At 32.1% G+C, this 59,810-nt stretch overlaps 2 protein-coding genes, 1 long non-coding RNA gene and 1 other non-coding gene across 4 annotated transcripts; 1 reads left to right on the top strand and 3 right to left on the bottom strand.

The window, feature by feature from the left end:
• Nucleotides 1-15,836: 15,836 nt before the first annotated feature.
• LOC132744177 (uncharacterized) lies at nucleotides 15,837-17,353 on the top strand. The gene is made up of 3 exons (XR_009627663.1): nucleotides 15,837-15,962; nucleotides 16,489-16,601; nucleotides 17,204-17,353. It is a non-coding gene; the product is annotated as an uncharacterized LOC132744177 (long non-coding RNA).
• Nucleotides 17,354-26,735: 9,382 nt separating this feature from the next.
• LOC132744186 (beta-1,3-galactosyltransferase 1-like) lies at nucleotides 26,736-27,839 on the bottom strand. The gene has a single exon (XM_060732810.1). The coding sequence runs from the start codon at nucleotides 27,837-27,839 to the stop codon at nucleotides 26,784-26,786; it is 1,056 nt and encodes a 351-aa protein (XP_060588793.1). The 3' UTR covers nucleotides 26,736-26,783.
• A 7,141-nt stretch (nucleotides 27,840-34,980) lies between these two features.
• On the bottom strand, nucleotides 34,981-38,477 carry LOC132744176 (beta-1,3-galactosyltransferase 1-like). Its single transcript, XM_060732796.1, has 2 exons — nucleotides 38,316-38,477; nucleotides 34,981-35,993 (listed from the first exon to the last, which is right to left on the bottom strand). Exons 1-2 carry the CDS (start codon nucleotides 38,458-38,460, stop codon nucleotides 34,981-34,983), a joined length of 1,158 nt encoding a protein of 385 aa, XP_060588779.1. The 5' UTR covers nucleotides 38,461-38,477.
• Nucleotides 38,478-48,860: 10,383 nt separating this feature from the next.
• Nucleotides 48,861-48,935, bottom strand: Trnat-ugu (transfer RNA threonine (anticodon UGU)). The gene has a single exon. It is a non-coding gene; the product is annotated as a tRNA-Thr (tRNA).
• Nucleotides 48,936-59,810: the final 10,875 nt, after the last annotated feature.

The following is a 59,810-nucleotide window of genomic DNA, read 5'->3' as shown; positions in this document are numbered from 1 at the left end:
ATTTTCCCACTCCACGTGGAGAAGGGTTTGGTTCCGCCGCCAGCCAACCTGATTTTTCGAACATTTTTCAAAGTTCCGTTTTTGCCAAAACACTCTTATTGCAATTAAATTGGAACGTTAATCTTCATTTTATACGAAAATTGGCATATTTTAGCATATGAATCCGCCTTTAGCAAGATTATTTCTCATAAAATAATGTTGAGCATTTGGGATCCTTTGTCTTAAAAAAATTGATATATACCTTTCATATCTAGATTTATGCTCTTTGTTGGTTGGGAAAATAAACGGTTAGTGGCAGACGGCACAAATTACTCCCTCTAGCCGATTGTTAAAACTCTGGTTTTAGTTGTTTAGTTATTTCAAAAGCGCATTATTAAAGAATGTAAATAGATTTATGCTCGTTTGAGTGCCTAAAAATTATAGCATAAACATTGATTAGTACATTATAGGCTTTAGGGCTTCTAAATAATAGAAATAGTGATTACGCCAAAAGCAAACAAAAAAAAAACTGTGTTAAATCATTACTATCCTCTGATATTCATTTATCTTAAATCCTACCATTCTGTCTCTAGAGACACCTTTTACATATTATTTGTAGTTATGATAGAATCTCACGCAGAAGCAATATGATCAGGATCATTGACTCTCGTGGAGAAAATCTGCTTATAATTATGTCAATCGACCGGATTTTTTAATTTTAAACGGCCAAAATAAGGAAATGTACTTTAGGAGATTTCACTTTTTGTAAATTGGCAGGGGGTGCAAGTGCTTGAGACTGTATTTTACTAACCTTTTACCACATGAGCATTATTACGAAAATGGCCGCTTTCATTGGAAAAGCCTCTGCTAACAAGTTCAAAACATTGCTATGAAAACCATATGAAAAATGCTTCTAATACTGATGAAACTTGGAACAAAGGTTGACTAGGACACAGCCTCCAGTCACAGCATGCTCAATCGTAAATTTTCTGTTGCCATGAACGGGGAAGTCCAAAAATTGCGAAAAATCACATTTTGCATTGATTTTTTTATCACTGATTTCAAAGTGCTGCCAACTTTCTCATTCAATTGAGATAGAGTAAAAGGCATTTTAACGTCTGGTAACTTAGTACCGTTAAGATTGACCTGAGACTATTTGTCACATGTCAAAATTTTCTTGGCGATGAGGGGACTACCGCCTCCTCAAACCCGCAACAGAAGGGGCACATCCCCTTCTTGCAAAACCCCCTGATGTAACATTTAGATGGGGACGGCGCCGAAAAATGGTCACTTTTATTCACATTTCTGAAACGAAAAGCGTGTTTGGGGCCTTCAATAGCCGCATTTTTTCACTGTTTGAGGATCAAAAACGGGGGGTTGACCAAAAATTCGTCGAAACACGCTTTATATTAAGGTTTAAATATTATAATAATAATGTCAAATATACCGATTATTTAATTTTCTATAATGAGTTTAATGACTGCTCCAAATAATCGTTGTATGTCTTTGAATTAAAAGTCTTAATTTGTAATTTTAATTAAGTTATGACGATTGAAAAAACAAATCAGAAAACACTCAAAATGATATAAACAATGTTTTTTACAGAAATATTGTTACATACCTTAAATCGCATTTAAATCGAAAAATCGAAAATGAGTCGTATTAAACAATTCATAACATGAGTTATCCTTGGTGACGCTAAATGAATACATCACACAATTCATACATTCACACAGCATGAAAAACTGTATTTGTTAAGAATGAATAACAAAATTACAAAATTAATTACGAAAATCGATTTTAATAGCAAATGTGAACGAAAAAACGGTGAATTTAAATATTTAAGAAACTAGAAAATATGTATGTGTATATTGTGCCACTTGTTGTAAACCTCTCGCTTCCCACATGCTTTAGTATTTGCAAGAGTTGTTGCCCATGACTTAGTAAAATTGCACTTTCTTTCTTCTTGTCGTACGTAGCCCAAAAAGTATTTTACCTTAGATTATATAACTTCACAGAAATGTTGATCAGCATATGAATAGTGCATCTTAGGTTTCGCAAGAGCGGGTGCTTGTATACTTAATCGAATTTGTAGCTCGTCTCTTACGTTTTTCTACAATATTCATTACACTCTCAATTATATGATTTTCTGCATTTAATTACGGTCGCTTTAAAAGTTAATGAAAAAAAGACAATATTAGCCATTTTCTTAATACATTTTATCCAAACTAATTTGTTATAAAATTTATTAATCATTTGATGACTGATCCTGCATACCCCCGGACCACCACCCACCGCTGATAGCACCACCCCTTAATCGTTACCTTTCATTTCTTTAAGTGTTTCTTTATTTATCTCTGAATGAATGACCATTTATCTATTTGTGTTAGTATCAACAGTATAGTTACGAAGAAACATTATTCTACATACTAATGATTAAGACTCTGATATTATAATGTTTAAGTTTCATACTCAACGTCTAACGCATTTAATCTTACTCTAATTCGATTGTTTATTTATAATCATTATTTTTAAAAAACCTCCAAAAAACAACAACTCAAACTATGTTTTTTGTATTTTTTGTGCAACTGACGCTATTTTGTGTATGTTGTCAAATGTATAACATTGTGTCTTATTCTCGAGCTGTTAGCTTTTCATTTTTTAGGTGTCATATAAATGAGATTCTTAATTACATATAATATTATCTCTCTATGATCATTCAAATACGTAGTGTCTAGCATTTGTTGAAGTTCCGTTGAGATTCATTTTTTGTTATAATTCATGTTTATAATATTTGTGTTGATATTATCATTACAGTGGATGTTATTCTTCGCTTTATCATTTTCTAAATGTACAATAAATTGACAAAAAAAAATATGAGTGCATAATCAATCATAGACAGATCCGATATAACAACATATGACTATAAATCAATTAGCCAAAGCATTGTGTTTTGTGTGCATAACACTTATTTCTCTCTTTGAAAATACTTTATGCAAATAGCTTAACCTCCAAACATAACTTTTACATGAAAACCAAAAATCTAAGTACAACTATTATGTGGTGACCTCAATAATCTTAGCATTTATATTCCTTTTGACTTTTGTTATTCTATTATGAAACACCATACATATATATATGACTCACAATATAATTGATATCAATAAATATTAAATGCATAATGGTTAGATATCTATGTCGCGAAATATATTTCATTTATATCAACATCTTATGGTATCATGTTTGACATTTAAATCGCCTCACTCGGATTTCTCAGACCTGTCTGTTACTGTGATGGTGACTTAATTAGACCATATAGAGAAAGTCAATTGATGATTTCTTATATTAAACAGCTTTTTTTATATATATTTTTTTATAACCACTGCATTTTATTTATTCTAGTAACGATTTAGCTCGTGATAAAGATATTTTCTATCTAATTTAATATATATGAAGTATCTAGATATTACATAATGAAAAACTGCCTGAGAATAATTTTATTTTTAAGTTAGATATATCATGATCCTGCACTTTTCGCGATAAGTAGAAAAAATGTTGACCGATGAATAAATGTTTTATGTGACAAATGGTTATTTTACAATATTCTATTTGTTTATTATGTTGTTATATCTTTGTGTTTAAGAACTGGTAACATAAATAGGTTTTCAATAATACACTGTAACAGTTGTGTTAATAGATATAGAGCCATCTCGCGCTAATAAGCAACCTAAAATTTTTATAACAGACATCTGCTTGAAGTACTAACTCTAATATATTAAAGAACATCGAGTATGTGTTTGGTTTTTGATCATACTATATAATTGAGCAAATCTGTTTTTATGTAATTAGAATCTGCGCATTTTGCAGAGCAAACGGTGATGCAAAACGTTATCTCTATCAGTGTATATCTCATGAATGTTAGTGGTGCACATATGAATACTCGCCTATTATGAGTTAAATAATCTGCGTGAGAAAATCTAAAATTAGTTTTCACTCTTTCTATATATTTTTTGTTTAATCTAAGAGTTATCACTGTAAAATTAAGGTGATAGATCAAGACTCAGAAAGTTCTACTATGTTGCAACCTGTCATTCAGCTTTCACTGATCATCATTAATCTGGAGATAGTTTATCAATTAATATATAACATTGTTCACGATGGATTCATACATGTAGCTCTTGTTTAAGATTCTCTATTCTTTTTTTAAGGTTGTCATGTCTACATACTCGTGTAAATATTTCTTACCCATATCGACTATCTTTTCTTGTATGCATGAAATTAATAATGCTCTGTCATATGATCCCTACATAGTTGGGTTAAATTAATATCAACCATGTTTACACCGTTTGCATACCCATGACAATTACTTATATTTTTGATTAACCATGGTTTGTTAATTAACATATTTATATGAATCTACATAAAGTCGTTAAACTTTATCATCAAGCGTCTTTACTTTGCTGGTGTTATCGAATCCACATCACCTGAAAAATACGTGGCAGACATAGAGAGAATGTTTTTTAAAATTTACAATTCAGTATATAAATTTAGTTATAATTTGAGAAAGAAAGAGTGGTATTCTGAGTTATTAATTCTCTTTTCATTCATGCTCTCTCAATCAAATATTATCTCAACGTTTGCACCAGCCCATCATATGTTAGATAATCTTAAAGTTTTTACTTTTTCATGTATCTCCAATTATGTGCGACATAATTGCACAGCCTTATAATAATATAAAAACAAATCTAAATCTGCGACCGATTCTCTAAAGAAGGAGACAATATAATAGTCAACCATATATGAAGAACAAAATGCCTCATAATACTTGTAAATATAAATGCATATCAACTGTGTTAAAATTGCCATATTTTGATGTCTCGATTCTTTTTATAAATCGCTTATACAAAAAATATTATTAGAGTTACTTCTTGAAATTGACTGGTGTGACTCGGGTATCTTCTTTCTAACTCAACTTTGATTCAATTATATATTGTTAGTGCTTCTTTTGCAATTATTTTTACATCTATTTTACTTTGTTATATTTTTTTGAATACTTCTTTTTGTAAGAGACGGACTAATAACGTAGAAATTCATAGGTACTGTTATGTTAAAATTCCATATTAATTAAAAAACCTAGTATAATTATTAGAAAATAGAACGTTAGACATTTAGTCTTTTCAATTGTAATAACGGTCTGGCAAATTACATTTATATTTCGAATCGTTTTATACGTCATGTGACTTTCTCATTATCATGTGAACGTACTGTGATGGCAGTGAATTTACACATTTCATATCACAACAGTGGAGGTTATCACTAGTGAGGAGTTTGACGGTTTATGTCCGGTTTGTAGCTAAGAGGATGACAAGCGCTAGTAAGACATAATTAATTATAGACATTTTGGCACAACACATTAAGATACCCTGCATGTTGTTAATTGATGTGTTGTTTTTACTTTTCTCATATTGTTTCCAATTAGCACAAGCTGATACCAGAATTGCCTATTAATATGAGGAATATTCCAGATTTTGTCCAATTTCCAAGTAAAAATTCATTGTTGAACTATATGCCAGAAGTCTTTTTTTTTTATATAAAGATGACGCGCGCCCTGTATAAAAAGTTGATTTAAAACTTCATAAGTGTTTTAATAATTTATTATAAACTTCTGGCACGACTGTGGTTTTCTATCCATGACCGTTAGTAACTTATTAGGATTTCTTTGGATAATATAGATAAAAATTCGAAGATTTCTCCACATAAGAGTCAACTAAGTCCTGCTCGATAACTGTTGGTAATGATAAATATTTTATTAAATTAATCTTAAGGACATAAAAAAGATAAATGTTTATTAACAATCTAACTGATACAAAAAATTAATCACATGTCTTCTTGGGAATAAAAAGATATAGAAGAATTAAAAATAGTGTTGAAAATTTAACAGTCAGACAATTTGAGATAAAACAGAAGACGCAACAATGAAATTTAAAAAGGAATTATCTTTGTTATGTATTCAAAAGCTTCTATTCTGCAACTGTTTTTGCCCATTGGAGACATTTATTCAATACCAGAACGGACATGGTAAAAGCCAAATACAAATGATATAAAGATGTGGTGCACAAAAAGGCGAAATAAGTACGTGGCTGCAAAAAATATTCCATGGCAATGAAAGTGAAATTTGTCTGGTTATGGAGCGTTGGACTGGTTACTTGGTAAACGTTACGATGACGGTATCATTTTACATAGATGAAGGCGAAAGTTGTTGAGAAAATTCAAACTCCTATTTCTGTAATTCATAGCAATATATTTTCATTATTATGCTTCCATATTCATGAATTGAAAGCATTGACAAGGCCACGTTTAATTTGGTTTCTATATGACCCAATACAATTATTAAGGTGAACTTTTTGTTCTTCCCCCAGATATGTTATGAGGAGTATTTTATCAGCCTTGTTATGTTGAATCCATTGATTTTTACATTGTGCCTGCAAAATCCCCTTCTAAAAGTGCCTTTTTGTACCAAAATGACATCATGTTTAATTGAATTGAACTTAATGTTAATTTATTATTCTTCATTTTTTAGATAATGCAAGGTTTATATCATTATATTACAGTTTAACAAAATAAAAAACAAACATATAAACCAAAGAGTGATATTTGTTCAACAATAACATTGAATTCACATACAAAAATTTACGATCAACATATCTTAATTGTATTTGTTTCGTTTCAACTTTAAAATAATAAATTCATTGTTCTTAATGCCATCAAAATAATGATCAGAAAATATGGTGGCATATCTGTCTGATATTATGTTGCATAAAACAATTTTAAAGCTTTTTAATCATGCTTCTCTATATTGGTCTTATTATCCCCTACCGGTTTGACCGGCGAATTAATATTAAATCGCCCTCTTTTCATAAATCTTCCATTCTGTCTCAGGGACATCCTGTGAAATATATTAATGTTCAATATATTTCTATATATAACTGGTGTTATGCTATACCTCGATAAGACAAAGCATCTTTGGGTCACCAGTAGTTGACTTAGAAATGGCTTCAATTAAAGGTTTGTTCCAAAATCTGTGGCAAAAATCCTAAATTTAAAAGATTTTTGAAATAATGTATGCAAAAAAAAATGTATTGCAAATTTGTTTATGACTTTTGTTTCGGATCTGTCTATGTGTTAATGCTCATACTTTTCAATAATTGTACTTAAATGTAAACAGAAAAATTTAATCCTGCTATATTAATTATCCAACTAAAATAATTTAGCATGGTTCAAAAAATTTACGAACTTCAATCTACTCTATTTGTTATTGTAATAAATATTATGTTTTATGTTTTAAAAAAAGTAATATAGCAATTTATCATGACACACAATGTTCAAATAACTGTTTGTTGTTGTTTTTGGAGGTGTTTTTTGTTTTGTTAAAGTAACTTTTATTGTTGTTTTTTTTTTCAGTTTTTCTTTATTTGTTGTTTTTGTTTTGTTGAACAACCATGGAATAAAGTTTTGTTTGATAAGTCCTAATATCTAAAATCATTATGATAAAATCTTTTTAAAATAGTAAAAAAATAAAATATTACATCATTATTACGTTTATCCCACTACACTTTTCGCATGATGATGCTTAATCAAACGTCAAAAATTGCAATTGGACACTGAAATGTTTAGCCTATAAAATTTTTGAAAACTGTTTCTATTAATTAAGGTCTAATTAAGAAAGAAATCTAGTTATAAAAAACAATCTTAATTCAGATAGCAGTGTTTGATACTTTTAATTGTTTGCAAGGTCAATCACAGTTTCTATGAACTTTCATCTGTGTTCGAGTTGGAGCCCAATTATAAAAATCTAACATAACCATTCCAGTTCCGACCTAGTTTGTAGTTCATATAATATTCATCATCTTTTAATATCAAATTTATATTCGTATGAATTCAAAATAAAAAAACATGTTATCTGACGAAGCTTAAGATAACACATTATTTGAAATAAATTTGATTCGATATTTATTAAAACAATGTTGATACAGTTGCTTTTACAATTTTGCTTGTCGGATGGATATGATGTGTTGGATATCAATTTTATTTATTTATAGCATTAGTATTAACCTATATGACACCGTAAAGGCCGATGCTGAAAGAATCAGACTTACAAGAAGATCTCCCGCGAAATGCTACCAGAATCTAAACCTAAATTTATCATCTTTACTTTCGGACCGACTATGATAATGCAGGCGTTTTTGATACATACACACCCGATGGAGGTTGGAGGTACATTGGTTTAACAACCAGCCATGTCCAGTGAAGATGGAAATCATACGATATACACTTTAGAATCACACACAGGCTTCATCAGGGTATTGAAAATTTTGAGCTTGTTTATAGACAAGGAAATTGATTGAATTTGACAAATAATCATAATCAAGGCCAAAACGGGTTTCGTTTAGAATAAATCGACATTAAATTAAAACGTTAGCTTAAACCAAAATGTTTATAATGCATCATGTTTAAAAGACAAGGAAGACTGTCAGCTAAAGTATGAATTATTATGTGTGTGCGCGGATGCATGCTGAGAGAAAGGACATATTTGTCACATAATAATTAGTAAAATTAATTAAAGATATTTCATGATTGTCTATTGAAACTCGCATGTCAAAATGCTAAATGAGTCTTTAAAAAGGATGTGAATAAAATATTCTTATTAATTGTAATCTGGTATCATGTTATTTCATCCAAATAGATAAATAGAAACTATATTCAAGATTTCCCATTAAATACCGTCTATAATTGATAATTATGACAATTGAAAATCAAAACATTTTATCATACTTGCCAAATTAGTGTCAGCGAATTGAAATTATAACTCAATGCATTTCTGCTTCCACACTTTCTACGATAGTAATATTTGAATAAAAAATGAAAGCTATACATGAAGCTTGTGGTAATGTAAATAATTAAGCATTGTTTTTATTCATCAGTCATTCCATAAAGTGCTCAAAATTCTACAAATAAATTATATAAAACACATAATTTCGATAACTTTTATAAATAGATGCACTGTAAGGAATGTGCCTTTAATTATTTCAGCAAAAATTGAAAAATTTTCAATCATTAATTCCCTTAATTAACATTTCAGTTATCCAGTTCCAGTTTCAGTATATTGGATATCAAGCATATACAATATACGTTTGGCCATTTAAACATAAAATGAGAATGGCATATATATCACAATTACATTAAAAACAGTTTCACAAATTGAACAAAACTAGAAAATTGTTATAAAATAAGCTTAACAAGCAAGCAATAGTTTAAATAAGTCTTTTCTTTTCTTTCTCGAATTCAAATATAAAAATTTGCAGCTTTTTTATAGATCGTTCTGCATTTATGGACATATCATCTGCGTCAATATGTTAATAAATGGAAATGAATACACTTTTTTTTGACGAAGACATTAATTAGAGTGGACAGCCATTAACAAGATCAAAAACAAAGTTGCATACTCGTTTGTCCTTATCCAGTGCCTCTAAATATTTCAAAGTTTCTATTAAAGTGTCTAAAATATAACGCCAAAATGCAAATACTGTTAGTATTTAGTAAAAAACATTAAGTTATGTGTTAATTACATTTCTTTATTATATTTTCATTTCAGACAGTGATAGATGGTCATCATACTTCGACCTTCCACATCGTCACCCAACCAAAGAATGCTGCACTGCTAGCAGTATTATCCCGGTGGACCGCCGCGTTCCTGGTTCATAATGTTCTTAATGAATGGTCGAGTTAAAAAAAAATTACACGTTTGCCGGATTTTAGCAACATCCAATTGATGTTTCCATTGCTTGTGTCGTACTGAGCGCCATTTATATGTCGTAAGCACGCATATATGTCACACTTGCCTCTAATTGTCAGACTATTGCCGCCCTTTATATCGAACATTTAACTGCACAAAATTATTTTGAGACATATAATGCGGTTGTACATTTAGCGTAAATTAGTGGACATTTAGAGAAGTTTGAAATAAAACGGCGCCACACGTACAATGTTTATTTATTTTCAAAGAGATCTTTTGACAAACGTTTTGTATTTTAGCATGTTGTTTTATATTATTGTACACTTGTTGTCTTATTTTAATGGTATTATGTCATTAAAAACTATTATAGCCCATCATTTAAAATATTTGATCCAAATTCCGGTTCGTGTTTTCTCGCCCAGTTTACCCAGGAATTAATCGGAGTATATAACTTATGGTTTGTTAAAAAGGTCCAAAGTCCCGGGTTAAGTGATCTCCTGATTATATATTGAGGTATATGGTTCAATCCCTGCTTGTTGCTATTGTTTTAGACCTAATCTTCTTTATTTTGCATATATTTTGTGGGCCTACACAGTTTGTGCATGCTCGAGAAAATTACTGCAACCAGTCGAATTTCAAAGCAATGATCGCGAAAACAATGCAAACTTGTCTTCACGATTATAAACAATTAGAAATAATTTATTTTCTTCTCGATATCTATTGTGTTTTACGGTATTTGAAATAAACATAATTATGTTTAATCGGAATGAATAACACCATGTTATTTAAAAAACCGGGTATAAAACATTACCAAAGTAGAGTTAAACATATTAAAAACAAAAGAAGAGCATAAAATCATCAATGATATAAAAATAATGATTTTACTTTTACACAATAAGTTGTGATATAGGACTATAGGTTTATTCTGCTATAAATCAGCACAAAGAATCGCACAAAAAAAAACGATTTTCAATTTAATTCGAGTTAATTTTTCTTTATTTTGCAGAAAAATGCGAAAATATTCTTCATTTGATTCCCAAAATTACACAAAGGAAAAGGAATATAATTTGAGTGCGGCTGTCATTCTGTAACATTTATAAGTTGTTCAAGAGGATTTACATCATTTGATTTGCCCGGCACAAACCCTATCAGAAGACCTTAATGTTTTGACGTTAGTAAGCCTACTTATCTTGAAAACCTGAGATACAGCATACATGATTAACTTACAATAAAATATGGTTGTGGAATGATAATTTTGTTTGAATTTTCACATAATTGATTCATGTGAGGAGCATTTTGATTCCAAATTAAATCGTTAAGGAAGTCTCAATAATTGGAATGTTTAATGCAAAAATCAGAGCATGTTTCTTCCATATGAAGGGTCTCACTGTAGTGTTTTTTGTGTGTTTTTTTTGTTTGGTTTTTTGTTTTTTTGTTGTTTTTTTTTGTTATTTTACTGCACTATGTATTAAAATCAACGTGTTCATGTCGTTATTGAATTGTAAGTTAGAAGTTCTTTTGCCACTTTCAAAGGCGCCATATGAATGCAAGCCAGTGCAACAATATCATATGAGCAAAAGTAACAAAGCGTTGTATTATACATTTTACTGAATCTTTTTTTAAATTAAAAACGCCATTGTTCCTGTGGCTTATTGCTGGGGCTTAAAAATGTCCCAAAGACTTATCTTTTTTATCTTTTTACTTGCGTTAACATTGTTTGTTTTAAAGTGCCTTCCATAAATTTATTCATTTATATTTGATCATAATATTGTGAAAATTTAAAAAAATCATTTATTTATCTTTATTTTAATCATATTTAATAGACATTTAAATACTTGATATTTTAAAATGCCTTTTTCCAAACTATCACGCTTTAAACTTTGTATATTTTTATCAATGTAATAACATTATGAAAACCTGATACAGATACCGGCAGTGCTGAATAAAAAGAATTTTAAAATTTACATTAGAATTATGTCTGCATAATACTATTATATTTTTTAAAACATTTTCCCATACATCCATGAATAGAAATACAAAAAATTAATTTTTTGTCAAATCAATTTCCTTTTCAATTTAACACCGAAATCAATGTGGTTAAGTAAAATAAGTACAAAATGTTAATTTGAAGTCCTTGTAGACAATTCCAGGTGAATAATAAATAACTGTGATCAACACAGATGTTCAAGGTGTCTGTGATCAAGGTCAAGGTCACTGTTACTAAAAATAGAAATTCAGTTTCCGCTCAATAACTTGAGTTTGCTTTGGCCTATTGACACCAAACTTGGTGTATGGATAGTTATATATCAAGAGGCAGCTTGGGATTGCATAGATATATAGATAATACCCAGGAATGTCTGTGATCAAGGTCACTGTTCTTAAAATAGAAATTCAGTTTCGCTCAATAACTCTTAGTTTGCTTTGGCCTTTTCACACCCAAACTTGGTGTATGGATTAGATTATATCAAGAGCAGCTTGGGAATGCTACCCAGGTGTACTGTGATCTAGGTCAAGGTCACTGTTACTAAAATAGAAATCAGTTTCCGCCCTCAAAATAACTTTGAGTTTGCTTTGGCCTATTGACACCAAACTGGATGTATGGATAGGTTATATCAAGCCAGGCCAGCTTCGGGATTGCTACCCAGGTGTTGTGATCAAGGCAACTGTAATTAAAAATCGAAATTCAGTTTCCGCTCAATAACTCGAGTTTGCTTTGGCCTTTTCACACCAAAGTTGGGTATGGATAGCTTATATCAAGAGGCCAGCTTGGAATGCTAACCCAGGTGTCTGTGATCTAGTTCAAGGTCACTGTTACCTAAAAAATAGAAATTCAGTTTCCACTCCAATAAAACTTGAGTTGCTTTGGCCTGATTGATACACCAACTTGGTGTATGGATAGGTTATATCAAGAGGCAGCTTGGAATTGCTTACCAAGGTGTCTGTATCAAGGTAAGGATCACTGTTACTAAAAATAGAAATTCAGTTTCCGCTCAATAACTCGAGTTTTGCTTTGGCCTATTGACTCCAAACTTTGGTGTATGGATAGCTTATATCAAGAGGCAGCTTGGGATTGCTACCCAGGTGTCTGTGATCAAGCTTAATGCATTTAGTTTTTCATGTTATAACTTGAGTTTGCTTTGACCTTTTGACACCGAAACTTGCCTGAGTGGCAGCTTTGGATTGCCACTTAGATATCTGGGCAGCAAGGTCCAAAAGGTTATTTGCTTACAATAGAATTTTCAGTATTCTACTCAATAACTTTGCCACTTTGGCCTATTGATTGCCCTGTCACATCAAAACTTGGTTCGTTGAAAAAACCTGGTTTCGTCGCATTGCGGCGCTTCTTGTCTTTGACATTTATTTTAGAACTAGCTAGTATGAATAGACAGACCTACTAAGATAAAAATAAAATGGAACACTTAATTTTTTCTATCTAATTTTTCTTATTAAAGATTTGTTTAAACCGTTGGTTTGTTTTGCTTGTAATAAAAGTAAAATAAAATCGAGCGGCGCCCGCGGCTCTTCAAATTTGTATTCTTACGTTTGGTTAAGATGGAAAGCGGGTTTCCACTCTCGTATGAAAGATTCACGTTTTGTAAAAAGTATACTGAAAAATATAAATTACCTTAGAAAAGCCCGAACGTTATTGTCGAACGCGTTACATAGCAAGATTATTTTGAGACATTAGCCTTTGGGATTACTTATGGAACTCTTTCCTGCTGCGCATAAAGTTGAATGTCCCAACAACTGTTTAACTTTCTTAAGGGGTGTATTCAATTAGTTGCTAAAGGAGCGTAGTGGACCTCCTAGAGCCAATGTCCATCGTAACATTGTTTCCAGACGATAACTATAATCAAGTATGAAATGAGGCAATCGGTTGTAAAAAGGTTCTGATATATATGATAGGTGCGACATTCATAAAAAAAAAGACCGAGGTACAAATTTGGCTTCAAAGAGCTTTTTTTACTTAGTTAATATATACGCAGTTATGCCCTCCCCCTTTCCAAACAGAATTACCGGACGAAGCGTATTTTGATATGTGTATGTTCACATAGTTTTTAATTTGGAAAAGTAACAGTGAAATATAAAACACCGCCCCAAAAAGTGTCACTTGAGCTCCGTACACATGAAAGCACTTTCATCGTAACAACACAATGACAAGAACGCAATTTCACACATATCTAACTGGTGTTTCCGTTTAGCTTTAATTTAACCATGCTTGAAATGTCATCTGGCATTCTGAGCCTTTGTATAGTGTTAATATCATTTCATAAATTTAAGAATGAAATTGTGTTCAGTTTGTATATCGTTAATTTCTTTCGTTTTCGAAAAACGAATACTTTACTTTTTGCTTTCCAATACAGCAAATTGACGGTCTTTTAAAAAATGGACGTTTTAATTAAAGAAATTAAATCAGTTGCAAATAAAAAATCATATGCAACTGAGAGCTATTTGTGCATCTTTTATTTGCATTACCTGTATGCTAATTATTTTGAATTTGAGTTTTGTAATTCACAATTTGTCTTGAAATTCAAGACACAACTTAAATTAAAATTCTTCATCAACAGAACGTTGTCAAGTCGGCGATAATTTGTCTCCCATTAACAGATCCCACTCATGACTGTGATATTCTCTTAATAAGTTTTCATCGCTTTTTAAAAAGAATGTCTCCCCTTTTAACTTTGCCCTTTCTGATGTGAAATTATAACCATATTAAATCATTATCTCAATTAACCTTTTCAAGATAAAGGATCTTTATTAAGAAGGAGATAGCTTATTGACATAATTTCGAAACTGAAATTATTTTGACCATGAGTGCTAGAATTACTTTGTGACACGGAAATGAATTATAAAAAAGTGTCCCTTATCTGCTTGGCATTTTTCAGACTGACTTCCGACTTCATTTACAGAACGGTATCCTAGTGTAGCAAGTGTTTCCAGTCTCAAGGATCGCTTCAATAATAATTCATGTTCTGATTCCTCAATAACTGTTTGTCAAAATATGCTATGCGTCATAGGTTTTGCGTTTCTAACGCTAAATTAATTTTTCATTCCATGTGTTCTTTAATACTCTGACAACGGTTATTTGTTTATTTCATTTAAAATTATTGAAACTATCATAAGTCTTAACTCTAGGACATCATCATTATTTTAAAGTAATTAAAAATTCGTTTCATTATATTACATAGAATCTTACACTATATAGAAAATCATTTTATCAGGTAAACATTTAGTCTGGAAAACACAGATTATCGTAGTATATAGCTTAAGCATATTACTGTGAAATTCTCGATTTCACTTTCTTAAAACTAAAACAGCATTGTTTCACCATGATTGTTATCGTACATTAAGTGACTTCAGGGGTCGCATTAAATATCCCTAAGCAGGGTAGTTAGGTAGGTACCATGTATTTGAAAAGAAAATATGAACGTTATCTTTTAAAAAAAGCACAACGTCTGCCGGAGCAACGCCATTTAGAAAAACAAAGCTATTCGCTTATTTGTGATAGGTGTTGCTTTACATGTTTAATTTAAATGTGAAAAAAATTGATACTATAGTTGGCTCTACAAAAATCAGCTCTGTATTAATAATAGCCTCTCATATGTTGCGGTTCGGATCGGAATGTCCGTCCAAAGGGTACCCGCCCATTTGCAAGAATTTCCTGTCTCGTCTGCACTATTTCTGAGCAATCGTTAAGGAAATTGCTTATATCCGAATCGATAAATATCACCACCCACGGTGCTCCCATATTTCCCATAGTTTGGAGATCTATTTGAAATTCTTAATATACACCGGATTTCACACAGTGATTGTGTAGATCTTTTAATGTTCCATGTTTTTCTTCGAAAAAACATTTTTGAATAATATAATAAAATACGGCACTTTAGTCATGTGTTTTTATCTTATGAATTTACTAATTATTACTTAAGAAACAATGGTTATATTATCTCTTTACTTCTGCCCAGCAACCCTCGTTAAACAAGCTGATACATCCCTCTCACGCAATCAGGTAAGCAAGCTGACAACAACATATAAATATGAGCAAATAGTCGTCCTGCCTAATAAAATTTAAACTGCTGATTAATATAGAAAACTACAAACTTCGACAATGAAAGGTGTTTTGTGTGTACAGTTTTGATTGTTCTGGTGTTGGTCGCAAGTACTTCTTCATTCTCTGTACAGGAAGGTGGTAAGTAAATATGTTGTACTATTAACCCATATATTTTCTAATATTTCTGTCATTTTCATTATTTGTGTCTACTTAATGCTTACAAGTTTTATGTTTTCAGTCAAAGTGTATCACTGCATGTATCTTCAATTCTTTATTTTTTGTTCAGTTTTTAATTGTGATATTCGTAATATAGTAGTGTGGAATTAATCAGTTAATCAGAAGCAAAACATGATTACGTTCTTCGTCTTTATATCAAATTAAAAAATTTGAATAAATTTATCATTTCATTATTGATTGTCAGAGCAAAAATCAACAATCGCACCTGTTGTTATACTTTCAAGCAAATAATTTTCCATATAAATGTATGAGTGAAATTAATAAATATCGAATTCAACAGGAAATTTGCTTTCGATATTGTCAGTAATGTATAAAGGGACCAACAAATGATTTTTTGACGTTTTGGGGTAAACTGAGCTCTTTTTTTTTGAAGAGACAAGACAAATATATTGAAAGAGTAATGGTCATGATGTATATATATTTGCAGAATCGCGTGTCAAGAACACTAGACAAATATGTTACCATCCAAACTGTGTAACCGATGGCTACGGCTGTGTCGGACAATATGGTCCATGTGCTGGTATATGCTACTGTATAGGGGTAAGGTCAAGCTTTTGTATACATTAATTGGATTGGATTGGTCTATAATGGGCACATTTTCCATAATCATTTCAAATATTGATAAAAAAAACAATAGAAATTTATCAGTTGAATATCCTTATAAAATGTTGCTGGGGGGAAAACAGCGTTGATAAGGTTCTAAGTGATTTAGTATAAACATTTATACAATGGAAAATAATTTTTTTAGAACATTTTATTATCTTGCTATATATGAATATTCGTATAATATCAGATCATATATCTCACACTTGCCAACAACATTTATATATAATTCTTTCGTGGTTTGTAGTTATGTCCGATACTTAACACTATCAAACTATTTATGTATTGTATTACAAAGCTTTCATTATTAGCCAATTCACTTTTTAAATGTATTACTGTACGAACGATTTGTCTTTTTTTTCTTTCAATTGATTTTATTACATTTATTTGGCAAGGGGAATGTTTTTATTCAATAGTACAATGTGAGAATACTTCTTTAAAATTTAATTATGTGTTTGCATTTCTTTATACCTTAAAGAACACTCTGGCAATATTAGAGATATATATATACATGTTTGTGTGTTTTTCTTTTCTTTCAGTCTGGATATGAGTACAGATGCAGTTATTGTGACATTTTCGGCTAAATAGCAGATTTCGTATATAGCCAATACATCTCTGAAAGTTTAATCATTAATTCATTATACATTGTAAATGTATTATCAAAATAAATGACATTATTTTTAAATGTGCATCATTTTTTCCAATTATTAGACGGGATAGAGCAAAGAGTATTATTTTATTATGAAGAAACCCAGTAAAGCAGTACGACTTTGTTGTTAAAAGAGGAGCACTTACGTCATAAAGAAAGATTGGACTTTAAAATTGCGATTCTGTAAAAAAAATGACTACACACGCAGAAACCATTGTATAAGCGCCATAATTTGCTTACTTAAGCAAAAGGAGTAGAATGTGAAGTTTCACATAACAAACATCAGAAAAATTAAAACAGTAAGAGCATTCTCAAATAAATCGAGATAATGTCTGGCTGTCCACTTGTCCTTGCGCTAATAGTTCTTATAGCAGTTCTCAGGCCAATATGTTTAATGTTACTCTATCATATTGAATGTTCAATCGCATATTTTCGGCCTTTTCCGCCAAACATCGGATTATATTGAACAATAGCCGGGACAAACAATTTGAACGTTCTGAATATTGTAGAATAAATAGTAAAAAAATAAGTACTTGTTGTATATGAATAAATAGTAAATAAAAAAATGATCCTGAATATTGAAGAAAAGACTACAGCATAGTTGCTTTTATAACTTTATAGTCATTACATTTAAATGATATAATGATAATGTTACTACTGTAACGTTGGGTATATGACAAACGTGTTTAAATATAGTAGCATTTAATACCGACAAATAAAGGTTCAACATATCTTAGTACCTGTGAATTACAAATGAATGTTATAATTATGCTATTTTTATTGCGGTAGATTACCACAGATATTATATAGAGGATATTAAAAGGGTCAAAACACATAAGAAGAAAGATGGTAATATCTTGAATAATAACACATAAGTTTAACTGTTCTGCAATCCAAAATACAGCATAGCGCACATATGACAAAACTCGAGGATAATTACATCATGAATTTACAAATCAAACAGGTAGCTTCCTACAAAATTATCAAAAATATTCGCACAATTATAAATGTAATTCCTTTAAGCCACAATTAGCCATATTAGATTTAGCCTCAGAAATCACTTTAAGAACATATGTTAGAATGCAAAACGTAAACAAAGTCCATACTAGACACTAAATTACTATGACTTTACTAAAGGTCAAAATGCAAATGATGGTTATACTATGTGCTCAACAAGTACCGTTTAGAAATATGTGGCAGAGCACGAAAAAGGCTTTAGAGAAAATTTTTAATAAAAATAATAGCATTTTGAGGCTTAATGAGCCATTAAAGATCCATAAGCGTTCGCCGATACCATTATATTATAAAAACGCCACCAAGCCAAAAAATCCTCAGTCAAAGTGTATATGCTATGATTAGAACTGTCTTGTACTGATTAATCGCTAGAATATTCCAAGGAAATATATAACTGAATCTACTCATTAAGAAGTTATTTTTCATAAATTCTCAAAATGAACAAGTTTCCTTAACAATGACATTTTCCCGTTCAGAGGGATGCGTAGGGGTGCCGTACTGCCATGTATTAAGTTGTTCAAAAGATAATGTCCAACAACCTGCATTTTCAAATATATATCTTTATAAAAAATATTCCTCATGTGGGATCATTTGATCGCACGTCTAGTCATTTAGACAATTTCCATCGGCGAGTTAGGAGATATTTAAGTAGTAAGCGGAGATCCTATTGTCTTAATTGTCAGCCTTAACCTAAATTGATGCATCCGATAAGAATGGAAAGTTATAGAGGACCATCACTTGGACAATATTGTTTGTAACGTAAAGGTTGTGAAAATCCTAATTTCATTTCACTTCACATGATGTAATATTTGGCGTTATGTACGGATAATTCCATACCTATCATGAGCTACATATAAGCAAAATTGAATAAAACAGAAATGACTACCATCTGTTATGTTCTCTGTATATCTGTTAAAAGTTGTAAGGTCGGGAAGTACATAGACATATATTTTTAATTGTAAAGCATAAAATGGAAGCGGTAATGTTTTGGTTTTTTTATGCAAAGCATTAAACGGAGGCCGTAATGTGTTGGTATTCTTTATGCAAAACATGAAATGGAAACCGAAATGTTCTTAAACACCAAACGGAAGCCGTACTGTTATGGTTTAAAGTCTGACAAATAAAACCTTAAACAAGAGGGCCATGATGACACTGGATCACTCACCTTAGATACTTTGCTACCGCAGGTTAAAGCCAGTAATGAGGTTTGTAATGTTTGTGACAGTCTACATAATTTTGTTGATGTCTGGTACGAGATTCTTTATGACAATTATCTAAAGTAAGCTCTTGGCAATGTAATTTATAAAGTCTTAAGCAATTCATTGTTCCACAATGTAAACTATTTAAAAAAGTGAGCGACAGGGCGGCAGGGGCTGATTTTGTATTCTTTGTAATTACCAAATGTGATTTTTTTGCCAAAATTTAGCTCAGGATATTGTACTCTAGAAGAAATTTTTTTTAGACATTTTGACAAAGGGGTGGAGATATGTAGGACAAAGTATTCAGGAAACCCTCTCTCCTTGTGGCTTTTTTGTTTGGGTTTCGTAGCCAAAGTATAGTATATGGGACGTTCTAGTTTACTGGGGGAGGAAGACCTGTTGCACTGGGGTAGATAAAAATTCTTTCTGATAGTATTTTGAACTTATGTGACCCCTTTTATATCCCGTTACAGAAATATAGTATTAGGGAAAAAAAGTAAAACAGTTTGAAAAATTTTGCGCAATTTCAAAAAATAGGAAAAACCCAGTGGTACCCTTTACCAGGTTTTGAAACTTAGTCATTTGAAGTTTTAAATTCAAATCATTTTTATTACAAAACATAAAATTCATACATTTGCAGTTTATTTAAAAAAAGTGTTAGAAACTTGTTTTCGTGCCGGATTTCTAGTACATGAAAACAAATTTGGGGTTTTCTTCATTTACATACTTTATTACCACCTCCCTTTTGTTTAATTTTAAAAACCAAATAATTTTTAATAATCAAAAAAAATAAAAACTATGACTTTTTATATATTTATTTTATTTTTTTTTTTCATTTCCACTTGTTTTGGGGAAATTTAAATTTTTTATCCAAAAGCCCGTGTCTGTGATTGCATTAGGGTTTATATACACGTGGGGACATTTTGGGCACAAATTTTCCAGCATTTGAGGTCATTATTTTTTATATTTAATTTTAGGGGGTTGTTTTTTTTCACCCCGGGATTTTGGGGGAACTATTTAGCCAAAAGCCTTGTCTGTGATTTTTGCAAATTTATATACACATGACTGCACCCTTTGGGACCCAAAAGTTTCCCAGCATTTTGTGGGGCCTTTGAGTATGAAAAAACCCCTTTTGTTTTATTTGCTTTTATTTTAACCCCGGGGTATTGTTTTAAAGTACCCTAATTGAAACACGTCAATCCCGAAAATGGTGTGGAGGATGCGATTTATACAGAGATGGGACGATGTGTTAAGGAACATCACGATATTGTCCACACAAAATGGATTTGTATGGTTTTTGACCTCTAAAGATTTGATGCGGTTCAACATACCATTGCTGCTTTTTTGCTCGGTTGACTGGACCTTTTCATGAATCGATGACATGAAATGATACTGATCAACAGATATATAAAGCATACTGCTTTGGAAAAACATTGAAAATTTTGATTACAATATATCGTCTGTTTTGATGATATACTTATCTTTCTACCAACCGTTCAGTCAACCACTTTATATCCCATTGTAAGTTTTTGTGTGTCAAGTTATGGTATGAATCTATGAACTTTCCTTGAAGTTATCCTCCATAAAAGGTTGAATTCGTCTTTTTTTATCTTGAATGTTTGTATTATAAGCCCTGCGAGGAGAAATAATCTTTGGATCTGGTCCCCGTAACTTGAATAAAAAATCTTGAATTACCCCATGTCTCTCTGATGACCTTTCTCCTTTGAAAATTGTTTGGTGCAGACCAAGAAATGATGAGAATTGTTTAAGTTTTTAAATGACGAGCACTGTTCTTTATGTTCTAGAAGATAGGAGGCATTTTTGTAAGTGCATATTTTGGTGTTGTAGGATTTATTAGTTCATCAGTCCGGGCTTCAGCTTTACTTCGAAGATGTCATTGTTTAACTATTCCATTTTTTTTCTCAAAAAAATGACCTTTCTCCGCTATTTGCACTTTCTTTGGAAGCATCACCTTTAAAGGGGATTTTAAAAAGCGACAATAGCGTAAATAAAAGTAATTGTGTTTTATTGAAAAATGAGTTATTTGTTCAAGTAAACGAATAAGTTGCACTTAAAATCTGTTTCAAGCTTGCATCTAGTGCGGCTGAAAATAAACATGGTCCGATAGAAAAATTTCCAGTACATACATAAAAAAGGGTTGTTTTCTAAAAAAGTTGCATAATGATTCTATTAAAAGGGCGGCAAATCGTCAAGCTTTTTCAAATCTATGCCAATGTAAAAAATCAAGTCTATTTCCACTTAAATGCCCAAAGTTCCCAACATTTTATTATATGGGTTCATTGAGTCCAGTTCTTTTTAGGGTTTAGGATTGAGTATACGCTTAAGCCGGTGCTAGAAGGCGTGAGGATGTTGCACTTTTTCATGATCTCTCCATGTTCAGACTCACATTAGACGAGGTCTGGCGAATTTTCATGTAATATTTTGCTGTTTTAATGCATCCGAGGTATCATTTTTTCCAGAATATCATGAACTTGAAGCATACATAGGTAGTGGGTATGTATGTACCAGGCCATACATAGTTGAATGAAGGAAGCATTTAGTACGATGTATTAATGAAATTTTCAATCAAATAAGACATATTTATTCAACCATTTATAAAAAAATGCCACAGTACTTGCACGATGCAAAACATGTCAAAGACCAGAATGAATATAGCTCAAACTGCCATGAAACTATAAAAAAAATGCTTCAATACTGATCAAACTTGGCACACATGTTGACTTGGCCATGACCTTTGTAACTGCATGTTCAATCTTATATTACCTGTTACCATGGCAACGGGGGACTTTCAAAATTGCCAAAAATCGCTATTTTGCGGTCGGGTTTTTTTCCATCAAAACTGATTTCAACGTGCTCCAAGATATAGAGTAAAAGGCTTTTAAGCGTTGGTTAAACGATACCTTGAGACCGTCCTAGGGCCATTTTAAGCCTCTTACAAGTCCTCCTTCAAACCTTCAAACAGAACGGTGCACATCCCTCTTCAGGCACCCCCTTGATGTACCTTTTTGAAAGGGGCGGCGCCGAAAAAGTAGTCACTTTTTTAAAGTCAATTCTCAAACGGAAAACCAGTTTTGGGTCCTAAATATGGCATTTTTTTTACTATTTGAGGTCTCAAAAAAGGGGTGGGGGGGGGGGGTGAAAACTTGAAAAGGCGTCAAAACACGTTAATATGAGGTAAAATGTTCGCAATACCATAACAGAACGTTTTAATGTCCGCTTTTATAAATGTCTGCTTGAATGTCTGCGTACTTCGAATATATAAAATGAATAAATGAATAGAAAAATAAATAAACAGGATGAATTTACTTATTACGTATTTTAAATGAAAATATACAATTTTTCTCTTATGGCTATTCTTTAAATCACGTTGTGAAGAAAAAAGGCTTTTAACTGCCGTAGTCCAAAGTGTTTTTAAAGAGCATACGAACCATTATGTAATATGATTAATATATTGAATTTCCGCTGATCCCATATGTGCGCTGTAACACCGTATGTGAGGAAAAAATAGATTATTCACAGGTAAGTTTTTCAATTTTTAAACATTTATATAAAAATTCATAGCTTTTTGAAAGAAAATCGAAATATGATTCTAACCTCCTGACTTTTCTCTATATATAACCATTTTGCATCGGATTTTGATGCAGTCTTCGTCGAGATATTTTTTCCGTCGTGGTTTCTGGTGTGCCCAAAACTTGCATTGCTTAAGATGAAAATGTCGCTGAACGGACTCTAAATACAGAGTTTTCACAAAATATTACCACCTAACGATGTGAAATATTCAAACAAACCCTTATCGAATCATTTATTAAGATTTGGCTCAAAATAAAGAAATTGCTGGTCAATTCCAGTCGAGCTTCTTAAGTACTGAAGAGATCCATAGGTGATATGGAAACTACGTATCACTTATATATAATTATAGAATAGCTAATCTAAAGGAACAATTGAGGTTTAATAGCTTATAAAATATGCCATGTGTATTATAATTAAATATCACTACATCAATAAGCTTACTATCTGATGCTAGCAATAAAAATCCTAAAATTACCGAGTATATAATAATTTTGACACTGAGTGAATACTACTCATATGATAAATAATTCCCCTCTGAGGAAACGTAACTTGTTCAAGCCAAACTATAATATATTAAACAGACGACAAATGAAATTGACCAAATCTTTGTAAAGCTATCGTATCAAATTTTTTTCCTATAGATTTAGATAAACATCACTTTGAACAAGATTCCCGCATAGTCATGTATTTAATTAATAGATTTTCACTCACAAGCAAAAGCACACCAGAATCAAAGACGGTAAAAGTATCCCGACGAAGACTGCATTGAAATCCGGAACAAAAATGGGTTAATATATGAAAGTCAGGAGAGTCAAATCACATTCGATTTTTTTTTTCAAAAAGCCTTAAATTATATATGTGTTTAAAAAGTTGAAAACTTACCCTGTGATTTTCTCCTTCAAATTTTGGTGTTACAGCGCACATATGTATCAGCGGAAATTCACATATATTGTTTACGGATGCTCAATTTTGAGATCCATATGGGGGTTCACCCTTCGTGACACGGCTTCATCCTCGGAACAGACGGACTAGACAAAATTTGTCCCGGCCGGCTGCTCCGGCTATCTGGTTAACTTCACGAATACATTTTTCAGCTGCCATGTCATAACTGTGAAAATCACAAATAGTACTTTTATCTTTGATAAGATCCTTACCAATTATTTCATGTGTACTGTCGTTCATTGTATAATTTAATACAACCATCCTGGTTTTGTCAACTAATAAAACGTTAATACCAACGACCAAAAGATACATAAAACAAATAATTTCACTGAATATCTGATTAATTTCGTTTTCATTTTTATTTACTTCTTTACATTCGTGCGTACTAATCAAATATAAATTTGTTGTCAACAACATCTGTCTATATCACGTGGTGTGTAACGTTACTTTTGTTGTTTCGCAAGCAGTATTTTTGCCTCGATTTGGTCTAAATGTTTTATTTCTTTGAGAAAAACGGGCCAAATTGATAATTTCTACTTGACATTAGAAGCAGTTTCATTGCTCATAATCTTTGTAAACTGTCGCAAAAAGTCACACCGTTTGGCGAAATTTTGTGAAGGAATATTTTAGAACATTCTGATGGGTTGCCAACGGACGTATTCATAACGACAACCGTTTTGGCTGGACCAAAATTTCAGATTATTCCAAAATAGTGATAATAAAAGTTTTTGAACTGATAGATTTATCACTTTATCATTGCTCACTGTTAAAGAAAATATATATTGAAATAAAATCTGTCAGTTGCTTGTTGGGAATGATCTGTACACATGTTATCTGCCACTTTTCATTAAATGTAAATACAAGAAAAGCATTGATGCAAAGCATCAAAGGGCGTCCAAGCAAGAAATGCAGCAGGTGCATATGAACTAGTAGATATATGATGACAAGATATTCTTATAAACTTTTCAATGGTTCATTGGTTTTTACCAGAATTGTATATCACTTATGAATGAACGGACTAAAGATGTTGTTCATTATTTATAACTTTGTTTGGCATGCTAGAAATTAGAATATTATTTGTTTTTTCTTTATGATCGTGGTTATTAATAGCAACGGTTATACATGTATACAATCATTTATAATCCATATGTGTAACGTATGATCAACACCACACTTGTGTAATTGTCCCTTATTATGTTATCGCTATTAGCGAAGACCCCCTCTTAAGGTATCTGTTCACACTTAGTAACAATATGACACTTGTTATATCATGTTGATCATGTTGAGCATAATTGTTTATGATACAATAATTGTAATATCTATTTTAATAAAAAAAAATTACAGATTTTATGAATATTGTTTTCTTTTCTTTTTTATGTTTTATGTTTAATACTGAGTTTTTACGTTTACTACTATTTTAAGAATTCAATTGTCATATTGACCGACGATTATAAGTCAAAACTTAACTGGAAAAGGTCAGTAAATTATGGTTAATCTTTCAATATATAATATTGGTGATTCTTAAACCATATACATGTACATGTACATTTGTATTTTTCTTTATCATTTTTTAAATTATCAATCAATTGAATAATTCATAAAATTGATTTGTAACTTAAGTTGATAGTGTCATATTAATGCCATAAAATGTACATTTTTTCTCAATTATTGTACATATTTATTGTTTTTATCTCATATAGATAAAATAAAACATGTGATTTGTGTTGTTGGGTTTTTTTCCGAATTGTATGTTTATGTATAATAATAATCAATAAAATTGAGAGCTGATCTGTGTTTATTAATTATTGTAACAAAACTAAGTGACAAACATTCATTTGGAAAAAAAAAGCTTATTTATCAGTAAAATATTTGTTCTGATCTGTAACGATATCAAACATCTACTCCAAAACCGGGAGAGACCGGACAATAAACGTGTGGTACTATTCGCCGGTCACTAGTAAATCCCTGTCAAAATAGACCAGGAGAGACCGGGAATTACCGATAGGAGTACATCCCTCTATAAATAGATTTTCGGAATATTTAGGTCATCAACTCATCATTCTATTTACAGCTTTCGGAATAACATACCATAATAACCCACTGTGTACTACAAAATGATAAATAAAAATATCCCGAAGAGCGCGATTTATTGACGGAAAAGGTTATTTCATTTGAAAATGTTTGCATTGCGAAATTCTCCAGTTAGCTATTCATTGTACATATCGCGACTAATTAATAATCAAGCACCCTCATACCGATCGGAATGATCAACTTTTATTATGAATAACTATAAAAGGCTCGAGAAGTTGCTGTCGCCCTTTCACAAAATCTGACTTCATTCCATAAAAGGCGCCGGACGCCAATTATAAACATGTGTTACTATATTCAGTAAAACAACTATCATGTGCTTTCAATACATATTAATCAAAAACCTCGAAGTAGATATTTGAAATATACAAGTTAAATTAGTATAATACATTTATTTTTTTTCTCTGTATACGGACTACATATTTTGATAAAGAACTTAGAAGTGTAGCACATTTCACATATGAATGGATATATCAAACTGAACGTTTACGTTTTCGCTTTTATTCCAATTTCCTACTAACATAAATTAGTTTTATTGTAGCGACATAATGTTATGAACATAGAATACAATTGTTTTTCAAAACACCTTGGCACCAAATGTTTCCAGCAGTTGAATGTGATCATTATATTTGTATTTTAGTGGTTGTTTTTTTCACTCCGCTGATATTGGCGAATTATATTTAGCCAAACAGCCCTTGCCTGTGATTCGTTGTCTAATGTTATATACACATGACTGCACCTTGGCACCAAACGTTTCCAGCATTTTAGTGTGGCCAACTTTGAGTATGACGCAGCCTCGTTCGATTTTACATGTTTGTATTTTAACCCAGGGATATTGTCCATAACGATACCATAATTGAATACATCGTCAATCCAGAAGAACGGCGTGGATGATGCAGATTTATACAGAGATGGGACGATGTCGTTAAGGAACATCACATATTGTCCAAAACAATATGGCACATAACGTTCCGTTCCTCTGAACTGGTGTGGTTCAACATACCATTTGCTGCTTTTTGCTCGGACGATTGGAGGGTTGTAAAATCGAAGGCAATGAACATGATTCTGATTAACAGATATATCAAGCATACTGCTTTGGAAAACATTGAACAAATTCATTACAACATCATCATCTGTTTTGATGATATACTTAGCATTTCTACACCGTTCAGTCAACCATTTATATCCCATTATAGTTTTGTGTGTCAAGTTATGGTATGAATCTATGAACTTTCCTTGAAGTATATCCTCATAAAGGTTGAATTCGTCCTTTATTTTATCTTGAATGTTTGTATTATAAGCACTGCCGAGGAGAAATAATACTTTGACTGTCCCGTAACTTGAATAAAATCTTGAATTACCCCATGTCTCTCTGATGATCTTTCTCCTTTGAAAATTGTTTGGTGCAGACAAGACAATAATGAGAATTGTTAAGTTTTTAAATGACGAGCACAGTTCTTCATTTTCTAGAAGATAGGAGGCATTTATTGTAAGTGCATATTTTGGTGTTGTAGGATTTATTAGTTCCATCAGTCCTGGCTTCAGCTTTACTTCGAAGATGTCATTCGTCAAAACTATTCCATTCTTTTTCTCCAAAAAATGACCCTCTCCGCTATTTGCACTTTCTTTGGAAGCAATACCTTTGATAAAAGCAATAGTAAATAAAAAGTTATTGTGTTTTATTGAAAACATGAGTTATTTGTTCAAGTAAAACGAATAAATTGCGCTTTAATCTGTTCCAAGCATACATCTACTCAGCCTGAAAATAAACACGTTCGATATCAAACATTTCCAGTTACATACATGAAAGGGTTGTTCTAAAAAAGTTTGCATAATGATTCTATTAAAAGGCGGCAAATCGTCAAAGCGTTTTCAAGTCTATGCAAATGTAAATCAATCTATTTCCACTTAAATGCAAAGTTCCATACATTTTATTATATGGGTTCATTGAGTCCAGTTCTAGTCGGTGCTAGAAGGCGTAAGGGATGTTGCACTTTTTCATGATCTCTCATATACAGACTCAATCGAGACGATTTTCATGTAATTTTGCTGTTTTTAATGCATCCGAGATATCATACATGTACTTGAAGCTATACATAGGTAGTGGCGTATGTATCATACCAGGCCTTTCATAGTTGATGAACGAACATTTAGTACATGTATTAATAAATTTCAATCAAATAAGACATATTTATTCGACCATTTATATGGAAAAAACCCACAGTACTTGCACGGTGCAAAACATGTCAAAGACCAGAATGAATATAGCTCTGTTGGAAAGCCAAAGAGTCATTTGTAATTATTATCGCCGTTCCTTCCTGGATGGCCATATATACACTTGACAAGATTTGAACAGTTCTACCTGTACACTGCCTGCCTTTAGCCAATCAAAGCGAATAATTCAGTATCACATGATAAAAAAAATGGACGTCAAAAACTTCAATGAGGGATTTAAATGGACTCGCCCCAACCGCCATGTTTTGTCGGTTACTTATTCGTACAATTCATACCATTATCAATGTACGAACTCAGAACCAGTCTTTAGTCTCTTGCAGGATTAACACAGTAAATTGCAATATTTTTGCTACATGTCATTCTGATTAGAGAATTTAGTATAAAAAAGAATTTTATATACTTTTAAATGAAACATTTGAGAAATATTGATGAAATAAAATGCGTATTTTCATTTTTCCGTATTTTCACTGTAAAAATTTATTTTTCACTGCAGTGAAACATATTTTGCCGTATTTTCACTGGTGACCTGCCGAACTACTTTCTTTTAAATTCTGCCAGTACTCAAAATTTAAGGGAAAGTCTTTCAAATTTTAAAGTCCAGAAAGAGAAAAATGTATATAATAAAACAGAAAATTCAAGTTTTTCTATTAAATACACTGATTTTTTCATCTTGTGGCATGAAAATTACCATATTTCACTCGTGGCTACCGCCACTCAAGAAATATTTATTTTCATACCACTCGATGAAAATAAATCATGTATTTATAGAAAAAAACTTGAAATATCCTCTATATATTTTTGTTTTCTTTCCAAAATTTGCACTTAAGGAAGAAAACTTTAAAAATTCTTTCTTCGGGCGAGTTTTAAAACTATTTATGGCTGAACGGCGATTCCAAGCATTTTTTGGAAATGCTAATACTTGTTGTTTTCATCAATCAACTTGCTATAAGTTGATTGGATAATTTTAGACCTGTCAATCAAACCTGGCAGAAAGGTGAATTTAGGAACGAATTTTTATATGACTCCCCTCTTCGGCACCCCCTTGATGTACCTTTTTTGAAAAAGGGGCGGGGCCCCGGAAAAAAGTGGCCACTTTTTTAATGGACAATTTCGCAAACAAAAACCCAGGTGGGTTTGGGTCCGGAAATAGGGGCGATTTTTTCATTTTTTTGGGGGGTTTCCCAAAAAAAAGGGGGGGGGGGTAAAAAATTTTTGAAAAGAGGGTTCAAAATTAAAAAATTTTAATACCAATAACGGGAAAGGGGGGTTTAAGGGGCCCCCTTTTATTAATGTCCGGGGGGAAGGGCTCCGTAAAAGGGGAATAAATAAAAAAAAATAAATTTGAAACAGGAGGGAATTACTTTTTTTACTTTTTTTAAAAATGAAAATAAAAAATTTTTCCTTTTTAGGTTTTTTTAAAAACCCACGTTGGGGAAGGGAAAAAAGGGTTTTTAAACGGGGAGCCAAAATTTTTTTTTTTAAAAAAAGACATACGAACCATTATGTATATGATTAATATATCTGAATTTCCACTGATCCAATATGTGCGTTGTAACACCGTATATATGTGAGGAGAAAATAGATTATTCACAGGGTAAGTTTTCATTTTTTAAACATTTATATAAAATTCATAGCTTTTTGAAAGAAAATCGAAATGTGATTCTACCCTCCTGACTTTCCATTTGCATCGGATTTTTATGCAGTCTTCGTCGAGATATTTTTTTCGGTCGTGGTTTCTGGTGTGCCCAAAACTTGCATTGCTTAAGAAGAAAATGTCGCCTGAACGGACTCAAAAAACAAAGTTTACACAAAATATTACCACCTAACGATGCAAACATTCTAAACGAACCCTTATTGAATCATTTGTCAAGATTTGGTTCAAAATAAGGAAATTGCTGGTCAAAATTGCAATCGAGCTTCTTGTACTTAAAGATCCATAGTGTATGCGAAAAAACCCATTCTATAAAACTACGTATCACTTATATTAAAATTTATTGATTGGGCCTAATTAAAGAACAAAAAAGGGTTTTAGTAGTTTTGGTTTAAAATTTTTCCAGGGTTTTTCAATTTAAATACACTAAATTCAATGGGCTTACACGATTGCCCAATAAAAACCAAAAATTACGAGTATTTAAAAAAGGACACAGAGCGAATACAACGTTTTGATAAAAAATTCCCCCCCCTGGGGGAAAACAATTTTGTAAAAGCCCAAATTTAAAATTTAAGGGGGAAAAATTTTTTAATAAATTTGGTTTTTTCTAAATCTTTTTTTTGAATTTTATTTTTTGTTTTCTGATGTAGTTTTAGTATTTTCATTTTAAATTTTCGGGAAAAAAATTTTTTTAAACAAAACTTATAATATTTTTTAAACAGATAAAAAATTTTTAAATTGGCCAAATCTTTGTAAAGCTATCGTATCATATATTTTTTCCATAAATTTAGATAAACATCACTTCAAGATCCCCACGTACATGTGTATTTAATTAATAGATTTTCACTCACAGGCACAAGTATTTTCGATTTGATTGTCATGCAGAGAATTACAAGTAATTATACTTCTTCATAAAAATGCCCTTCTACTCTTGTGTATAATCAAAATGATATTTGTATGGTAATGGAATTTTGACCGAGGATTCTTTTATTTTGAGGCAAATCTCAATAAATTTTCAATAAAGGATTTGTTTGAATGTTTAGCATCGTTTTGTGAAAACTCTGTATTTTGAGTGCGTTTAAAGCGACATTTTCTTCGTACGCATTGCATGTTTTGGGCACACCAGAATCCACGATGGAAAAAGTATCCAGACGAAGACTGCATTAAAATTCGGATCAAAAATGGGTTAATATAGGAAAGTCAGGAGAATAGAATCCCATTTCGTTTTTTTTTAAGCTTTGAATTAGGCCTATATAATTATGTGTGTTTAAAAAGTTGAAAACTTACCTTGCGATTGATTTATTTTCTCCTTCACATTTTGGTGTTACAGGGCACATATGGATCAGCGGAAATTCACATGTATTTTTTACCGATTCTCAATTTTGAGATCCATATGGGGGTTCACCCCTCATCCTCGGAACAGCCGGACTAGGCAAAAATGTGTTCCGGCTGCTCCGGCTATCTGGCTAACTTCACGGATATATTTTTCAGCTGCCATGTCATAACTGTGAAAATCACAAATAGTTCTTTTATCTTGTTAAGATCCTTACCAATTATTTCATGTGTACTGTCGTTCATTGTATAATTTAATACAACCTTCCTGGTTTTGTCAACTAATAAAACGTTAATACCAACGACCAAAAAGATACATAAAACAAATAATTTCACTGAATATCTGATTAATTTCGTTTTCATTTTTATTTACTTCTTTACATTCGTGCGTACTAATCAAATATAAATTTGTTTTCAACAACATCTGTCTACATCACGTGGTGTGTAACGTTAATTTTGTTGTTTCGCAGGCAGTATTTTTGTCTCGATTTGGTCTAAATGTTTTATTTCTTTGAGAATAGCGGGCCAAAATGATAATTTCTACTTGGCATTTGAAGCAGTTTCATTGCTCATAATCTTTGTAAACTTTGTAAACTGTCGCAAAAAGTCACACCGTTTGGCGAAATTTTGTGAAGGAATATTTTAGAACATTCTGATGGGTTGTCAACGGACGTATTCATACCGACAACTGTTTTGGCTGGACCAAAATTTCAGATTATTCCAAAATAGTGATAATAAAAGTTTTTGAACTGATAGATTTATCACTTTATCATCGCTCACTGAAAAAGTGTTCATTTCATGCCCTCGAAGTACTCCCTGTGACTAGAAATGCAAAGTTTCAGCCGATGTATCCACTTCTTGAAGGCGTCACGGTACGCTGATTTGGGCACAGTATTAAGGTACTGATGAATGACAGATCGAAGTGCCTGTCGAGACTTGTATTTCCCCCCAGCAAGGAAGGATTTCAATTTCGGAAACAAAAAGAAATCACACGGGCAAGGTCTGGAGAATACGGGGGGGGGGGCAAAACAGTTACTTTGTCTTTCTTCAAAAACGCCGAAACTATTGCGGAGGTATGAGCGGGGGCATTGTCATGTAGAAGATGGATATGCTTAAAATCAGTGAGAGGGCGTCGTTTCTTATAATACTTTTCAGTTTCTTAAGTACTACGTCTTTATAGTACTTCCCAGTGACACTTTTGCCCTTTTCACCGTCACTTTTATTGCGACTCCTTCACCAGGGAAGAAAATTGCATACAAAACTTTGCACTCAAAGAGCGTTTGGCAATTATTGGGCGTTTGTTGTGTTTAGTGGCACAGATTTTGTATACTTTTCTGACAGGCTCAAAATAATGGACACAAGTTTCATCACCTGTGACGACATTGGTCAACTGTTTTTTTGTCATATTTTGGAAACATTTGAAGCAGCTTTTTGGCCACCATTACCCGTTGCCTCTTTTGTTCATCGGTCAATAGATGTGGCACCCATATCTAGCAGAAATCTTTCTGACTTTTGAAATGCTTCTTAAATATAAAGTGAACCGTTGATAGTGATATGCCTGTCTTTCATGCAATATCACGAACTGTAAATCTGGCGTCTCCTTCAATGATATCCTTTATTTTGGAAACGATTTCGTTACGAGATGCAGATTTTGGCCTACCTGATTTTGGTGCATTTTTGATGCACTCTACACCAGACTCATATTTCTTTTTCCATTGCCTAACTGTGTCATAAGACACACAAGAAGGCCCATAAGCAGTAGAGAGTTCAGTCATCAACTGCTTCAAAGAGCAACCCAGTTTTGAGCGAGCTATGATGTAAGCCCGTATTTCATCTTTTTTGTTGACGCTTCTACCAACCATTTTTACTAAATGGCAAATTGTATGTCTTACACTTAGTCTAACATGTACATTTATACGCCGTTGTGTAGGTATTGAATTACCCTATACAGGTATTTATTGGTTTTTATCGTGTCCCATGGGGGATCACGAGGTAGAAGACAATAAGCAATTCTTTTCGAACAGCCCTCGTATAAAGTACCATACCTATTAAACCATTATGAGCTATTAGCAAAATTGAATAAAACAGAAATGAATACCCTCTGTTATGTTCTCTGTATATCTGTTGAAAGTTGTATCTTCGGGACGGAAGTACAGAAACATATATTTTTATTTTGGTGGTGTTTCGAATTTCCGAATATTGAAAAATGAATACAAGTACTAAGTATTCGATAACTTTCATTCAGTTAATAAATAATATTTAAGTTATATTATAAATTACATTTACAAATTTTTGCTGGCACCTTAAGTAAAGTTTGGGATAAAGTAGTCCCAAGCGTACCTATATAATACTAGTAGTTACAAGCTTTTTATTTGGCAAAATGCAAAACAATTTTCATGCAAAACATCAAATGGAAGCTATACTGTTTCAGGGTTTTGATGAAAATCATCGAAAAGCAGTCGTAATGTTTCGGAATTTTTATGGAAAGCTTCAAATGTAAGCGGTGTTTTGGGTTTTTTATGTGCAGAGCATTTAACGGAAGCCGTAATGTTTCACTATTCTTTATGCAAAACATGAAATGAAAGCCGCGATGTTTTGGTATTTTCTATCTAAAACATTAAACGGAATCCGTACTGTTATGGTTTAAAGTCTGACAAATAAAGCCTTAAACAAGAGGGCCATGATGACCCTGGATCACTCACCTGAGATACATTGCTACCACAGGTTAAAGCCAGTAATGAGGTTTATAATGTTTGTGCCAGTCTGCATAATTTTGTAGATGTCTGATACGAAATTCTTTATGGCAAATATCTAAGCTCTTGGCATTGTAATTCCACACAGTCTTACGTAATTCATTGTTTCACAATGTAAATCTATTTAAACAAAGTGACGACCAGGGCAACAGGGTCATGAAACCTTTCTCTCCTTATGCTTTTTGTTGAGGTTTACGTCACACCAACACAGTAAAGCTCATATGGCGACGTTCTAGCATTACTGGTGAAGGAAGACCTCGTATTCACATGAGGTAGATAATAATATATTTAATGATAGTATATATTGAACTTATGTAGACTCCTTTTTATTTTCCCGTTACAGAAATATAGTATTAGTGGAACATAAAGTCAAACAGTTTTGCAAATTTGACGCAATTTCATAAAATAGGTTAATCCAGTGGTATCCTTTGTACCAGGATTGAAAACTTAATGTCATTTTGAAGTATTAATTCAAATACATTTTATTACAAAACACATACACTTCATACATATTGCAGTATTATTTGAACAGAACGTGTTTAGAATACTTGTTTTCGCATGCTCGGTATTTCTAGTACATGCAACAACAACTTGTTTTCTTCATTTACATCACTTTATATACGCACCTGCTCTTGATTAAGTTTAAACCAATCAATATATTACATAAACAAATCAACAATACAACACATATGACATTTTATATATTTATGTTATTGTGTTTTGTTTTCATTCTCCACTGGTATTGGCGAATTATATTTGATCCAAACAGACCGTGTCTGTGATTCGTCATCTACGATTATATACACGTGAGGACATCTTGGCACCAAATGTTTCCAGCATTTGAGGTCATTATATTTTATATTTATATTTTAGTGGTTGTGTTTTTTTCACTCCGCTGATTTTGGCGAACTATATTTAGCCAAACAGCCCTTGTCTGTGATTCGTTGTCTAATGTTATATACACATGACTGCACCTTGGCACCAAATGTTTCCAGCATTTTAGTGTGGTCAACTTTGAGTATGACACAACCTCGTTCGATTTTATTTGCTTGTATTTTAACCCAGGGATATTGTTCATAACGATACCATAATTGAAAACATCGTCAATCCAGAAGAATGGTGTGGAGGATGCAGATTTATACAGAGATGGGACGATGTCGTTAAGGAACATCACGTATTGTCCCAGACAATATGGACTGTAATGTTTTGTTCCTCTAAATTGATGCGGTTCAACATACCATTTGCTGCTTTTTGCTCGGACGATTGGAGGGTTGTAGAATCGAAGGCAATGAACATGATTCTGATCAAAAGATATATCAAGCATACTGCTTTGGAAAACATTGAACAAATTTATTACAACATCATCATCTGCTTTGATGATATATTTAGCATTTCTACAACGTTCAGTCAACCATTTATATCCCATTATAGTTTTGTGTGTCAAGTTATGGTATGAATCTATGAAACTTCCTTGAAGTATATCTTCATAAAGGTTGAATTCGTCCTTTATTTTATCTTGAATGTTTGTATTATAAACACTGCCGAGGAGAAATAATACTTTGACTGTCCCGTAACTTGAATAAAATCTTGAATTACCCCATGTCTCTCTGATGATCTTTCTCCTTTGAACATTGTTTGGTGAAGACAAGACAATGATGAGAATTGTTAAGTTTTTAAATGACGAGCACAGTTCTTTATTTTCTAGAAGATAAGATGCATTTATTGTAAGTGCATATTTTGGTGTTGTAGGATTTATTAGTTCCATCAGTCCTGGCTTCAGCTTTACTTCGAAGATGTCATTCGTCAAAACTATTCCATTCTTTTTTTCCAAAAGATGACCCTCTCCGCTATTTGCACTTTCTTTGGAAGCATCACCTTTAAAGGGAATTAAAAAAAAGCAATAGTAAATAAAAGGTAATTGTGTTTTATTGAAAACATGAGTTATTTGTTCAAGTAAAACGAATAAGTTGCACTTAAATCTGTTTCAAGCTTGCATCTAGTCGGCCTGAAAATAAACATGTTCGATAGAAAACATTTCCAGTTACATACATAAAAGAGGGTTGTTCTAAAAAAGTTCGCATAATGATTATATTAAAAGGCGGCAAATCGTCAAAGCGTTTTCAAATCTATGCAAATGTAAAATCAATATATTTCCACTTAAAATGCAAAGTTCCCTACATTTTATTTTATGGGTTCATTGAGTCCATTTAGTGTAGAGGATTGAGTACCGCTCAAGCCGGTGGTAGGGGGCGTGAGGAATGTCGCACTTATTCATTATCCCTCATGTACAGACTCAATCCAACCGAATATGCGATTTTCATGTAATTTTGATGTTTTTAATGTATCCGAGGGATCACTTTTTTCCAGATATTAAAGATATTAACAGACTTTTGAAGCCGTAGTGGGTATCAAACCAGGCCATTCATAGTTGATGAACGAACATTTAAATTAGTACATGTATTAATAAATTTCAATCAAATATGACAAATTTATTCGACCATTTATATAAAAAAATACCATGTGCAAAACATGCCAAAAATTACAATTAATGACCAGAGAACCTGTAATCCAAAGTGTTTTTCAATCGCAACTACTCGGCACTATCCGTCAGTCTTCGGATAAGGACTAGTTATTGTAGATGATAGCCGAGGCAGTTCCGAATGAGTGTTTTTAAGATTGTAATATGCGAATATCCGCTGATCCATTTGTGCGTTGTAACACCATATGTAAGGAGAAAATAGATCAACCACAGGATTAAGTTTCAACTTTTAAACATTTATAAAAAAATTCATAGCTTTTTGAAAGAAAATCGAAATGTGATTCTACCCTCCTGACTTTTCTCTATATTTAACCATTTGCATCGGATTTTTATGCAGTCTTCGTCGAGATATTTTTTTCGGTCGTGGTTTCTGGTGTGCCCAAAACTTGCATTGCTTAAGAAGAAAATGTCGCTGAACGGACTCAAAATACAAAGTTTACACAAAATATTACCACCTAACGATGCTAAACATTCTAACGAACCCTTATTGAATCATTTGTCAAGATTTGGTTCAAAATAAGGAAATTGCTGGTCAAAATTGCAATCGAGCTTCTTATGTACTTAAGAGATCCATAGGTGATATGGAAAACCATCTATAAAACTACGTATCACTTATATATAATTATTGAGTAGCTAATTTAAATGAACAATTAAGGTTTAGTAGCTTTGGTTTATAAATTATTCCATGTGTATTCTAATTAAATATCACTACATCAATAGGCTTACTATCCGATGCTAGCAATAAAAATCCTAAAAATACCGAGTATATTATAATTTTTGAGTGAATACTACCGTTATGATAAATAATTCCTCTCTGAGGAAACGTTACTTGGACAAGCCAAACTATAATATATTAAACAGATGACAAATGAAATTGGCCAAATCTTTGTAAAGCTATCGTATCATATATTTTTTCCATAAATTTAGATAAACATCACTTCAAGATTCCCACACATGTATTTAATTAATAGATTTTCACTCACAGGCACAAGTATTTTCTAATTGACTGTCCTTCAGTGAATTACAAGTAATTAAACTTCTTCATACAAACTGCCGTCAAAAGAAATATTCTACTCGAGATCGTGTCGAGTAAACACCGCATAATTAAAAAACATTTGCATGGCAATGAAATTTTGACCGGTAATTTATTTTGAGCCAAATCTGAATAAATTTTCAATAAGGATTTGTTTGAATGTTGAGCATCGTTTTGTGAAAACTCTTTATTTTGAGTCCATTTAGCGACATTTTCTTCATATGCATTGCATGTTTTGGGCACACCAGAATCAACGACGGTAAAAGTATCCCGACGAAGACTGCATTGAAATCCGGAACAAAAATGGGTTAATATATGAAAGTCAGGAGAGTCGAATCACATTTCGATTTTTTTTAAAAAGCTTTGAATTAATTATGTGTTTAAAAAGTTGAAAACTTACCCTGTGATTTTCTCCTTAAAATTTTGGTGTTACAGCGCTCATCAGCGGAAATTCACATACATTTGTATATTGTTTACCGATGCTCAATTTTGAGATCCATATGGGGGCCAAAAATGTGTTCCGGCTGCTCCGGCTATCTTACTAACTTCACAAATACATTTTTCAGTTGCCATGTCATAATTGTGAAAATCACAAATAATATTTTATCTTTGTTAAGATCCTTACCAATTATTCCATGTGTACTGTCGTTCATTGTATAATTTAATACAGCCTTCCTGGTTTTGTCAACTAATAAAACGTTAATACCAACGACCAAAAAGATACATAAAACAAATAATTTCACTGAATATCTGATTAATTTCGTTTTCATTTTTATTTACTTCTTTACATTCGTGCGTACTAATCAAATATAAATTTGTTGTCAACAACATCTGTCTATATCACGTGGTGTGTAACGTTACTTTTGTTGTTTCGCAAGCAGTATTTTTGCCTCGATTTTTTTTTTGCCTAAATGTTTTATTTCTTTGAGAAAAGCGGGCCAAATTGATAATTTCTACTTGACATTTGAAGCAGTTTCATTGCTCATAATCTTTGTAAACTGTCGCAAAAAGTCACACCGTTTGGCGAAATTTTGTGAAGGAATATATTAGAACATTCTGATGGGTTGCCAACGGACATAGTCATACCGACAACCGTTTTGGCTGGACCAAAATTTCAGATTATTCCAAAATAGTGATAATTAAAGTTTTTGAACTGATAGATTTATCACTTTATCATTGCTCACTGTTAAAGAAAATATATATTGAAATAAAATCTGTCAGTTGCTTGTTGGGAATTATCTGTACAAATGATCGTACAGCACAATCATGTTATCTGCCACTTTTCATTAAATGTATATACATGTATTATAAACATGTGTTACTATATTCAGTAAAACAACTATCATGTGCTTTCAATACATATTAATCAAAAACCTCGAAGTAGATATTTGAAATATACAAGTTAAATTAGTATAATACATAGAGGATATTCAAGTTTTGTCTATAAATACATGATTTATTTTCATCGAGTGGTATGAAAATAAATGTTTCATGAGTGGCGGTAGCCACGAGTGAAATATGGTAATTTTCAGGCCACAAGATGAAAATAAATCATGTATTTATAGAAAAAACTTGAATTTTCTGTTTTTATTATGTACATATTCCTCTTTTTTGACATTAAAATTTGAAAGACTTTCCCTTAAATTTTGTGTACTGGCAGAATTTAAAAGAAAGTAGTCCGGCAAGACACCAGTGAAAATACGGAAAATATGTTTCACTGCAGTGAAAAATAAATTTTTACAGTGAAAATACGGAAAATGAAAATACGCATTTTATTTCATCAATATTTCTCAATATTTCATTTCTAAGTATATAATAAATTTATTTTTTTTCTCTGTATACGGACTACATATTTTGATAAAGAACTTAGAAGTGTAGCACATTTCACATATGAATGGATATTTCAAACTGAACGTTTACGTTTTCGCTTTTATTCCAATTTGCTACTAACATAAATTAGTTTTATTGTAGCGACATAATTTTATGTACATAGAATATAATTGTTTTTCAAAACACCCGGCCACGTCGGGCCTGCAAGTCACTTAAAGAAGCATTTTCAAAGACTTTGAATCATTTACATATAAACTAATAATATATACATTCACGAAAGACAATGTAATAGAGATACATGTACAGTTTACACATCTTTAGGATAAAGACTTTTAAAACATTTTTTTCCATCCATAGTTTCAACTAAGTATTTAACAACAAACACATAATAATAAATCACACCTTGAAAAATGAAATGATTCAACAGTTAAGATAGCAGACATTTTCACAAAAAATCTTACGATAATATAACATAATTTTCAAGAAATACAGCGTTTCATTGGATTTATTTGGCCTCATAATCACTCACTTTATTACGTCACTATGCCGTTCTATGAAGTACTATGAAAAATAGAAGTCGACTATAAAAAGAAATTCGATATAGTATCGACTTTTCTTCTTGCACACAATTTTCAAGAAATACATCGCTCCCGTCGAAGCACTATATACATACACGCCCGGCAAACTGTCGCTCCACTTCGAAATTGTGGTGTACGGTAAAACGAGCGAACGGCATTTCCGAGATAGAGCGGAAGGCCGATTTAAACGGCTAATTGTAAGTATTGTTTATGTTTTTGTCTTGTTATTCATTTAAGTTGTATTTTTTTCGAAAAACGGAAAATGTAGTTCCTTGTAGGATTGATTTAGGCTTCCAATTATCTAATCTGTTACAAAAACAAAGTTATATTAAGCCCGGGAGAACTTTTCTCCCTGACGAAGCGAACGACGATTTGTAGAATATTGAACTTCCCAACCATAGAAATGCCATACCCTTCGGATTTCTTGAAAATGTGTATTAGTAAAATATCAACCCGTAATAAGAACATGTCCTTTGTGCAACATAAATTACTCCCGAAGGATTTCTTAAATTTGTAAATCGATATTTTTCGAAAGTAGTGGAGCCAAAGGGCAAAAGATGGAGCAAAAGGTTCGATGCTGAGCGCAAGGTGATATTAATTTGACGTATTAGGAGAAGCGTAGTCTATGATTTATTATATATGATAGCTATAGAAGCTATAGAAGTTAAAATAGACATGATCAAGTGTTGAGACCGAGATATATATATATACCTTTTAAAGACAACTAATGAAGTGTGATATCCTTTCAACAACTATAGCTTTATAAATGTAATCGCGAAGGTGTTACCTATGGCTGCCATGTAGATTCCATTATTTGAGTTCCAAATTTGGATGAGGCCAGACCATTGAATCATACACATGTTTGCATGGCATAATACAGGATGCCACTTATTCGAGGTCAATCATGATTTTTGGCACGGTTATGTACATTTAAAAACGTGTGTCCGTGCAAATTCGACAAAATCGAATATTTTCAGTTCTATCGCGAACAAATGTTTACGAGCAGGTACGTGTAACGCAATTGTTCACGCCATTTTGAAATGTTATGTTATGTTTGAAAATTTAAGCATATTGGGCCTATTGAAATAGTACGGTTTTATATAACGTTTCCTAGAAGCTAGGAAAAAAGGACATTTGAGAATATAATGAAACTCGTCTCCCAAATCGTTTAGTTGACAGTGTTGGCACTTTCGTTCAGCATGTTGGACAAAAGACTGCCTCCACCTGCCTGTTTCTATAGGGAGCCTGTGGTTACCTGTTCTTAAGTGAAAAAGGTCAATCTAAGATAATTAGGTAATGCAATGAGGTACTGTTCGAAATTATTATCGGATTTGAATGATTGGTATGTCAGACCTTTAGAAGAACCTGTAAGTGAACTATTCCAGGTTTGCAAGAATTGGTCAATTAATGTACGTTTTATTGTCATACTGAAATTTTTAAGATTGATATTCATTTGGTTTTCCCATATTTATGTGTTACCTGTATTATTTAAAATTTGTTTAATACACTGTGACCATTTAAAACTTGTGTCAGAATTGAGCATTATATCATAACATACTTTAGAAATTTTATTTCTGTTACCCATAACTAATTTACACCAATAATTAACCATCCTCGATTTAATGACTATGTCCATTGGATAGCGCCCAAGCTCTCCGTATAGCATATATAATGGTGTACTTTTTTTGCTTTTAGTAATAGTTCTTAGGAAGTTATTTTGTACCGTTTCAATTAAATCTAGATTTTCGAATCCCCAAACTTCGCAGTTAAAAGTAAGTACATGTATAGGAACAATAGTTTGGTCAAATAATTTCAACTGTAAATCAATTGGGATATCAAGATTAAATATTTTTGAATAAAGTATATGCATTGCTTTATTTGCTTGATTTACTAAATATTTTCTAGCATTACGAAATCTTCCAGAAGCTGAGAAAAGTACTCCTAAGTATTTATATTCCTTTATTATTTCAATAGAAGGAAGCGGAAATTACCGGGTTTATTCGATCCAAATATTATTATTATGGTTTTACTTTTATTTATTGTAAGTTTCCATTTAGAGCAATATTCGTAAAAGTCGTTCAATAATTTTTGTAATGATTCAGGACTATCACTTACAATTATTGTATCATCCGCATATAGTAACACAAATAGTTTAAGGTAAAGGTCAGCTTGAATATTTTGTCGTTCAATTATAATGCCATCATTGGTTAAACCAAGATGCGATTCTAGGTCGTTTAGATAAATAGAGAATAACGCTGGAGACAAATTTTCCCCACAGTTACTTTTAAAAAATGGGGATGTAATATCGTTTACAGAAATACATGATTTAATACCTGAATACATGTTTAAAATAATGTTATAAAATTTTCCATCGATCCCATTCTTAATTAATTTGCCCCAGAGGCCAGTCCTCCATATTTTATCAAAGGCTAAAAAAAGGTCTATGAATGCGCAAAACAATTTCTTTTTCTGAGATTTTAAAACATCTATTAAAAATTTAAGTGTAAAAATATGATCTGTTGTTGAGTAATTTGCCCTGAAACCAGCTTGGTTCTCTTTTAATATATTATTTCTCTCTAAAAAGGTAGACATTCTCTCATTAAGTATAGCAGTGAAGATTTTACCTAGACAGCTTAAAATAGTTATTGGCCTAAAATTTTCTGGGTTTAAAGGTGAGCCTTTCTTTTTATAGATAGGTTTAATGGTCCCAATAAGCCAGGTATCGGGTATAATTCCTGAGTTAAAGATCATGTTAAAAAATAAACAATAAATTGGAAGCATTAAGTGTTTTGTACATTTTATATATTCATTGATAATATTATCTTGGGGGGATGATGTCTTTGAGTTCTTACATTTATTAATAACCATATTTATTTCTACGGTAGTGATTGGGCAGTTTAAACATTCGGTATCATATTGTGCACTTTGGTCTTGATTTATGAATGAATCTCCATTATGACTTTCATCGTAATTAATTTTTCGAAAATGGTCATACAGATCTTGGATATCGGGCATTTTATCGTGTGTATCTATATTAAAATTCTTCGATTCTTCTGTCTATTTTAACTTTATAGCTTTCATATATAATAAATGATCATAGACTACGCTTCTCCTAATACGTCAAATTAATATCGCCTTGCGCTCAACATCGAACCTTTTGCTCCATCTCTTGCCCTTTGGCTCCACTACTTTCGAAAAATATATATTTACAAATTTAAGAAATCTGTAAATGAGTAATTTCAGGGCTGGGAATCAAAACTGCGTCGTATCCTACAAAATGTAAACAAACGCCGCCATCTTGGAACGAAAAATGTATGTTTTTGTTTATAACTCTTTTTGTTGGAAATGACTGCAAACCAGATATATGTATTAACACGCTACACTATTTTCCGCTTCGTTCGGTATATGTTGCTTACACAACTATTTTGTAAAACAAAAGTTATAGCGAACTTGCAACTCGAAGCGGGGCAGAATTTTTATTAAAATGTGTGGATACGACGCAGTTCATATTGCTTTATCTATCGTTTTTTCCTTCAAATCAATTATATATTCGTTTCCGAGTTCACCATAAACTTTGAAATATAATTTTGCATCATTTACTAAAATTTCATTAAAAAGAGATGTTTATTTTCTAAGAAAATAATGATTTTTACGAAATGATACGACGCAGTTGAAAATAAAATATGATACGACGCAGTTGTATTTTTGGCAGTCTTTTCAACAGGGATAATTTTGGCAATATATTTCTATTTTATGGAATTATCACTTGCGCTAGATAAAAAAAACCAGATCATTTGCGGTGTATAGCAATGTTCTGTTGCTTTTGGTTATTAAGAATACATTGTGTCATGTCCAATATAACATATAATTTGAAAGTTTACATTGCGGAAGCTACTTTTCAGTTAAACATGAACATGTTACCTAATTGATCATTTTATCTGAAATATGTTCTTATATTTTCCTGTATGTTCAATATTATCCCTATTTTTTTTGCAAAAAAAATGTAGAAATCTATTAACTTGAATTCATTTTGGCTAGCTACGCTCTAACTGCATGTTCTGGGTAATGACTTCTTTTCAAACTTTCACTCTACACATTAGCTTTACTAGGGGCGAGGACCTCAGGTGCGCCTTTGTGCATTATTTCAGGCAAAATGTTGCACCTGCAGAGAACCATCGACATTTTTAAACTAGCTTGATAGGTTTTCCACATGAAAGAATAAAAGTTCCTGGTGGTTTTCGAATTCATAGCAGTTCAGTCCAAGCGATTTGAATTCAGTAAACATAAACAGCTCGGCCTCGGTCGGACACACCTGTCTGATTTGTTTTTTCAACAAAATTTGTTAACGTCAGCTGTACAAATAAGCAGCTTTTTTATGAACTTCTGGCGTGAAGTTTTAAGATTATAAATATTTGAATTAATTATAAAGAGAATAACATTTAAATTTCTTATTTCGGTATGACTAACAGAGAAATTTTCAATGTAAACAGGGGGTAATCCTCTGTGAAGTCGTTTTCTGAAAACTTTTGTTTAAGTTTTCAGGCAATTCATTATCAAATAAAAATCACACTTTAGTATGAAGGTATGTTAAGATGTCATGTCTCTAGTCTGTTGAAAATTCGGTGCGATAATCTGACCTAAATTTTCTGTTCAATATTGTGAAAACTTCTTCAATACTGTTGAAAGATCATGTCTGCCTATATCTGTATCAAATTTATCGGTGCACAGCGTAAAAATACCTTTGCAAAACGGACACTTTCTTTACAAAATAATTTGTAGTTGTATCATATGTAACTCGATTTTGAAAATTTAAAGTTTTTTGATGGAGAAGAATGATACTTAAGTGCAAATATAAAAAATACATTCCGTAGACCTTTCCCAACGGCGATAAAGAAATGCAATACGACAAAATCAGCGGTAAAGTTCTCGGCGCTGAACATAAAATGACTAAACGGAACGCATAACCTACTCGCAAAAATATATTGTAGCTTAACCATTTATAATATAATTTTAAAAATTTAATGTTCAGTTTCAAATAATAAAGCTCATCTGTCCTCACCGATTATTAAGAAAATGAATACAATAAAATCGGCACGTAAAAGACATAAGTAATAACGGAATTGACAGAAATTATTGCTAATTACAAGTAACAAAGATAGGCATGCAATTTGCGCATAGCTCTCTCCCGATAGCGAGAGACCTTTTCAAAATTTGTAATTCTTTCTCTTTTTTTATAAAAAAAGTAATTCCTGATTAATACAGGGTCCAGGAGAGGTTACACTGGAATATTGAATTTTGTATCAAAAATAGTAATCACTCCTATTTCGAACTCATGGGAACAAGTTTATAAGCATGCTAAGGCAACACTAGAACACGTTGTCATATGGGTGTGCGATCACGTGCTTCAATGCATATTGCATTTGGCACAGTTTTTCGGAATTTGTAGATGCTTATGGTAGGTACTAGAATGCGACCGAAAAATGCAGCCTTAATAGAATTGTATTACATTTCCATTTTTATGAAACCAATGAGTGACATCTGCTTTTGACTTAAGTCGTGAACAAGAAATGTTGTTGGACGTTATTAGCATACCTAGCACATAATTTAAAAAGTTTAACCAATATGCAGCCTGCAATGAAAATACAACTGCGTCGTATCATATTTAATTTTCAACTGCGTCGTATCATTTCGTAAAAGTCATTATTTTCTTAGAAAATAAACATCTCTTTTTAATGAAAGTTTAGTAAATGATGCAAAATTATGTTTTGAAGTTTATGTTGAACTCTGAAAACGAGTATATAATTGATTTGAAGGAAAAAACGATAGATAAAGCAATATGAACTGCGTCGTATCCACACATTTTAATAAAAATTCTGCCCCGCTTCGAGTTGCAAGTTCGCTATAACTTTTGTTTTACAAAATAGTTGTGTAAGCAACATATACCGAACGAAGCGGAAAATAGTGTAGCGTGTTAATACATATATTTGGTTTGCAGTCATTTCCAACAAAATGAGTTATAAACAAAAACATACATTTTTCGCTCCAAGATGGCGGCGTTTGTTTACATTTTGTAGGATACGACGCAGTTTTGATTCCCAGCCCTGAATTTATGTTGCACAAAGGACAAGAACCATAACTCTATCTAAAGTAATTACAGAGTTATTGCCCTTTGTTGCTTTTCCATTGCTTTTTTTTGTCCGGACCATAACTTGAAGACTAATAGTTTGAATTCAATATAACTACATGTACAATAGTCAAGCACATTGAGAGGAAGTGCAGTGCATAAGAACAATAACTCTATCTTGACTAATTACAGAGTTATTGTCCTTTGTTACTTTTCCTTGTCCGGGGCATAACTTGAAAACAACTGGTTGGAATTTCAACAACTTCATACAATTGTCAAACACAATAAGGGGAAGTGCAGTGCACAAGAACCATAACTCTATCTAAAGTAATTACAGAGTTATTGCCATTTGTTACTTTTCCATAGATTTTTTTGTCCGGACCATAACTTGAAGACTAATGATTGGAATTCAAAATAACTACATGTACATACAATGGTCAAGCACATTGAGAGGAAGTGCAGTGCATAAGAACCATAACTCTATCTTGACTAATTACAGAGTAATTGCCCTTTGTTACTTTTCCTTGTCCGGGGCACAACTTGAAAACTACTAGTTGGAATTCAAAACAACTTCATACAATTGTCAAACACAATAAGGGGAAGTGCAGTACACAAGAAACATAACTCTATCTAAAGTAATTACAGAGTTATTGCCCTTTGTTACTTTTCCATTGCCTTTTTTGTCCGGACCATAACTTGAAGACTAATGGTTTGAATTCAATATAACTTCATACAATGGTCAAGCACATTGAGAGAAAGTGCAGTGCACAAGAACCATAACTCCATCTTGACTAATTACAGAGTTATTGCCCTTTGTTACTTTTCCTTGTCCAGAGCATAACTTGAAAAATACTGTTTGGAATTCAATACAACTCCATACAGTTGTCAAGGACATTAAAAGGAAGTGCAGTGCACAAGAGCCATAACTCCATTTTGATAAAATACAGAGTTATTGCCCTTTGATGCTTTTCCATATCAGGAGCATAACTTAAAACGTACTGGTTGGAATTCAAAACAACTTCATACAATAGTCAAGCACAATAAGAGGAAGTGCAGTGCACAAGAACTATAACTCTATCTTCAGTATTTATAGAGTTATTGCCCTTTGTTCCTTTTCTTTGTCTTTCTGGACTTATTAGAAGGTAATTCAATTTAACTTCATCAATGGCCAACCACATTGAAAGGAAATGCAACATATAAGAACCACAACTATCTTTAATTGCCCACAACCATAACTCTATATTTCAATTCTTTTACAAAGTATTCTGTTACTAGTAACATCCTCATTTCCGAAGCAGTCTTGTGGGGGTATTAATTACATTTAGTGATAGTTCTAGTAAATATCGTTTTAAACATCAAATAAACACGTTTCTCAGATGCCAAAGTAAGAAAAGGGCTGTACTCAATTGAAAAGTGCCTTACGTCAAGTTAAATTCTTAAGATATACAAAAATGGTATCGGGCCCACCGCACTGCGTTGCGATCGAATCCACTGCTGTCTGCGACGGAAACATTTTTTGTCATTTATTTTATAAACAGGCAATAATAATTTACAAATTTTCCAAATTATGGTTAATTTGTGAAAGTATCATTCATTCGATGTCATGCCGATGTACGTATTATGGGGTCGTTTTGCACACATTTGTACGTGTTTTAAAGGGAAAGACAAGGTTAGAATAAAAACTTGATTTCAGAAAAAGAATACTATAAATAATAAATCTGCAAATTTTCTGCCGCCAAATAATGATATTAAACGAATGAGAACAAAATTTAAATCGCTAAATGACCGATTTCTACAAATCAGTAGGCGCGGCCATGTTTGTGTATTGGCCGTATAAAAACAGGTGCGCGTGATGTCATTTCCCCACATCTTAATCTAGTAGAATCGTAGCGAAATATTAATATAATAAAGTATTGACCAGACAAATTAATTTTGACAGGAGGTATAGAGGAGATTTTTTTGGTTCAAAATACGTAAAAAATATCCAAAAATAATAAATACAAATGTAATGAAAAATAAAGAAACAAATAAAAAATCAACGTCTACCGGTCGCACAACTTCAGGCCAGTGATGCCCCGTTACTATGTTCATTTAAGTCTCATCTTAATGTAATTAAACAAGATTTCACAGATTTAATAAATACACATGTTATTATTTAACAAAGTTTCACAATCAAATAATGCAATTAAATAAACAAACGCACCAACGAATATTTGGCTGTTAATTATTGAACGGCGATAATTGTCATTATTATACAAATCCTACTTAATAGTACATGTAATTAAATTTTTGCAGTTTGATTCTGACTTTCAAATTAAAAGGTGTGAACATATGTTATAATTGATGTACACATTTCAAAAATATAAGCAACTATTTTGAAAAGTAAATTTTTAACATGTCTGTCAACTTTTGTGTGTATTTGCGTTTATTTATACTCGCCACCGGTTGCCCATATGGGCGAGCCCTCCAGAAGAGTATTAGTCATTTTATTTTTCGGAGGATAGTGCAATTACAGATACAGAAAGATGCCCCAGTTCCAGAAGCTTCTCCTGGTTCTTTAGCGTGCCAAGTGTTTAAGCACCCATACACGGGACCTCGATTTAAAGTCTCATCCGAAAGACTGATTAGTAATTTTAGTTGGCCAGCCCGGGAATCGAACCCACAATGTCGAGATTACAAGTCTCGCGCTCTAACCGATTGAGCTATGCGGGCCTGGCATACTTATGATGCTGCGTGGTATTTATTTACATCGTAATCGTTGCCTAATATTAACTGCAGGCAAAACATTTTTATTGGCTGCTCAAAACTCTAATTTGCATAATTTATTCACACAATTGCTGGTTCTTACTACTTATGTCTAATACTGTGCATTATCCATTTTAATTGTACCTAATTTGCGCCAAATGTTCCTGTCACACTGTTGTACTACGATTTTTATTTGCTCCTTGTATGCCTCTGTGCCGACAGACCCTTTGATCATGCACAATGTTGCCCTGATTGGTTAATCACCCTTGTCAAATATTCTAATGACGAAATGACATCTATTTTTTTTACGCTTCATCAGTGAACTGAATTACCATTATACTGTAAATAACAGCATTTCATAAAATAGCAACACATTTTTTGTTTTCAGTTACCAATAATCATTTTAATATTAAGTAGATTTATGATTTTTTGTTTTCATTGGATTTAAATTTACGGTAGTAGAAATGCGTATCTGTGTGGGAAAGGGACTGTGTAAGTAGATAACGTGGAAAAAAAAGCTATAAAGAACTGGATAAAACCGGAGAATATGCATAATTTACAGGGAATGGGCAACCTGTTGCTGTTGGTACTAATTTTGACTGGATGCCTATAAAACCAACCTCTTACGGACAGTTTTGTTTTCATACGATATTAGTCTGGCTGGCCGATTTTCCTGCGCCATTCTCATTTTTAGCGTCGCGTCCGCAGCAGATCTCTGCATATTGGATTAGTTGATATTTTACGCTGAAAAAAAGACTACATGACGGCGATGTACCCTATTCGGACAGCTTGTCTATCGAAAATTAAGTACCCCAAAATAAAAGGATATATCGTCAATTTTGAAGAAGTTTCTCATGTGCGATTGGTTTATCTTTGAAAATTAAGCAGTCATTGCTTAAATCATGTGGTGGAATCATCAGCAAGCTTGAAAATCGGACAAATGATAATTAATGTCTCGGCGTCTTCAATTAATTAATTAAACAAATTCAGTTCCATATGATGTTTTCATAAATAATATATAATGTACGCAATACGATTTATAAGTTCTTCATCAAGATATATTTCAGTTGTACCAGCGTGTACACCTATACCGGAAGTGGGTGTAACACGTCACAATCTCGGTCTCGTCTGTCTCGCGAGAGTGACAGAACGCCAAAAATGGTGGCACCCATGAACTTATTTCTCAAGTAAAAATAGTGTCCTTAAAACACGAATGTCTCACTTATAGGGTTTTTGATGTCAACAGAAAAACTGTAATGGTACCTCTTTTTAAATCATGAATATTTATATTAGACAGACATCAATCCATCCATTCCTATTCCTTTAACCAAAATTAGACAAAAGTGGCATCCCCTCATCAAACTGTATAGAAGTGTTTGCATAAACTGCAATGAATTGCTACGTGTCCGTGTAATGATTGAAAAAGTACATATGTGGGCTCCACTCGCTCCAGTCTCACTGAGTGTTTCAAGTAAAACATTTAAACATAAAACAAAATTCAGTCATATACTTTCCGACAACAGCAAAAGGCCATATCGAGGGTTCAAAGGTAAAAGGTTATAACTGCCACTCTTGCCGAAATTGACTTTTTATGTTTTTTATAATGTACTTATTGTCCTTTATGTCTGACGAAAATATTATATAAATATTCAATCCTTATAAGGCAAAAAATTAAAAAGTATTTTGTAATAACTTCTTTTCTACAAATTATTTAGTGGGGGGGTAAAAGGTTTCTAAGTGTACTTATTACCTGTTGTTTACTTATTGTTCCACATGTTGTGAAGAATCTGTAGTGGAAAAAGGTTATAACTTGATTTTATCACCTTTTCCCCCTGACAGAATGCTGCATTCATACAGTTCACAGGCACTGTCTGTTATCTCTTTTCCACGAAATTTCTCTTTTAGAATTTTATGCAGCGCGAGAATATAACCGAATATGAAGACAGAAAATATTCAGTACATACTGGTCAATGGGTGATTACATAAGTCAGAGGCAATTCATTGTTTTCCATGTTGCCAATAAAGAACCAGAGAATGTATCTAAACAGAGAACAAAACAAAGACCTATTTCGAATTCGTTTTTCACACAGGTAGAAAAGAGGGCGTGAGGGATGTTGCACTTATTCATTATCTCTCATGTACAGACTCAATCAAAAACCGAGTCTGCAATTTTATGTAATTTTGTTGTGATTAATGCTTCCGAGGGATCACTTTGTTTCCAGAATTTTTTACTAAAAAATATCCATGTCGGTTCCAAAACAGTTGCAAACGCAGTTAAGCACAAAGTGGCAGGGTTATATGTTGGAAATGACAAGAGAGGGGAAAACTGTGCCTGGAAATAAAACCACGGAATATCACAGATCATTTGTAAAGAAACACAACGAAAGCTTTCCGACTGTTGAATCACCACTAAACAACACGAATACCCCAACAGAAATATCTAACGCAAGATTTAAATATAAAAACGTATATACTCACTTGATGTAGAAAAATGCAAAGGACAAAATAGAAAAAGTGTGTTTCAGAGGCTGTGTACAGAATCATTTTTAGTACAGAATATAACTTTTTTCTTCCGTCCTAAGAAAGATCAATGTCCACTCTGCAATCTGTTTGACACAATGAGAATAGAAGAATAGACTAGATGGAGGCAACAAAAGCAAAATATCAAGTACACCAATGACCAAAAAGAAAAAAAACAGTGCAAGAATGCAAAAATCTGCCGATAAAAAAACGCACAAAGAAAGATCCAAAGTTTTTCTGTGTCGGCATTTGATATCCAGGCTATTTTGAAAACACCACTCTGTTTAATTGGTGATCTTCGTTACAAAAGAAACTGTGTTGTTGCAATTTGTCATTCTATGAACTGGGAAATGGTAACGGGACTTGTATTATTTGTCGGATTGAGACACATGGGGAAACCAGGCTCGTGCAAAGTAGGAACTTTTGTGTACTTGTATGTAACCTCTGTTGCAAGTAAGACATCTGGTATTGAAGAAGTGACATTATATAGTAATGCATGTGGAGGACAGAATTGCAATCAGTTTGTTGCAAGTTGCTTAGTTCATTGTGTCCAAGATATACCTCACATCAATGGTAAAACCACACATTTCTTGAAATTGGCCATTCATTAATGGAGTGCAAATTCCATACATGCATCTATCAAGCATGCAAAAAGCCTTACAATAGTTCATGTTCCATCGCAGTGGGAAACAGTTATATCATAAGCACGCCGGAAGCAACCATATATTGTCGTTCTAATAAAATACAATGACATACTAGATTACAAGTTGTACAAAGAACAAAACTTTGGCTCAATGAAAATCGATGTTGATGGTGAACGTGTTAATTGGCAGAATATATATCAAATACATGGTTGATTTAGGGATGGATAAGGCTTATCCGGTGAGCTAGAAAGTGTATCTTGGCGAGCTTTAGCAAGCCAAGATTCACTTTCGCAGTGAACCGGGATAAACCTTTTCCAGCCCGACATCAACCATGTATTTGTTTTTATCCTGCTTTTAATAATGTTTTTAGAATAATTAAATGGTTTCATTCTTCTTTTTCCCCGATAAAATAACATCTATTTGCTGCTAAACATGTGACGTTATCAAATGACGTAATGACTGGAGATAGATAAAGACAAAAATACAGTATTGTTGTGAGCTATGGTTTTGTGGTTAGTGAGTTCAAGGCAGTTAGGTTAATGCAGAAGAAGAACAGAAGCAAAGGAAAGTCTCTTAAGGCTCCACGAAAGGCTTATACAGAGAACCTTCCAATATCTGCTGCAAAAGCTGATTTGATGTCACTTGTTGCCTCTGGAACAATTCCGAAGGAGTGCGAATCATGCTATGAGTCATTGCCATGCAGCAAATCTATAAAAGACAAACTTTCAGTGCCTTCTGTTAGTGAGAGTGAAGAAGATGAGTGGAGGTCATAGAATAATTAATGCAAACATTCACATTTTGTGACATGAAACAGTAGTCTTTATTTACTTAACTATGATATGGGTCACTAATATCCTTAATTGCTGATGTCTGGGGTCTGTTTGACTTCAGTTCGATTATATACCAGAAGAACATTCAAAATAAATGAAATTTGTAAACTTAGATTTTAGTGCGTATTTTCGTAAACTTTTTTAGTTATTAATTTATTTCTGTAGAATCTAAATATTGAGCAGGTACATATTTCATATTTCTATGAATGAAAAGTGTTAATTTTGTGTATGAGTATTAATGTGCATTGTGTTAATTACATTACATAAGGTTCTTCAAAGTAAGGACATAATTGATAAATTTGCAACAGTAACAATTACTGCAACATCTAAAAATTTTTTCATAGGAACAAGGCTATAACTGCACTTATAACCTTTTTACCATAGTTTATCTCTAACTTTTATTGCTAAACCTTCAGAAGTAAAAGGTCGTAAGTGCAGTTATTACCTTTTACCGCTCAAACTTGTAGTCTTGACAGGATCTAAGTACATTTATTACCTTTTACTTCTGTAAAATGATATTATTTTGATCTTAGAACTTTAAAACAAACTATAATTACAGTGTTTTATCAGCACCAAGCAATGTAAAATAAACAAAATATGATCTAATGTAGTCAACAAATATGGGAGAATCAAAATTGTTATAACAATATTACGGAAAATAAAGTTGTATTAAAAAAATATGTTTTTTGCGTTTTTCTCGAAATCTTGAAAATGACAGTTATTACCTTTTACCTTTGAACCCTCGATATTTTATCCACCGCTTCTGCGACGAATACTCCACTGCCGCTGCAATGGACCTACCGCTTCTGCGAAAGCTATGGCCAGTGTGGTTTCACGGCACGATTAAAATTTAATAACAATTGATAAAAGAAACAAAGTATTTACAATAAAATACATCTGAACAGTACACTCTTACAGCTATTGAAATACTACATATGATGGAACACATGATTAAAATTACAAAAACAACAAAAAGTTGGAATAGCAACACACTTTAGCAATTGAAAAGAAATAAACACTTATAGAGCTCTACTATGTATATGTAGCTTAACCTAGAGGAGCTGTCTCCCATTAACTAATATTAATCAACAATGTATATTTAGCATTAGATTGTCGTACACATACATAAAAATTATATTTGTATAAAGTCTACATAAAGTACAACATGTTATGTATATCTGAACATGTCTTTAATATATCAAAAGAAGGCAGATTTAAGCTTAAATAAACAATTTATAATAATTAAAGTAAAAGAAGATTCAACATATTAAACTTATTATTTTCATGGAGATGTGCGTACTGTAGGGAGGAAAACGACTATAAATTTCCTAGTTTATTGATATATATAGAAAATGATAAGATTATTAACATATATTTAAGATTAAAAGTATGGTCTGGCACCCAGGTAAACAAATAGTTTATATCAGGGTTCAACATTTATCATATTATGATTAATTTCTCTACTGACATGTTATAAGTGTTATTTAAGGAGTGAATAATCATTAAATAAAGTAGTTTAAGGACATTTTCTAGAATTTATTAACATTGTAGACCTATCACAGCACTTTTCATATGATTATATTTACACAAACTAAGTTTAAAACATATCATGGTGTCATATAAGTCATATATGTATTTGTTATAAAGGGGAGAGCAGATAACTCCTGCTATTTAGTGATATTTTCATTTATTGGCTATGAAAGTTTCTTTTTTCCTATATTATTAAAGAATCTTATGTTGTAATTGGTTAGATTAACTCTTTTAAACTCTCAATAAGTTGTATTCAATTATATTGGATATATCTTGTGTGTATAGAACTATTTATTCAGTTAATTTAATTTGCATGCTGAAAAATCAGTGTGAGGTCCATTTTTCACAGTTCTCTCCCTTGGACTGTAAATGGCCATTATAATTGATTATGTCATAACTTATTTAGTTTCCAATGGAATTTGATGGGGTTTTCTTCTCCAAGTCAGTTAAATATTGTTGTTAATATATATTATTATATCAAATTACTTAACAATAGACCTTTTCTTGTAGGAGAAGTTAAATTAGGGTAAAATTACCTCATTTATTGTTGGATTGACTTCTATCTTGAAATTGTTAGGCTATATAGGATAATCATAACTTTTATACAAGTTCATAGAATTTCATAGGGATTTTTTGGTTTGGACACTTACAGATGTTTGTTAATAATTATTATACAATTGTATGGATTTTTATAACTGTTTTGGTTATTTTTGGGATTTATTAAGCCTAATCTTATTAAATTAGGGTTATTTCACTAAATATTTTCTATTTTCAGGAGAATCTTAATGAATTTGGTTATTTAAGTAAACACATGATCCTTATTGATTTAATTTATAGGGAATATATATATAGATTAATTTGGCTCTTCTATAGTTTAGGTTATTAGGTGATATTTAATGCAAAAAACTAATCTGGTATGGACTTTACTAGAGATACAACTTACAAATTATATGAAATAAACAGGTGTCAAAAAGTAAAAAAAGGACTAAAGTAAACAAACTGGGTCCCCATAAACACCTGTTTTAAGTGATAGATAGATATATGATGGTAAAACATTGCAATGAAAAGAGTTTTGATGATATCTTCAGTTTAATGTCAGAAGGGAATAGGAAATGCATGTTACTTTAAAGACATGTCATGACTTTTAATACTATAGGTACTACTGGGATCTTTACCAAAATTATATCTTAATAAACAATTTAAGAGCTTAAATGGCACTACTATTGCAAATAAAATTAAAGGTTATAAAATGTAAAACAATGTTGTGTTTTCCCTTGTATTCCTGAACATCGGGTTGATATTGTCTGCACTTAAGGCTCTAACCCTGGTTTAATAATAAGAGTTTGTGACTTTCTCCTAATTGATAGGGGTAAAATACGGGCCTCCTTTCGAAGAACAGTGTTCCAAAGGTTAGCTAGGTGTTTGAGCCCCTGTCAGACTGTGACATGTCAACATCAATCAGTTAATAAGAATAAAATTGGGAGTGACGAGTAGCATATATGCAGACTATAATTATTCTCTCATAAAATCAGTATTTCTTAATTGATACATTTACATGTATAATGGGAAATATTACAACACTATTCAGAATTTGAGGGCAAAATCAGGAAAATGTCCATCATGCTTGTATTTTTCTTGGGTTTTTTTTTTTGTGAAAATAAATTAATGTATTTATTTCTTAACACTTTATGTTCACTGATTTACATCAGTTTAAAGAAAGTTTCAAAAGCTTATTGATATTGTTGACTCAGGTTTAATATTTCTATTCATAAATCTAAGGCATACAAAATTGAAAGGAAAATCATGTGTATACATGTATAATTACATATATATACACCTGGAAATAAGTTAAGCACTACCCGGAAATTTAAATTGGTTGTGATTGAAAGCACTGTCATGAAATGATGACTTAACTGAGCTAGGAAACAGTAATTTGATAAGTAGCGATACCAATATAGTAATCATAAACCAGTAAATTTATGAGTTAAGTTTATTCTTAACCAAATTATTGAAGCATAAGCAAATGTGTTGGCTTTTTTACCAAAAATTTCAGTGTTTTATAAGCATGATGTTGGAGTGTTTACAAAACATTTACTGTTTGATATTTTTGGTGAATTTTGACAATTACGTAATCTAAAATGATATGAATGACAATATACCTATACAATGTTTTATCGCAGTTGCTAAATTCTCAACTGAAATATTGTATTAATATCAGCGGTGCCAAAGAAACCGCAGAAAATTGTTAAGCATGATTGTCCTATTTATCCATGCCAATGATTTTCTAACAGTCATATGTCAATTTATATATGTTGAGATTTCATTGCCATATGTAAGCTTTCATATATGATCAATGTTTTGTTAACTATCATGCCATTTATTTAGGAGGCTAATGCTTTATTAGTCATCGTATTAGTATTTTTACTATCTGTTTTTCTGTTTTGTTAAAAATTATATTCTTACTTTGTAGATATAGAATTATATTTGCATTATAACATGTAACTCTTCAGTATTGGAGGAAATAAAGATATATATATATATACCTTTTAGCCAAATTTTTAATAACGTATGTAACCACTCAATCCTTCTCCTCATACTACCAGAATGGTGTCTAATGTGATATTGAGGTAAATTTTGCCATTCTTGGTGCAGAGCTTGTTCTAGTTGGTGCAGGTTGACTACAGGTGGTTCGTACCATTGCCCAAATAAAATTTCAATTGTCATCATGTCAAAATTGAGGCAAAAATGCGGGGTGTGCTCAACTTATTTCCAAGTGTATATAATTATAGTAAATGAATGCTGGATAGTAATTTTGTTCTTGTTGATCAAAGGGAGATTATGTTATGATAATTTGACCTTTATTCACAAGACTAACCTGTGGTATGCACAGCTACATTTTTGTTACAGAGCTCCATGCTCATTTTTAAAAATATTTTGAAAATAGGAAACTTAATTATTGCCTAAGTGTAAATCAGGTTAACTAATTACCTATTTGGATGTTTGGACATATTTTTATACAGTTTAACAATTTTTTTCTATAATTACGATGTGTAGCTATAATTCATTCATGCTTACATGGGCATTTATGGATACGAATTTTGATGCGTAGGCATACACCATGCTTTTATCAATGAGCTATCAATTTTATCACATTTTTTTTCATGAAGTTGGTGATGTTCCGGAAGTGATTTTCCTATAGCAAATGTCGAAAAAGTAGCTATAACTGTATACATTGCAAGCAATGTATACAAAAATGATTTGAGGCACAGTAGAAAATGTAGTTTCACAACTTTAAAGTGATACAGTTTTTAAATATCATACTGTCAAATATCTAATTAAGTTTAAAAAACCTTGATTTTAATAAATGTCAAATAAACAATGACTTTAATATGGACTTATCATTATACAGCCCTGTTTTAATTTTACAAACCATGAATCAGCAAATAAGTGCTCCCGCTGAGATTTGAACTCAGAACTCCTCTTATGTATGTGATACAATAAAGAGGCATTTTGACAATTAAACTACAAGAGCTTAAAACTTACTAACCATGGCTTGTTATTTAAAAGATCATCATTATTCCTACTTTTTTGCATCCATAGTTTTTAAACAGCCAAATATCTTAGGTAAAATAAAAAACTATTTTATTATAAAACAATTTCTCAGAATCATTTCAACTACAAGAATCATTTTAACTACATGTTTAAGATTTTTTTTTAAAAGCACACTTCAAGTGTTTTTTATCGTCTGATTATAAAGTTCTTAAAATTTTTGTAAAATATTAGCAATTTCTATCATTTATGGCTCTTTATTTTACCATTCTAAGGCATGTTCTATTCTGATGATAAAAAAACACAACAACAAACAATAAAATATAGATGCCAAGTCTCTTATGTATTTCATTTTGTTACTTTCACCAAAATCTGATATATTGAAATATATATTATTGTATGAAAATTTACAAAGGGCAATATCTCAACAAATAAGAAGTGCAACGAATAGCAATTCTTGTGCACTGCACTTTGAGTCATTGAATGAAGCATGCATACCAAGTTTGGTGTCAATCTGACCGATAGTGAGTTAATTGCTCGGGGACGCCGAAATTAACAAAGGGCAACAGCTCAAAAATCATTAAGTGCAGAGTACAAGTTCTTGTGCACTGCACTTCTCAATGAGATACATCATCCTATGAAGTTTCAAGTCAATAGCTTTTAAAGACTAGGAGAATTGGCCCGGACATTTTAATTATGAAAATTTACAAAAGGCAATTACTCAAAAATCATGATCTATCATCCGACGAAGTTCCAAGTCCATAGCTTTTATATTTAGGAGAAATGGCCTGGACAAAGGGCAATAACTAAGTGCAGATTCTTGTGCACTGCACTTTGAGTCATTGAAAGAAGCATGCATACCAAGTTTGGAGTCAATCCAACCTATAATAAGTAAGAAATCCATGAAAATTCCGCATTGCCTAGTCAGGCACGAAACGAAAAATTATTTGTGCCGGTGGGTACAAAACGAAAGTATTTGTATCGGAGGTACAAAATACATACAATTTATAAGTAAATGACAAAACAATTTATGATGTAAAGTAAGGATATCAAGGCAAAAATCTAGGAAATTCCTCATCGCCACTTCAGACACAAAATGAAAATATTTGTGTGTGTTTGCTTACCAAAAGATATAGTCATGATCCAGGCCACTTCCATACTATGAAACTCCATATCCCTCAGCACTGAAAAAAACATAAAAAACAGAAATAATTTTTATACATATTTTTTATACACATTTCAATACACTTTTTTTTTACCACATTATTTTACATATTTCTCCTATTACCACTTTCTGGACTCCTACTAGAAATATTAGCCGACTAGAACCCATTTTTATACATATTTTCACACACAGTTTTATACAGTATTTTTGAAACTCTTTATTTTACACATTTAAAAAACATTCTTTGACACCTTAAACACTGTGGCTGAGAAACCAGATTTTTTTTATACCTTTTTATGATACCCATTTTTTATACATGTTTTTACGTTGAGAGTAGTGGACCCCCAGCCAACTATACTGTGGCTGAGAAACCAGATCTTTATATACCTTTTTATGATACCCATTTTTGGGGAGGCTATGCCGACCCAATGTTAATAACCGTCTGTCAAATCTTACTGCTGCGGTAATCAGGTCAAAAAATAGTACCTTGATTTTTTCTAAGCTGACTCATCACTCATCACAGACATTTACAATATGAAAATATTTTCATTCTTTAATTTCATATCTGCAATTTGTAAAGATAATAATTATCTGAAAAATTCTTG

This window comes from Ruditapes philippinarum, unplaced genomic scaffold (genome assembly GCF_026571515.1).
Source record: "Ruditapes philippinarum isolate M1 unplaced genomic scaffold, ASM2657151v2 ctg2420_1_1_1_1, whole genome shotgun sequence".
In the NCBI taxonomy this organism is placed as follows: domain Eukaryota; kingdom Metazoa; phylum Mollusca; class Bivalvia; order Venerida; family Veneridae; genus Ruditapes; species Ruditapes philippinarum.
The sequence above is the reverse complement of the archived record's forward strand: the minus strand, read 5'-3'. Positions and strand labels throughout refer to the sequence as shown.

What these genes read in the sequence shown, in the direction of transcription:
- LOC132744186 (XM_060732810.1), bottom strand. Translation starts at nt 27,839, where the DNA reads ATGTTTTCAATAAAACACAATAACTTTTTATTTACTATTGCTTTTATC.
- LOC132744176 (XM_060732796.1), bottom strand. Translation starts at nt 38,460, where the DNA reads ATGAAAACGAAATTAATCAGATATTCAGTGAAATTATTTGTTTTATGT. An exon ending in CAGTACACATGGAATAATTG is followed by an intron (nt 35,994 to 38,315) that starts GTAAGGATCTTA and finishes TTCCCTTTAAAG; the next exon opens with GTGATGCTTCCAAAGAAAGT.